At 40.5% G+C, this 72,089-nt stretch overlaps 2 long non-coding RNA genes across 2 annotated transcripts; one reads left to right on the top strand and one right to left on the bottom strand.

The window, feature by feature from the left end:
• Nucleotides 1-37,952: 37,952 nt before the first annotated feature.
• LOC308191817 lies at nucleotides 37,953-39,093 on the bottom strand. Its single transcript, XR_013948294.1, has 3 exons — nucleotides 38,959-39,093; nucleotides 38,168-38,247; nucleotides 37,953-38,083 (listed from the first exon to the last, which is right to left on the bottom strand). It is a non-coding gene; the product is annotated as an uncharacterized lncRNA (long non-coding RNA).
• On the top strand, nucleotides 37,977-50,971 carry LOC308191824. Its single transcript, XR_013948298.1, has 4 exons — nucleotides 37,977-38,100; nucleotides 38,822-39,274; nucleotides 49,854-49,946; nucleotides 50,145-50,971. It is a non-coding gene; the product is annotated as an uncharacterized lncRNA (long non-coding RNA).
• The last annotated feature ends 21,118 nt before the right edge of the window (nucleotides 50,972-72,089 follow it).

Genomic DNA, 72,089 nt, shown 5'->3' with positions numbered 1-72,089 from the left:
TATTTGATTTTATGATAGCCACAGGCAGAATAAAAGATGTTCTCTTATACCTACCCATGACAGAATTGTAGGTTAAAGATTCAATTTGAAACAATGGTTTTCCTCACTTTATTTGCTAACCATTTCAAGGGCATTACATTCTCATTTCCTTTAGGTAACCATAGTTTCTGGGGACTGGAAGATTTGTTCTCATATTAAAACAACAGGCCAGCTACTCTTAACATTATTTTTTTTCAGGCAGTAGCTAGTTATCAAGTACTGTAAGGAAACTTAAAAAGACTATCATGCAATTGAGAAGCAATGCACCCTTGAGGGTTTCAGAAGATTTTTGCCTGTCGGTTAAGTCTAGCTTCTGCTACTGAACATCAAAGCTACATTACTGCTAATGCGCAAGTGTTTCATTTTCTCCCGACTAAGAGTTCTGGATGTTTCTGTGATGTATATGCATATCAGTTCCTCTTTAAAACCTTTTAAAACTGTAGAAACATTGACTTTTCTGAATGCCCACTTCACAGGCATTATCACAGCTGGCATGAAAAGTACCCTTGAGTTCTTCCAGTCATGCAGTTTTCTCCTCCTCTTCCCGCTAGGTCTCAGCTAGTTTCTGACACAGACACACACCGTGCACTTTTCCCACACGCAGGCATGACCTATGACATGAATAAAAGAAGCTGCAGTTCCCAGCTCGTAGCTCCTAGCTATTAACTGTGGGGTCTTCTGCATGCATGATGGCAGCTCCCATTCTTAAGTGCCACTCACACTGAGAGAAAAGGTAGTGAATAATGCAATGAGTGGGCAGTCTCCTTGAAGTATTATTCTTCAGGGCAAAATCACCACTGGTAAAACATACCTTTTGTAAACCAAAAGAAATCTTCCCCATTTTTACGGTGCCTTTCTGGCCCCTGTGTGGCAACCTTGGAAGACCAACTCCCTCTATATTTTCCCACAGAGCCTCCCCCTGTCTTCTGTCTCCTTGCAAGAGCTGCCCTGTGCATTCCTCAGTGACTCATTGCCATTTAGTGGCCATTAAGATGTTTTTAATTGTTTATAATCCTTTTGACCTCCTGCCTCCCAGCCTGCCACAGCTGAGAACCTGGAAATATGCCACTGACAAGACAGAGCTGTGGTGGCTTAGGGCAAGGCAAGATTTGCGGGCAAAGGTATTATTTTTTTATTGGAACAATTACTATGGTTGGAAAAAATAGCTTTCAGAAATGCAAGGGCTTGTGCACATCTGAAATGGAAGATGCAGACCTCAAAGATAAATGCAGGTAGAGAGCAATTACTCTGAACTTAATTTCTTTATGTTAACAATTTAGATTACCAAAAACAGGTAGCTGATATCTGTGGAATGGAGGCAGTGGTTTAGCCCAGAGAGGGGTGATAAATTGCTAGCTCCCAAAAACCACGACCTCTGCTTTATGAGTTTATTCAAAGAGCAAAATAGCCTTCTAGAGGACACGACCATAAGAAACCATTTGACTGATTCACTGTTGCAGAAAATGTAGAAATTATGCATGAGAATGCTAGAAAAAAAAAAAAAGGGAAATAATTTCCTTTGCCTAGCCACTCCAGAATGATGAACTAAAACAAGACAGTGAATAAAATGAAATCCTTCTGAAGTATCCTTAACAGTATTGCAACAGACCCTAAAAACCTATCATAATAACTATCACAGGCATTGAACCCCCTAGCCAACTAACATAACAATAGCTACCCCAGCCTCTAGCATATAAGGAACCAATCAAACATTTTCAGTCATTGAACACTCTGCTAACCTAAGGTGAACAGTCTGCTGTAAAAGCCCAAATGTCTCTCTAGGGGAAAAACCAGATGGCATGTTTGTATATGAGGAATTAGGAGAACTATTTTGCCCACCCTGTCCTTCATCCTTCTTCCATAACCAGAAGTTAGCTCTTATACCATTCCTCCTATTGGCAACTTCAGGAAAAAGACAAGGGAACACATTGGGCTTGAAGTCTCAAAACCATCTTGGACCACTATATTGACTACATCAGGAAAAGAATCAGATGAGAAATAATTAACAAACCAGCCATCGTTACAATTTCTTTTCCTGTCTCACAAAAAAAGTCCATCCTAAATATGGAATAAAGGAAACATACAACTAACTATATGACACTATATATACAATGAAGTCAAGGAAGACTCTGCACTGGGCAGAAAACAATACACTTGCTCCCAGTGAATGTAACTACCTCCCCACTATAATACCATTGTGGCCATCAGGAATATGTGCGTCCTGTCCATCAACCTTCCACTTTCTGATAGTACTCCAGTCTGTCCTCTCCAGTATGTTGCTGAGATGAACATTAATCTTCTGTGATCCAGACTGTATAAAACAAGAAATCATTTAGTTCATTTAGTTCATCCTCACCCAGAATAGCCTTTTTTTTTTTTTTAGACAGCAGGCACAGTATAAGCATAAAGATAGTCCAATAATATTTTGACTTTATCCTGAACCACCTTAAAAAAAAGAAAAAGAAAAAAAATAAAAGAAAAAGGCATAGGGAAAATGTAAAACAAAATAAAAAGATTCTAAGTTGTACCGCTAAAGCTTAAGCCTTTATTTTACCTTATATACTTAAGTTAAAACTTTATCACTTGCACTGAAAACCTGAATTTCGTCACTGATTTGTATCAAATTCAATAACGATTATCACGCCATCAAACTCTCTTGAGTATTCCTGCGCTGAAGTCACCTTAGACAACCTGATCATTATCAGACTCCAATTTACTAGTCGTGATAAGAGACTCATAGATAAATATGCTTGTCTGAAGAAAATCTGCTGCTGTCCAGAAGAGCTGGGCTTTTCTGACACCATCTCATTTGCTCTGAAGAGATTACCGGTGGAGATCACTTTAATTGTTTAGATGTCCTGCACCCAATAAGTGTACTCTCCTGGGGTTATAGGTGACATCTGTGAGTCAAAAGGATCTAAAACGCTGTCAAACACTATCATTCCCAGTCTATGTAAAGGACCTTGTATAGGTCCCCAGGGACCTATACAAAAAAAAATCAGTAACAACACATGAGTTCGTACACTGAATGAAATGTTGTCAGAGCCAGAACTCCTACCTTTTGCACAGCTCCCGTCTCACTAGCTTCAGCCCTAGAAGCAAATACTCGGGGCTAGTATATACCAGCAAGACTGAGACTGTGTTTGAGCAGCAAACTGAGTTTGGCAATGGATCTTCTCACAATAGCAATTATCCCTGGAGCCTTTACAAGACATTTCTGTGGCACATTCACTGGCCATATGCCCTCCTGGACACAACAGCTAAGACTAAACATCCATGATGCACCAGAATGAATCTGCAGAGCTAATAATGGACAGAAACACCCATTTTCCAGTGAAAGATGTCTCTCAACGTGGCCACACCAGTGCTGAAATTTTTAGTGCTTTTCACACAGACCCAATTAAACACCATCAGAACAGGAGGACAGCTACTAGAAAGCATTTCTCTTCCAAATATGAAGAGACTAGAGCCTCTTTTGAGGCATGCTTTCATTTAACACCCTCCATCCCGAGCTAACCTCTCCAGCCTTGAAGAGGGAGAAAATATTTATCATTCTTTCCCAGAGGATTTAACAAGCTTATCGTCTCCACCTCTGCTCCACAGGTGCTGTCTACTTTTGTATTTCATCTAATTTAACAGGTTAATTTCAGCTTTCAAAGGTGCTGTGTAGTCAGGCATTGGAATGGGTTGCCCAGGGAAGTGGTGGCATCACTTTCCCTGGGGGTGTTCAAGGAAAGGTTGGACATGATGCTTAGGGACGTGGTTTAGTGGGTGATGTTGGTTGTAGAGCAATGGTTGGGCCAGGTGATCTTGAAGGTCTCTTCCAACCTTAATGATTCTCTGATTCTCTTTTAGACGTGAAGAGGGGCTAGAGTGACCAATCGCTTCCTTGTTGTTTCTAGCTTTTATCAAATCGGTCTAATGAAACTTATCAATGCTCCCACCAAATATTGACTTCTGCTCTTATACCGTTATGGCTCTAATACTACTTTTACAATATTCACAGAACTCTCTGTATTGATGATATTGTTACATTTCAGCTCCATTTCTGTGGCACAGACTATACTAAAGTGAAAGACAATTATTTACGGAATCACTGCTGGACTTGCAGACTACTGCGATCACTGCCTGTGTTACATTGGTTTAGTGCACATGGGAACTATGATGCTTTTTTTCTGGGGAAGCACTGCGAAGTCCTTGGACTGCAGTGCCATTCTGCCAGCTGACATTAATATCTGGCTGCAGGCTGGGAGTCTCTGCCCTCAGAGCAGCCACTGAAGCCAAACTCACTTGGTACCTTTGGAAGCCAGCTGCTGTCAGAAACATATTCATTGCAGAAGTAATGGGACATTAATAACATCCAGCATCTATTTAGTGCTTTCTGAAGTAACAAACACTATGTTCATACATGAAGTTGGTAAGGCTGTTAAGATATCTGAAATGGAAAAACCAAAGTATAATGCAGCCAGAACATAAAAAAGGAGCATGAAATTGCTACCCTTTTATCCAAATGGGTTGATTTTCAGAGATAATAGTCATCTATACCTCCAACTGAATTTGTTTTTGAAGATGTGGGAGTCAGTGGAAGTTGCAGGTGCCTAATGCCTCTGAAGATCAGACCACCTGCCCAGATGACTAAATGGGGAGGAAGAGGGGGGCAGCAAGAAGGTGCAGGCTGCATCTTGTGGAAGTTCCTGATTTTGACAATGTGAGCCAGGTATATGTGACATTTCACTAACAGTCTGCTGAATGAATGACTTCTCATTCCAATGTTAATTTGTAGGATCATATTACCTCTCAAAACAAGATTTTATTTTCCTGTCAAGTTCTGAACACAAGCTTAGTTAAATCAATTAACATACTGTTTTCTGCACACACAAGAGAGCTGAAAATCCCCTACATCTCAGAGCTTTTTCTAATTACAAAGAACCAGCTTTCAGGAACCATAGAGCCACATGGTCTATGTAAAACTGTGTGAGGGAGGGCGTGTATCTTACATGTGAAGAGGAAGAAGACAGCTTGGCTTAGTGCAGGCTCATGGCTCCATGAGACTTCTGTCCATTTTCCTGGGGCACTGAACTTTTCCCCTTCCTTCTTTGAAATGGGTAGTGGCAACATGACTTTCTTGTTCCAGAGGAGGAAGGTGCTTTTTCTTCCAAACCAAACAGCCGAGAAAGAATGTCCATGTGGTCCGGGTGGCAGTTCTTCATCCTCTACCACTGCTGCCTCTGCCAGCCACGCTGCTCCTGGGTGCGAGCAGGATTGGGGCAGGGTATTTTCCAGCAGAAGGAGTTTCTAATTTGGCACTCAGCTCCAGCCAATCTCTGAGTTTTGTGGCTTGGAGAGTGTAATGCAATTTTGGTGTGTTGTGTTTAGCTTTTGATGGATTTTATTTTTATTTTTATATTATTTTATTTTATTTTATTTATTAATTTTTTAATTCTGGTTGATTTGACTGTCAAGGTTTTCAATAGCATCAACAGCAGTAATTTAACTTCTGTTACCTGTTGTGGGTGGTTTATGTAATGTTAAATTTTTTCTTTCGTGCAAAGCACCGAACTGCCAAGATCATAAGCATTATATAAATTACTAAATTAAATAACTAAATGAGAGGCTTTTCAAGGACTCTCAAAGGAAATTTATTTATTTATTTGTAGCTAGAACTTCAGAGCTTTGGTATAGTTCAAGAAAGAGCAGAATAACAGGAAAAAAGCTATTAGGATATGATTTCCTTTCAAAACAAATGTAATGTCAATACTATCTCCTTGTTGCTGGTCTTTGTATATACATACAAGAGAAAGACAAAATATGCTTTAAAAAGCTGTCTCTACCCCAGGAGACATTATCATATCAGTTGTATGTAGAGATGTCAAATGATTTGCCCAGCATTAGAAATCTGTTCCTAAGCCTGGGTTTGACATCTATCTTCTGTGTCATGTCTCACTCCTGATTCTTCGACATGGTCTTCCTCCTTATGGACATCCACTGCTTCTTCCTTGACAAGGTACATATAAACTGAAATCAAACCTAAGTTCTTTTTTTTTTTTTTTTTTACTGCAGGACTGCAAGCACTTTTGAGTTTTTCAGTAGTTTTTAATTTTTAAACAAAAATTATGCCACTCTTTACTTGACATTGCTGTCACATTAAGAGGATGCAGAATCAATGCAAGTTTTGGCAATTCCAACTCTAGACTCTCTGAGATCTTGTAAATTGGCTGCAGTTTCTCAAGCACCACTACAGCACCCTGTCCAATTCTGCTGGCCACACAAGGGTATCCAACATGTTTTAGCTGATGGCACTGCTCCTCATCAGATCTTTACATGCTAGGACACCGTAGGATTTGGAATGAGAAATAAAACTGTAAACAAATCCCACTGTTCCCAGATGGCATGGCTTACGACTGTCATCTCCATCTTGTCAAATCTAATTTATTTACTTCAGTATAATGTTACAGCAAATACATAATTAAGAATTTCACATTTATGGAAATAAAAGAAAGTTGGTGTCTGGAAAAATTACACCACCCTATATTAAACTAGTGAAAGATCCACTAGTAGCTGTAGCAATAGAGACAGGTGAATTAACTCATTAGAAATGAATAGATGTTTCATGCAAAAAGGCATATATAGTGAAGAAGAAAACTATCAATATGAGGCAGCCAGATATAAAAAGTGATGGAATGTCTTGATTGCAGACTTTATGGACCTCAGCTATTAACCATGCTATATAACAGTGCAAATAACTTTCCTGAAAAACTGTAAATCAGTCTTATGCCATTAGACAAAATATTATGTGATATTTTGAATTAGTCTTTTAAATGACTCTGCTCAGATATGCTCATATCACGGATAATAGTAGAGCTCTGTGTGAGATGATATGCATTCAAGGAAAATAAGAGATAATGACCATGGTTCGCTTCAATAAACCTATGGTTAAACCACACACAGATATATGCCAGAATAAATGTAGCTTGACAGTGAAATCAGCCATGGTGCACTGTGTGAAGAACATAGCTGTTAGACAGAACAGCAGTCAAAAAATGACTAACTTTATAAAATGCTGCCAGATAAGAGGAGAAAAAGTATGGGCACAATGTATCTGTCACATTAGGTCAGCATTTATTAATATATCTTTGAATGGAGTGTTTGGAAACGTAACTCTAAGTTAAAAGGGAACTGATCACAGAATAGAAGTTATTTCTTGTTCGACTTGATTTAAATAGTGGCAGAGAGCATGCTGTTATCAGTGCTGCAAGATGAAAAATGTATTTGCTGAAATCCTCTAAAATAATTCTTCCGTTGTACTAATTGATGAAGAAGGAAAGCCAGTTTCCCACTATAGTTTGCTTATGGTGTCAGGTATGGGATTTATGTCACTAGACATTCAAGCGGTGAAGATAAGTCAGTTAGCATCTTGTTTCAATCTATCTTTCCAGAGTGATACTTCTCAAGCATTTTGGAAGTACAGTCTTCTTTTGGCTCGTGCATGTCTGTTCACCCCTTTTTGTTGGCAGCTGCTCATCTCCAAAGCAGGGTGGTGGGAATTGGCTGGGATTACTGGCTGCAAGTACATATGCCTATTCACTCACTCTGGTTAAACTGAGCTGCTTGCTGGCACTTGGAGGTAGTTAGCAGCTATCTAGCTAGTTGAGACACTTGCAGTCCAGAAATAAAAAATCTGTTCATGCTAAGAATGGAACAGCTACCAGCCTAGGAGGAAGATGAATTGGTATGGATATATCTCATCTAGCACTTCATGAGCTATTTCAGCCTTTATGCAGTTACTCATCTAGGGCAGTTCTGGAATTTAGGTGTAGCCATGAGGGACACATGAGGGACCTGTAAGGGACCCGTAAGAGACAGGGACATTTGCTGGGACATTTGCTATTATGGGGAACTATTGTGACCCTTTAATCAACTAAGAGGTTCCCTTCAGAAACAGAAGTATCTCTTTTGCTATTACTGGGAGGTTGCTCAAATACCTTTGGCATTAGAATCCTGTTTCTAAATTATCCTCAGGCTTGTTTTTTTTTTTTTTTTTTTTTGTGTGTGTGTGTGTGCGTTTGTTGTGTTTTCTTTTTTAAACATTTCTGCAGGCCCCCTCTCTCATCTCCCATACGAGTTTATAAAATAGCAATTACATCATCTCTCCACCTTCATTTTGCTAAAATAAAGTTCTCCTGTCATATCTCCTGTCATATTCTTTCTATATCCCTCCATATACTTGCAGTATTAGAGCTCTGTGACACTTTCTTGAACTGGACTGTCCAGAATTTGATATAGTCCACTGGGGAAGATCTGTATCTTTTTAGAGAAGTCTTGATATTTTCCATTTCCACTTGAAATACCTTGTGTTTTATGCTCCAGAGTTGATTGTTGCTTGTTGGTGGTGGTCAGTTACTACCCTGGTGACCCATAATTACTCTGTAGTCAGCTGGGACACCCAGGACTCTTTCTGTTATTTCCCCTTTGGGAGCTCAAAGGTACAGCAGGGTGCCTTGCATGCCCATTGGTGAACTTCCAGATGTTTGTGTTACTCCTGCCTTTAAAGTCAAGAGTACTTGCTGGTAATAATAGCTCCTGGTGTTAGGAAATTATTCAACCTGAAGCAAGTGTTTTACAGTATGGTGTATTTAAAACGAAGAGGCTCACCTGTACACTAACTGTACAAGTAATATTTACTGCAGTGGATGAGCACTCATCTTGCACTAGAAGCTTCACAAAAGGGAAAAAAAATAAACCAACTGCTGCTCCACAGACATAATTATTGCAAAGTTTGCTTTCCCATACTTTGGAATGCGAGGAATATTTGGTTGGGTAGCAAAAAAATTGGATTGGATTCTCTGGTTTAGAAAAAGTATTGTGCCTCTTACGTGATTTCTATTTATTTATATATATTTTTTTCAGCTAGAGTCTTGCTCTGTGCTCGAGTCTTAAAGACAAATACATTTTCATAAAACTATTCTTTCCTTAAAATTTTTGTGTTGGCATGTTTCCTTTGACCAGATTACTTGCACTTTATTCTATATTGTTTGAAGGCAGCTCAGTGCTACATTTCATTTACATGTGCCTGTGACCTTTGATCATAAATCTCATAAATAAGTGCAAAGTCCCTTCATTTCTATCTTTGAAATCATACTCAGCAGCACTCAAGAGAAAAAGAGCTTATGGTTAGGAAACTATGGCATTAGATTTGATGAAAGGATCAAGAAATCATCACAGTCTAAAAAATATGTCTTTGAAGCATTCTGGTCCACAGTAATGATTTGTGTTATAATACAGATTTTATGAAAAAAAAGAAAAAAAAAACAACAAAAAAAACCACCTTTCTCTTTGAAGGAAAGATAGGAAACAAATTTGGTTTATGTGAAATACCTCCTGAAAAATATGGCACCTACTACAGTAAGGAAATATTCAAAGGCAGGACATGAGAAATAGCTGACCTATAGAACTTTTTTAGTAATGGTTGTATGTAGATTGCATCAAGCATTCCAGTCCAAATGTTTTTGTGCATTGCTTATGTTTAGACATATATCATGCTATCTTATTCAGGAAAATATTTTCAGTTTAAAATCTATGCAAACAGTATGTCAAATTTCTCCATTTGGGTAGTTGGATGGTTAGCAAGAAGGTGTACAGGAAATGATGGGCTGGAGAGGCAAAATGCATGCTAAATGCTTCTTTATTTTTGTGTTCTGATAGCTGCCTGCAAACCATGGTAATAGTTGTATGTGGGCAGGTAACATTTGCAATCAGATTATGGGAATATTACTTTACGTTTACAAATTAGATTCATGAGGAGAACATGACACTGGGAAATTTTGTATGTCTGTAGCTGACTGATGGAAAAAGCATAATTGTCCACTAAGTGCAGGTAAATTGAGCCATTGATACAGAAGATATATGCAGGGCAAGAGAATTCAGAACCAAAGTAGAGAGAAACTGTGCATATTCATCTGAAACTGACTATATTTTAAATTGGCTAACTACTCTACTACAAAGCTGTAGCTAAGATTACCCTCAAGTAGCTGGATAGCAGAGAAACTCTAAAAGTCCAATAACAATAGTTGAAAGTTTATGTAAATTCAGAAGAGTTACTGCAAGCAGGCTCTGAATAAGCTATGGCCTGGGAGTTGAGTTGGAAAATCTAAAGCCCAGTAACCAGTGAAAATTTGCTGGTATGAAAATGTGTCCAATCACACAAAAATCTGCTGGTCTTCCTCTTGCAGTGTTGATTGTAGAGGTACCCTCTCTGCCACTCTTCCACCCCAGATACTGTCAACTGTCAATGTCTTCTTTTATGAAAAGAAATTTGTAGCACTGCATTAGAATGATTGAATTACTGACAAATTGTTTGTGTTAAAACATACAAATCCAAATTCAGATTGCTTCACAATATTCACAGTTTTGACATATGTCTTTCACTTAGATGGAAAGTTCAATCCTGTCCAAAGAAAAAACAGGGCAGGCCTGTAATGACATGTAGCTTCCATGTGTGGATTTACCTCAGAGCATTTCAAACGATAGCTAAATGACATTACCACACTTGCTTGTCAGGAGCAAGTGATTTTCTCAGTTGGCTAGTAGCAGAACTAGGAAGAAAAACCCAAACTCTGCGGGTCCCTGCTCTGCCAGGCCATATTTTTGCATGAAAACAAACTTATACAGGAGTACAAGTTTTTACTTCTCAACACCAAAATAATGTTTCTTTAACATACCTTGTTTAAACAATGTTTAAAAGCTTGTCTTTCCCCAAATCCCTAAATTTGTAAACTCTAAAATACCACTCAAGCTACAGTGAAAACTATGAACAGTAACTATCACTCATAGTGAGAGTATGTCAGACCAGATGTTGGAGAGGACTTTTTATGACCTACTGGTGTCTCATAAATATGTTTGGAAAACAGAGAGTTTAGAGACCAATTATGTACGTACTTTTCATAACATGCATATATCTCATGTTCTGCATTGAATTGCTAAGGATACTTGCATTAAAAAAAAAAAAAAGATCTTTACTCCTTTGGTCATCAGCTTTTTTTGCTCTTTGTATTTTGTATTTCCATAACAACTCACAGACTTCAAATTTATTTTCTGTAAAGATAATACTTAAATACAAAAGAAGGAAGGATCAGAAAATTCAAAACATACATATGCATGATAGCCTCCTGGGTGGCAAGCGTCACAAACTGCTGAAGATTAAATTGTTGCCAGACAGAAGGCCTGTGGTCATCAAGGAGATCTTGTCCTTTAATTGGATTGTCTTGCACAAAAGAAACGTTTTCATTTAACACGGTAGACCTCTTTTCACGTTCAGTTTGATGTCCCTAGTTTCTTTTTACTTTTTTTTTTTTTTAACCACAAAAGTATCATAATTCTAGTTGCTGTTACAAAATATTGTTAATATTCTTGTAACCCTGAGGGCACATGAGTGGCCATAAAAGGCCACAGAAAGTGCTTCTGTCAATGAGGGACTCAGAAGAAAACTGGACCAATTCCATAGCAAATCTGCATAATAGGGACTAAAAAAGGGAAATACTTTCATCTGATGAAATAGATCAGCAGGAGTACTGAGTTTCATGAAGAGATGGGATGGCATTACTTTGAGGATTAATACTTTTTATATATTTCACAGGAACAGAGTATTTTGTCTAATATTTTTATTTTAGGCTCCATACTCTGTTTTATGAAGCACATTGAATCATTATCCCTTGGGGGAAAGCTAGTTCCTCACGGATGGCAGTTCAATGAATTCACTTTGAGCAAAAGGTGAACATTTCTTAGTAATATGGAGGAACTTACGTGACACTTCTGTGTGATGACATTTACACCTACTAAATCCTTCTTGTGACGCTAGTTGCTGGCATGTAAACTGAAGCTCCACCTACTGCAGCTGGATTCATGTCTAACTTTCTGGAGCAGACAGGATTTCCAGAAATCTGACTGACAAATGAAGCATAAAATATGTTCTATTACTCATCTTGCACCATAATGGGTACATCTAAACTTCTTTCTTAGCTTGTGTCTGCTAGAGTCACTCAAATAGATAAATGGTTCTGTCAAGACATACATGACTGAGAGAGGCAGCAGCAATGGAAAGCTAAGCATGTCCATATGAACAGATAAAGGTGGATGCAAAAGCTTATGAGCTCTCTAAGTAGCATTATGAAGATGATATATATGAATAAATAAAACTTGCCTCAGCTTTTAGCATAGGCAGAATCCCATCCAAATGTTTGTTAGTGGCTTCCCAGCTGGAGATGGTTGATTTTCAACCCACTTGAAGCAGGGCTGAAATTTTCCTACCTTTCTTCATTAGTTAAGCGGAGAGGTGCAGACGGGAGGGTAAGCACTTAAAATTAGATGTGAAGGTATTATTGAAAGTTGAAGACAGGGACGTCCGAGATGGAAACAGTCAAATCACTTTTGGAGGAAGAATCTCTGTAGGACAGTGAGGTGAATGTCAAGGAAACTACATAAGAGGAAATTGCAGTGATCAAACTGGGATATGACTGAGAAAGGACCCTGAGCCCTTTTGTTCTCAGGTGGAGGAAAACAGCTGGAACTTCACCAAGAAAAAAAAAAGAGAGGAAGATTAGGAAATGGCTGGATATTAGGAAAGAATGAAAGAGGTGTTTAGTCTGACACCAGAAGGAGTGGTGAAGTTATCATCACGACAGAAACGTTGTCTATAAGAGAGAGCGATGTGTGGAAAAACAGGGGCTAGTTTCAAGGCCATTAAACTCAAGAGATTTCAGCAGCAGGCTGAAACGTTGATTCAGTCAGTGGAAAGGAGCTCCAGAGTGAAGGAACTGATTTATGAGTACTCGCAGAGGGGTATAGAAAATGATATTAGAGAAGCTGAAGAGACACTTGGAGCTTGTGCGCCTGTCTCCTGTGTTATAAATGACCTGTGAGAGTGCTGTAAGCCCTTAAGGTAATTGAGCCCATGCCTGTCTCCTTGCCAAACGTTTGTGTAAGACCAAAGTTTCATTTTAGTTGCATATGGGATGGTTTGGGGTCCTCTTCTTATTGAGGAACATGATACACCAACACATTCTGTCAAAAGCAGTCAAATGCACTTTATGTTCCCTGAATGGGTCAAATCCGTTGGAGAGAAATGAACAAAAATAAAGACTATGCAATCCTAGTCTATTTTACAAAAAGCATTTACAGTCTTGACCAAGGAAGAAAAGAACATTCTGTTTCAGGACTCCTTCTAAGCACATACCAGGTAACAACAGACTGTGAGCTCAGACACTGTATTAATATTGAAAGAGGTGATGATTTTAGGTTATTCAATATCAAAGACTAACTGAAACAAAATATCAACTTTCATTCCTTGTTGGCTTCGCTTGTATCCATATGTCAATCAAAGATATAAAAATGCACAAAATGTCCGCTACGCTCATATACTTTTATGACAAATCAGGTATATGCCTAGATGTGCAGATTTGCAACTGAATCCTACTTTACTCAAAATTAGGCAAAAAAAATTCAAACTGCCACTTCTTTATTGTGTCTCTCAAACACCTATTCCCCAGCTCCAAGCATTTGCATAGTAATTATTTGCTTTTAAATTAAATAGCAATGGTTTTTTTTAGAAATTCTAGCAGTCCTACAAAGTACTTCAGTTTCGATGAATTTGCCCTTTTTCAAATACCAAACAAACAAACAAACAAACAAAACCCTTCAAAAGCCAATAAACACATTTGGACCAGCTCTGTTTAGATTCCTGAAGGCTTTACCAAAGGACTCAGTACAGGAGTCAATGAAGTTCAGCTGGAGGGTGGCACAGCATCGTGCCCACAGGTCATGAATATCACCCAGGGCAATGACAGTGAACAAACAATTCACCCAGTTACCTGCCACACAGCAGTGCTTTCACTCATAGGGTCAAGAACCATCCTCGGCCCAAGCAGACACATGACGTGACCCACCTTACTCTGTGATTCTGACTAGGGCTGAGTATATTGCAGACTGGAAAGATGCACAAAAATACACCTTGATGCCTTCACATGGGAGCAGTACTCTGCACTGAGGAAGAATTATCTCAGCCTTCATTCTCAGAGGAAAAAAGAAGCAAAGGCTAAAGACTTTTCATTGTCTCCAGATCCTAAACATCAGCATTGTCTCGTTGTCAATATTGCCACTCAGAACTGGTGTTTGACTAGGTCTGTGGAAAGACTGTGGCCAAAATCCAGGGATTTTTCCACCTGCCCACATTGCCGACCTGAAGGAAGCTGGCTGGCATTTGGTTTTGCCCATCCTCATTCCTGAAGACCATTAAAAGACAGCATTTATCTCTGTGCAACTCCCTGCATGCAGATACCATGCTCTGTATTTTTGCTAGCTGTCTTCTTGATTGACCTTCACACACCCTGAGAGCACAAATTCTTAAGGGTATAAACCAATTAAAATGTGCCGTCTGCTCCTTATGGAATGAGAGGAAAGAAACTCATCAGGTTTCAACTAGTCTGAGAAACAGACACATCTGCTCCTGTCATCATCAGCTCATGGGATGAGCAGCTGGAGGATTCTCAGCTCACAGTTGGGATTGTTAACATTGGGGGATCAGCCCATGGGAATTAACGCAATAAAAAGCTGCAGGGGAAGTGTATATTATATAACCACCAGGAAAATCTAGTTGCATTTATGCTCGTTATTTTCTGTAATCGTGCAAACAGCTGATAAAACCAAAATGCGCTCCACTTCATTTCTTGACTAAGTGCAAAGAGGTCAATAGAGTTATATCAGAAATTAATTTAGACCATAATATTCTGAACAATTACCATCTGGTGAATAAAAGGATCGTGCTCCTAGAATAAGCTTAGAATACTAGTATGAGTACGAGCCGAAAAAGTACATGCAATATATGGTCTTATAAAGAAGTTGTAATTAGGAAAGAAAAATGTAAGTGAGGACCACAGAGAATGTAATGTACTGAAAGAAAGAATTATAATTGTCATGAAGCTTGCCTACATGCAAACTAGGGACATTCAGCTTTCATTCTTCAGACTACTTTCAAAATATGATGTGCTAAACTAACAACTGTTATATGTAGGTGTCCCAGACTTAGAAATGCTTAGGAATACTGTTTAGTATATTTTCTTCAAATGCTCTGGTGAATTGAAATAAAAACCTTTTAAAGATTTGTATTGGGTATCACTTTTTTTTTTTTTTTTAAAATTGCCTGAGGGTAGAATCTTGACTGAAGAGAACAAGTGCCCTGATGAAATCCAGTAGATGTTTCAAGCAAGTTTATCAGGAACCTACATTCCATCCTCCACTCTACTTGCTTTGAAAGAACACTTCTTTTGCCACTGCTGTTCATGAAAACTCTGCTTTTCATATTTATGAGGAAAAACATTTCTCACACCTCATATTTTTCATAAAACACCACAGTTCTTCTATTTCTGTGCAAACTTATAGTACTTTCCAGAAACATTAATTTGTTGCTAGTGATGCATTAGCAACGTAAAAAAGAGGCAATCATTAGCTGCGTATCTCTTGTTCATTAAAAAAAAAAACAAAACAGAAAAATTCCAGAGAAAAGTAGCTGCTTGCATCTTACAACTTGAAAACAGCCCCCGTTTGCTAGAATAGCTGCTGACAATGACAAAAGAATCTGCATTTATGCCTCAGTTAGAAATGATTGCAAAAGGACTCATTTCTTTGCACAATGCATTGCAATGTCTTCCAAAGACTTAAAAATCACAGATTAGGATTGTGAAAGTGCTTGGCCTTCCTTTATTTACCCATTTCTAATTTTTATTAATGCATGTAGTAAATAATGCAAAAGGTTCTGGTAGAGAAAAATATTTTTTTAAATGTATCTGTCATGTGATGAATATGAATCATTAATTTCAAACCGTAGGTATGAAGTCAAAACCCAAATGTCTTCAGATCTTGTATTGAAAGGGAGAAGGGATCTTAGGTGTCCCATTTTAACTGTAAAACCACTGCTTTTCAGGAATTGCCATTCTGAAGACATAACTGCACCTGTAGACTTAATCAAACTTTTGTGCAAGGCAACTTGAACAGAGACAGATTGTACTCACACTGCTAAACAAAAGAGAGCCAGGTACTTTGGTTGTGCCCACACAGTGTTGGGCTGGCTCCCTGAGCAGATCTACTGGGTCTGGTTTGTATAGCCCCTGGCTCTAGGTCTGATCCACCTGTGAGGCTCTGCTACCTTTCTGTGCCATTTCTTTACATTTTTCCAGCTCGGAGTCACTGGGACACTGTGAAAGCTGTGTTGCAGTCCACCACAGGGTGTTTCTGTATTACAGGACAGTGAGTCGTGGCATTTTTTTGGGAGAGATGGGAGGAGGTTCCTGAGAGTGCAAAGCCTGAGGGAGCACTGTTGGAAGAGGACTGAAACAGAGAGAGTTGAGCTGGGCACAATCACATCAACGTGGCCTCTTGAGAGATGTCCAAGTGACCTCTTGCCCAAACTAGACTGGGGTAGTGCCTCAGAGAGAGTTAGCTGATGGCCTTCAGGAAAAGCCAAGGAGTGAATGGAGGAGCAGAGACCCCACACTCAGGCCTTCTCTTCAGTCCCTTTTCATTTAGCAATAAGTACTTACATATTTGCACAAAGAGCAAATAGACCAGACTTTGCATCCTCAGTGCTACATTTTCACAGATTCAATGAGCTGTTGTAGATTACACATGTAAGGATAAAATAAGCTCTGTTATGTTTAGAAACCAAGATCATAAGTTCATTCACTATATCATTTGGTCCTGTCACAGTCTGTGATTTGCATGAATGTTTTGCCCAAAACTGTTTTAGAGGACTAGGTCCATTAAGAGGTTTTTAGGATTGTTCATTTTGAATACTCCATATCATTTTCTCTCTCAGAAGAAGATAAGATTTTGCTATATAGACATACAGAAATAATAGAAATGTAATGAAAAAGAAAAAACAAAAACAAAAACAAACAAAACAAAACAAAACAAAAAACCAGAAAGCAGCTGGAAGAGGTCTGAGAAGTCTCTGCTTTAAGGCAACATCAGCTGTAATTAATTCATTCCCAACAAACATTTGTGTAACCTGCTTTTTAAAGGCTCCCATGATGTAGATTCTATGGTCTTCTTCCTCGTAGGAAGCTTTCCTCTTTAACATAAATCTTTGTTGCAATTGTAGCTCACTGCTTCCTCATGCTCCCCCTGGGTTGATATGGAGAACTATTTGTTCCCCTCCTATTAGCACCCACTCATTACACAAGTTAAAGGGCATTATTATACACCTCTCCTCAGATTTTCCAAACTGTTTTCAGTCTTTCAGTGAGGGGCTGTGTGTTCCTAGATTTGTCTTGAGGCATGGAGCTTTCTGGGTACAGTACTGCTGCAGAAGCCTCAATGGTGCTGACAAAGGTGGAGGGTTTATTTACATACCTGTAATTGACACTCCTGCTTACAATGCCACACCATCATCTTACACACAATGCTTCTCTGTTTCTGTTCTGAAGCTCCTCTGAGCTCCCTATTGTCTCCAAAGTCCATGAGCAGAGTTTTATTCCCTCTTAATGCACCTTAATTCTGTGAAGCACCAGACTCCAGCCAGGACATTGCCAAACCCCTCCCCATATATCCTCTGGTTTGACATGAGATGCCAACAACTATTTCCACAGGATTGTTTTCCAACTAGTTTTGTTGTTTATTGTGGTTTCATTATCTCCAATTTCCCCAGGCTTGGTTACAAAACTAGCATTTGATAGTGTCAAAAGGCCAGTGAAAGCCAACATGTAAATCCTGTGTTTTATTCTTTTTTTTTTTTTTTCCTGCTAACCACAAGGCTGCCATGCTACCACAGAAGAGAATTTGGTTTGTAATCTGTTTCTTATAAACTCATGCTGACTGCTATTTATCTCCTTGCTGTTGCTCTGTTGTTTATAGATATTTTAGAACCATAGAATCATAGAATGGTTTGGGTTGGAAGGGATCATAAAGACCCTCTAATTCCAACACCCCTTCCACCTGCAGGGACACCTACCAGTAGACCAGGTTGCTCAAAGCCCCATTCAAACTGGCCTTGAACACTTCCAGGGATGAGGTACCCACAACTTCTCTGGGAAACATGTTCCAGTGCCTCACCACCCTCTGAGTAAAGAATTTCTTCCTAACATCTGATCTAAATCTCCCTTCTTTTGGTTTGAAACCATTCCCACTTGTCCTGTTGCTATACTCCCTGATAAGGATTACCTCCCCAGCTTTCCTGTTGGCCTCCCATAGGTACTGGAAGGCTGCTATAAAGTCTTCCCAGAGCTTTCTCTTCTCCTGGCTGAACAACCCCAGCTCTCTAAGCCTGTCTTCATAGGGGAGGTGTCCTTGTGGTCCTCTTCTGGATTCGTTCTAATACTTCCATGCCCTTCTTGTGCTGGGAGCCCTCCTGGCCACATTTCTTTTGATGCAGCCCAGGTTATGGTTGGCTTTCTGAGCTGCCAGTGCACATTGCTGGCTCATGTTGAGCTTCTCATCAACCAACACCCTCAGGTCCTTCTCCTCAGGGCTGCTCTCAATCCATTCTCTGCCCAGCCTGTATCTGTGCTTGGGATTGCCTCAGCCCAGATGCAGGACCTTGCATTTGGCCATGTTGAACCTCATGAAGTTCAGGCCCACCTCTACAGCCCACCTCTACAGCCTGCCCAGGTCCCTCTGGATGGCATCCCTTCCCTCTAGCATGTTGACCAAACCACACAGCTTGGTGCCATTGGCAAACTTGCTGAGGGTGCACTCAATCCCACCATCCATGTCACCAACAAAGATGTAAAATAATGCTGGTCCCAATACTGACCCCTAAGGAACACTGCTCATTGCTAATCTCTGCTTAGACACTGAGCCATTGACCCCAACTCTTTGAGTGTGACCATCCAGCCAATTCCCTACCCACTGAGTGGTCCACCCATCAAATCCATGTCTTTTCAATTTAGAGACAAGGATATCATGGGAGACCTTTTCAGAATTTTGATTGATGAATAGTACCACTTTACAGGTTTAGGACTAAGTCCTCATTTTTATTTTTCTGTGGTCTCTTGTACCTGATCTACCCTTTACACATTCATAAAAGTAGAATGAATTCTATTAAGGGTATCAGAGCCTCAGCCTTCCAGCCTAACTTTTGAATGTCAGGACCATGTACAAAATAAACTCAATTTATTCCAAAGAAATTTGGTACTAGTCCAATTTTAGTTCCTCAGCCCATTTCATTGGAACATAATCCAAATACAGGATGGACCAATATTCTAATTACCTTTCCTTTCCATCTCCTTTGGTGAACAGCTCTCCTGTCTTGCCCTACAAACTCGACAATCAAGAGAAAATAACAACCTAAGAAAAGTTTGTTCAGTACAGCCAAATTATGCATGTTTTAGTGCATCATTTAGCCTAACAATTGAGATAGCTACTGCCATAATGCAAAGTCTTTATCTTGCAAAAAATTCTAAGCAATTGTTGTCTTATTGAAAGCAATTTGGCCCTCCACTGTAGTAATTCTCGGTAAATAAGTTCCATGCAGCAAAAAGATCAATTAGGTTGAAGTAACACTTTCCAACCAGAGTGCAAAATGGCAGTGCTCTGTTGCGTGCTGTTGACAAATGAAAAAGACACCCACAGGCTAACTGCATACAAAGTTAAAATACAATATTGAACTACTGGGAAAAATTGTGCCTTTTCAAGTATGTGCTGCCACTTCAGCAGTGTTTGTTCAAAAGTCATTACTAACCTTTGGCATCTCATCTGGGCTACTGAACACTTGCCACTAGGGTTGCATTAATATTTGAACAATGGCAGAACATTAAAAAAAAGCTAAGAAGTCGTGATCATGAAATGGAAAAGCCAGCCAAAATCTATGGTAGTCATCAGCAAAATCAGTAGCATATTTCAGACAGGTATGAAAAATAATGTGTTTACTGGTATGCTGCAAGAACTAATTTTATGACACTATCCTAACATCAAATTAATCCTTGTGCTAAAGTTCTTTTAACTTTTAGTTTAACTTTTCTTTTGAAAAGCTGTTTTGTTTCTCAAGAGACGGATAACATAGAAGACTTTTTTTTTTTTTTTTCCAACAGGAAAAATCAGCCTTTTTCTTGAAGGAGGATTTATTTATCTGTAAAAGCAGAGAAGTCTACATTGTAGGCCACTAATCTGACCTCACTGTGAACATCTCCCATTAGAACCAGTGGAAAGAAATGGACACTTTTGCTGTAGGATTATTCAAATATATTTCAGAGCCCCATCCTTAGGATGATGGGATCAGACCTTCAGTGTGTTTGTCTTTCTCCATGGGCCATAAAGGAGTCCAGTCAGCTAGCTCTCAGGTAAATGTTCACAGTGTAGATATTTCCCTTTAGAAGAATAAACACTTCCCTTAAGTGTCATGATTATCTTCTGACCATTTATAACTAATGGGGAACTATTTGCAAAAATGTGGCTGCAACATGTTCCCAAGGTAGGTGTCAAACTTTGGAATTGCCAAAGCAAACCATATTGCTAAAAGGGTGTTTTTCACTTACGTTTCCTTGCTTGTTTGCCTTCAATGACTTTGTCATTCAGGCTGGATCACAGAGAGCCCCTTTCCCCGTTCAGTTCACATTAAGTCATTAAGCATAACTGTCTGTTTGAGACTAATCAGTATTTTTTTTAAACTGCCACAAATGCTCTCTGTGTCCTAGATCAGGAAGGTGTGGGTAGAGAAGAGCCTCAGTAAAGCGGCTGTGGCCCTTCCCACACAGGGAGGCAGCCCAAGACATGGTATGGGCTGAGCCTTCAGCACATAAGCCATGGAAACAACCAGACTCAACGGGGCAAAAAGCTTACACTTCCTTGAAGATTATTTATTTTCAGAAGCACAAAAGAGACAGGAAAGACTTCAAAGGAGCTTTGTCTTACAGTCCAATGTTTAATTACTGGCAATTAGAGTTGACAGAAGGCAGGACTTACAAATTACACTAAATGAAGTTAGGATGAACTGGATCCTACCACTGGCCCTAATCCAGCAGGGAGAGAGTCTAGGTTAGCCCAAAAGCCAGGGTGCATTTTTCCCTTGTATTTCCAAACAAAGGTATGGTTAGAACAGAGAATGGGGAGGACCAAATCCCATTTCCCATTCCCGTGACTCAGGGACAACAAAATTCCAGAATAAATGTGGTCTGCACCTACAAAGGTGCCAGGACTAGAAGAACTGGTTTTGCAAGGCTGAGATTCATTGTCAAAACTGGCTACCAAGGAGACTGGTCCCCTTTTCATTATAGCCTTCTGTCACAGTCCTTAAGGATTTTGTCAAACTCAAGCTAGCACAGAGACACAGGGATCTGGCTTGTGCTTCCCTGTCTAGGCTATGTCAAGAGTGTTGGTGTTCCCCATACACCAACTTTGCTTGCATTTTAAAGCATAAGTAGGAAAAACCTTCTTTGCTATGCCTGTAATAGAAAAATGACATTAACTCCAGTCAGTCATGTTATGAGGTCAGGTCAAACCCATAATTAAAGGTTGAATTGCACTACTGTAATTTGGAATTTTTCTACAGTATGTAGGCATATTGAGGATGGGTAGTCAAGACTAATTTAAATTGTATGTTATTTTAACATGCTTCTTTTGGAGTTTATGAGTTTACTTCTGTTGAGTAATCCAGGACAGAGGCAGCAGGGCAAAGGAGAGGAGGGAAAAGAAGAGGAGAGGGAGGGGAGGGGAGGAGTTGCTATTCTTTCCCTGCTGCCCCACTGAAATGAAAGCTGTTTTCCTTTCAGCACAAAGGCTGAAGTTACTCCATTGCTTGGGGACAAGAGGCTCCTTCTCTGTCCATTAATCCCCTTCCACATTTGCAGACCTGCAGCTGAAAAAGGGTGGCTGTATATCCATCAAGTCTAGATTTGGGGTAAAAGTGAAGTTAAATCCAAATGCTAAATTAAAGGTTTAAGTCTTGAATTTGTCACCAAAGAAACTCTGACAAGTGGATCTTCCACTGGATCTGAAGAAGAAAAGCTAGTCTTGTTGTTTACCTTCGCTGGGGTCAGGGCTAGGAAAGTGTATTTACAAGTTGAAGTTATCCACTCTCTGCAAGTTCTGATCCTGCTTTGACCTATTTTCAATGTGGAAAGATTATGGTTTCATTTTTATCTATCTGAAGACGCTCCTAGGAGATATAAAGCACCACTGCAGCACTTGCAGCTTGAGATAGTCATGGAAACAGGAGACTGGGAGAGGCAGTTGCAGCAGGCAAGAAATGTGCCAGGGTAACCAGTGACAGCTTTCATTTCTCTGTATGTCCTTGCTCTTTGTGTAATGGGTTCAGCGTCAGGAACAGATCCTGACTCTGGTTGGATCTTAATGCTTCAAGAATTGCATATTTATAAACAAAGGAAAAATATGAAAAATATACACCGAAATCTTTACTTCATGTAGTGAAAAAAGTGATGGAAACCTCTTTTACTGATGATAAAAGTGATCCCAAATAATCCTTTTTGTGTCCATTGTTGATATTTATGCAAATTAATGGTGCTTAAATATTAGACTAAGCGAAACAGTTCATTGCAAGATACATTGATAAAAAGTATGTGTCTATGGTACATCTATGTGCCTCAGTGAAAACTCTATCTCCTTTTTATACACACAATTTGCAAATATGTTTTTATACATACATTATCCCACATGGCAAAGATCTGATTTCCAGTGATGAATTTCTCCCTAACTCTCACCTTTAGTTTTAAAACTTTATGTTTTAATTGTTTTCACAGTCAATATTACCTTAGCATTTAACATATTACTGAAGATGTTTCTTTCATTATTGCTTGCCTTGTAATGTTACATATTTACTTAAAAAGCATATATCCTTAAAGGTCTTAAAATTCCTTTTTATGAAAAATAGGATTTTTGAAAATGGTCTTTAGAATTTTGTACCTACGGTAAAGCTGAGCTAGATAAATTGTTGCTATACGTCCTGGAAATATGACTAATAAGAACAAAATACAAAGATGATTGGCACCTCAAAGTTTTTGTATAACCCCCAGAATGAATATGAATGTAGAGCATTTTCTAGCCCCATACGTAAAATGACTCAAAGGTCATGCTTCTATTTCTCTCCCAGCATAAGCTATTAATGACAATTTTCTTAGTAACCCAACATTGTGATTAATGAATTGCACCTTATTTTGTTCCCATTTTACATATTCTGTCTCATTCACATCTGAGGTTGGGAATGAAAAAGCACTTGGAAGATGCTAACTGCAGTGTTGGTATCAGGGTGGCTGGCAGTGTTCAGCAGCAGGGAGCAGTTGGGTGAGGTACAAATGGCTGCTGCCGGGGCTGCTGCATCCTCCTGGTTTGCACGGGGAGAGGTGTCCCGTGCAGGTCACTGCATCTGCAAGTCTTAACCCTTCTAATCTGGATTCAGAAAGGTATTTGTGGTTGCACAATAGGTGTTTTGGGTGAAGCTCCAGTCCTACCATGATGACTTGCAGACCACCTGCTCCTGCGTGGGCTCCTCTCCATGGGCCACAGCCTCCACTGGGCCGCAGCCTCCTCCAGGCCACATCCACCTGCTCCACCGGGGGCTCCTCCACGGGCTGCAGCGTGGAGATCTGCTCCGTGTGGGACCCATGGGCTGCAGGGGGACAGCCTGCTCCACCAGGGGCCTCTCCACAGCCCGCAGGGGAACTTTTGGGGAACTTTTCCTCCATGCCTGGAGCACCTCCTGCCCTCCTGCTGCACTCACCTGGGGGGCTGCAGGGCTGCTTCTCACTCCTCTCTCCCAGCTGCTATCACACAGCATTTTTTTTTCCCCCGTTTCTTAAATTTGCTCTCACAGAGGCAAAAACAACATCGCTTATTTGGCTCTGTTCTGGGCAGAAGTGGGGCCCGTATCTAACATGGGGCAGCTTCTGGATTCTTCTCGCAGAAGCCACCCCTATGGCCCCTGCTACCAAAACCTTGCCATGTAAACCCACTACACCGTGACAGGGGATGCAATACTGGCTGCTGTGACACACTGTTGGTCTGCAAGTGTTTTCTTCCTGGGGACACAGCAGTAGTCCAGAAAAAGACAGGCTTGTGCATTTTTTCTCATGAGTTATGTGCGGATAGAAAGCTATGGAGGGTTTTATACTATATCTAGCACAAAACATAAAGAGGTAGGTAGTCTAATACTGCATTTAAAGCTAGGGTAATATTTTTCCAGGACCAAGAACTTAAAGTTTTTTTTTTTTTTTTTCCCTTTTCAGTTTACTCTGAAACTTCTGAAAAGCTGCAAATATTGGCTGATATTAGATGATATTTCTTGAATACATATTAGGGATATTTCTATGCAGTTTGTTCATGAAGGGAGCTCATACCCTCTTCAGCTATGGAGAAAGAATGACGGTGAGTTTTTCAAACTACCTGTCCATTGTTTCTGAACTATTAATCTCCCTCTGTGTCTGGGCCAATTCTTTTGCCATGGCTGCAGATATAAATCTCTGGTGTCATTGGAGCTAGGCTGGTGTATAAAAGTAGCAAGAAGGGAGAGGAAATAAAGCCTGGTCACTGGAGCTGAAACTGAGTCTCTTTCTTTCCCCTTATTCTATATTTGCAATCACAATTTTTAAATTCAGTGCAACAGACCACATTACAGAAGGGTCATGAAAAGATATTTTATGATCTCGAAATGATAAGTAACGAAATAGAGAAAATTACTCCTAGAAAAGAGACTGTCAAGCTGGAACAAGCAATTCTTGGTTCCCTTTCCAGTAGTCGTTTCATGACTTGGACATCAATTTATAAAATTCATAGCTGCATTTTAGCACAGATGACAAGACCGTTCCAAAATTTTTTAGAGCATATAGGGAACTCTATAAGCACAAGTACTTTTCCAGCATAAAAGGAAGGGACCTTGCACCTTGTAAGATTTGTGTCTGCGTGTAGGCAGTTGCTATGCTGCCTTCCCCTCCATGGAGCAGAGCCAGTGTTGGTGATGCAGGGAGGCCTTGTGGAAAGCACGACAGAGGCAGAAGGCCACGTACTCCCCGTGACTCATCTTATCTTCTTGCTCATAGTGTCCTCGCGCCACAGTCACACTCTTTAATTTTTCATTATTCATAGCGAGAACCCTCCGAGATTATGGAGAGAAATACAAAGAAGTAGGTTTTGATCAAAAAAATCAGATAAACTTAAAGAGATTAGGAATAATAGCAGTCTATTAATAAAGGAGAAAGAGAACCGTTATTTTACAGATTAATTCCAGGTCTCTCTGAGAGGATAAATGTTCCCCACTGTACATCTTCATTGCTCAAGCCATAAAATTAGGATAATTTCATAATACTTAGGCTAATAAATATTAGTGTTTCTCTCAGAAAACAGCAAGTAATACTGTCGAAATAATAAAGGTGCTTAAAAAGTCACGTAAACCAAGTGACCTGTGCTTAACTTCAGCATTTTGTCTCTGGAGATTTTGTCAAAGAGAGTCTTATTTCCTTTATTATCATTTTGCCTGCTTAGATAGCTTCATAGGTATCTTATAATTCCCACTTGATCTCACAGGATTACCTAGTGTCAAGGTGCATCCAGAAAGCCTTGCTGACAATCCAGCACTGGGGCCTTATGTACAGTGCATGTCCCAGAGCTCGTCCAGCAGCTTCTGGAGAGGGGTGTGCTCAGTGCTATGTGGTGGGTTTGGTTAGGGAGGTGGTACTGGAGAGTATAGGACATCCCGGGGCAAATATCCTGGGGCGTCCTGGGGCAGGTCACGGGTTGAGAAGTGCCAAAAATGTATCAATTTATCTACTCATTAAGTATGAAAGAGGATATGTACAGACCTGAGTAAAATGTGCAAAAAGTATTGTATTCAGTACCAGATGGACACTTGAAAGATTTATAAAGCCTCCCCCAGCCTTGAGTAGAGAATCTGAAATACAGATTATTCAGTTTGGATGATAAGAAGTTCATAGTACCAGCAGGTTATAGCTTCAGTTTTGAGGAAGCAGATTATGTTCTTCTTGCCCATACTGAGAAATAATACTCAGTGGTAGCTAACCTCACATGTCAGATTCCTTGTGATGTTCCTCTTGATTCCCCTTGGCTTCTTTGAATCTTCCCTCTCCTGTTTTTATTATGATTCCTCTCTGCTTTCCAGGGCATTATGTTATCTTCCCTCTGGCTCTTATGTAGGGGTCCCTCTATACTTTCTGTCTGCATCATACTCTCCAGAAGGGTTTCTGCGGATGAAGAATTGTCTTGGTTGTGTGGATGGACAGAAAGGTTTGTGTACTTTAGATGCTAGGGCATGTGACCTAGAAATTTAATCCTCTGTCCTAGATCTGGCCTGTCTCCCTGTCATCTCTTGGGAACATTCCACTGCCATTCCAAGCTCAATATTTTAAAAACAAATTTTTTAGTTCTCTTCCTAACTCCTCTCCATTGCCACTTTCTAACTTTCTTCGGATGATCTCATTATCCTGCATGTCACTTAGCCTTGTTACCTGGCTGTTGCCTGAATTGTCTCTCAGCTCTCACATCAAGACTATGCAAGACTTCTCCCCACAACATGTCAGAGAGACAGCCTTTTTTATCCATCCACGCAACTGAAATTCTTGTCTAGGGTCTAAGATGTCACTTCACATCTCTAGCAAAGGCGGCCTTTCTACCTCTCAACCATCCAGAATGCTGCTGTACATCTGATTTGCCCAACCTACCACCTTAACTCTAGTGCTCTTGTCTTTATAAGTCCATGTTAACCCTCTAGTGTATTCTTTTTTCCACCCTTTTTTCAAGGTTTCTTCTTGTGATCTATCACTTCCCAACATCTAAAAGTCAACTTCTGATTGGCCCCACTACCACTCTCCGTCACCTGTCTTTTACCTTTTCAAACAAATATTTTTATTTTTATATTCTTTTTCCTTTCCCCGTTCTGGTCTTTGGAAAAGGCTGCCCCATAAAGTCCTTTTTATTCCCCTTCAGAGCCTACCTCAACATTCTCCTTGGCTGCAACATCTATAAAAACTGACAATGAATACAATACACTTCTACCATTCTTGTACCACTGCCTGTGTTGATTGTCTCCTGAAGTCCTTCCGCTTCTCCAGCTAACTGCATTCATTTCCTCTCACATCTTAAATTGTAGATCCAACAGGTCAGAAATTATGGGTTTATTCTGTGTTTGTCCAGCACTGCGATGTATGCTCAAAAAGTAATTGACCCTTGTGTCAGCATCTTATCAAGGCAATTTTAAAAAGGGCACTTTCAGTCCATCCCTTATCACCAGGATTTTTGCTAAAATTAATAGCTGAGCTAGACAACTGCTAAAGCAAGAACTGAAAATGGAGTTGGAGTTCTACAATGCAGGCTCAGACAGCACTGAGGAACAACAGACATGTCATTCAATTAATTTTCCTACTGGAAGCAAGCTAGGTATACCTAGGCCAGCACTAGAAGATAATTCTCCAATCAACATTAAAAACTCCCTACAATGCCACTTACCTCAAGGAGGAGATTCCACAAAACAGCTCTGAACTATCATCGCTTTCGTTTCTATTAATATCAGCTCTGAACATCTCTTTCTGCAGATTAAGCCAGCAGCAACTTTTCCTGTCTTCTTCAATGGCAAAACAATCCCTTTGATTGTGGTTTTTGTAAAAAATCTTTTAATATATTTTTAAATGGTCTTTGTTCTCACAAAAGATCATATAGATTGCATTCTACAATTCCCTAATCTTTCTTGTTTCTTTCTTCTGGACTGTTTTTCTCTTTCACTAAATTTGTTGTCCAGGGAAGAATGCAGCAGTCTACCAGTGACCTAACCAGTACCAAGTAAATGAGAATAACATCTTACTGTAATGACTTATATTAATACATCTGTGAATGTCATCAGCCTTTTTTAAGGCGGGATCATATTGCTAATTCATATTCAGCTCATGGTATACAATGCCCCCAGGGCCTCTTCTCGCAGAGCTGCTGCTTCACCAGTTATTCCTCATTTTGTATTTGTGCATTTGATTTCTCCTTGCTAAGTGTATCACTTTGCACTTGTCTTTATTGAATTTCATCTTATCGATTTCAGTTCCTTCAATTTATCAAGACCATTTTGAATTCTTATCCCGTCCTTCAAGGTGCTTACAACCCCTTCCATCTTGGTACCAAGCTCAGATTTTATAAGCATACAGCCTGTCCTATCGTGCAAGATGTCATTGACAGCATTTCATAGAATCATATTCAGAACGGACCCCACTAGAAGTCACAGAATCACAGAATGGCCGAGGTTGGAAGGGACCTCTGAAGATCAGCTGGTCCAACTCCCCTGCCGAGCAGGATCACCTAAAGCACGTTGCACAGGATGGCATCCAGGCAGGTTTTGAATATCTCCAGAGAAGGTGACTCCACAACCTCTCTGGGCAACCTGTCGCAGTGCTCTGTCACCCTCACAGTAAAGAAGTGCTCCGTCATATTGAGCTGGAACCACCTGTGCTTCAGTTTGTGCCCGTTGCGTCTCGTCCTGTCACTGGGCACAACTGAAGAGTCCGGCTCCATCCTCTTGACACTCTCCCCTCAGATATTTATACACATTGATGAGGTATCTCCTCAGCCTTCTCTTTTCCAAGCTAAAAAGGCCCAGTTCTCTCAGCCTGTCCTCATACGACAGCTGCTCCGGTCCTCTAGTCATCTTAGTAGCCCTCCTCTGGACTTGCTCCGGTATTTCCATGTCCCTCTGGTACTGGGGAGCCCAGAAGTGGACACAGTTCTCCAGGTGTAACCTCACCAGGGCTGAGTAGAGGGGGAGGATCACCTCCCTTGACCTGCTTGCAACACTTCTGAGTGCAGCCCAGGATACCGTTGGCCTTCTTGGCCACCAGGCCACATTGCTGACTTATGGTCAGCCTGCTGTCCACCAGGCCTCCCAGGTCTCTCTCTGCAGAGCTGCTCTCCAGCAGGTCAGACCCCAGCCCGTACTGGTGCTTGGGGTTATTCCTCCCTAGGTGCAGGACCCTGCACTTGCTCTTGTTGAACTTTATGAGGTTCCTCTTGGCCCAACCCTCCAGCCTGTCAAGGTCCCTCTGAATGGCAGCACGGCTCTCTGAGGTATCAGCCACTCTTCCCAGCACACGTGCTGAGGGTGCACTTGGTTCCATTGTCCAGGTCATTGATGAACAAGTTGAAAAACACTGGACCCAGTACTGGCCCATGGGGGACACCGGTATCTACAGGCCTCCAGCTAGATTCCACACCAGCAAGCACAACCCTCTGAGCTGTGCTACCCAGCCAATTGCCAATGAACCTCACCATCCACTCATCTAGGCTGCACTTCCTGAGCTTGTCTGTGAATGCCCTCCTATACTGACAGAGAAACATCTATAACTACTCTTTCAGGAATGTTTTTCAACTAGTCTTGCATGCATTTTAAAATACTATTATCTAGACCATGTTTTCCATGAAAATATCATGTGAGACTGTCAAAAGCTTGAACAACTTCAATACTGCATTTGTGTTTTGCTTAGGACCCCCTTCAGGGAAGAAAGTTAAACCAGTCTGAAATTGTTTGTCCTCATGAAAATCCCCTGACTCTTTCCTGCCATCTTATTCTTCTCTAAAAAGAGAAATGGACAGCTTAAGAGTTCATTCAGAAACTTGTGTGAATGCTTTGGGTGTAGCATTGGTGTGAGGGCCAGTCCTTGACAGGCAGCACTGTGTTACATGGACCACCAGTGAGGCAGCAGTCTGGGAGGCTGCAGCATTGCTGATCCCATGTTGCAGGAACGCTGTTCTCAGAAGCCATTCAGAGACATGGCACATGACCAGAAATACCTGTTTTAGCACAGCAATCCAAGGAAAATGAGACTCACCTTCACAGCACGAGAAAAGCTACCAAAAAAAAACCCTCACCCAAAAAACCAAAAACAAAAACCCCTACCTGTTTAAAGATGCATTCCAAGAGTGACGTTATGGCCACACTGCACTGGATTGATGCTTTGGGTTATGTGACACAGGTGTACCCACTGTGTCACAGTCCCGTCCTTGATGCAGAGCTGCTTTCTTAACTACTGTTTGTGACTTGGTTTACTTTTTCCACAGGTATCAGACTGGTTGCTTTATCTAATAATGTGCAGGACAGGATAGAGTCCGGGCTTCCCTTATCCATCATTCCTTTCTAGACTTTCTATTGAGAGCAGCCCTGAGGAGAAGGACTTGGGGGGTGTCGGTTGATGAGAAGCTTGACATGAGCCAGTAATATGCGCTTACAGCCCAGAAAGCCACATGTATCCTGGGCTGCGTCAAGAGAAGTGTGGCCAGCAGTACGAGGAAGGTGATTCGCCTCCTCTGCTCTGCTCTTGTGAGACCCCACCTGAAGCACTGCGTTCACCTCTGGGGCAGCCAGCACAAGAAAAACATGGACTTGATAGACTGTGTCCAGTGAAGGACCATGAGGATAGTCAGAGGGCTGTGTCACCTGGAGACAAGCTGAGAGAGCTGGCGTTGTTCAGCCTGGAGAAGAGAAGGGTCTGGAGAGACCTCATAGCAGCCTTCCAGTGCCTGGGGGGGTCGACAGGAAAGCTGGGGAGGGACACTTAGTCAGGGATTGTAGGGATAGGACAAGGAGTAATGGCTTTAAATGAAAAAAATTAAAATTTAGATTAGAAATTAGGAAGAAATTCTTCACTCATAGGGTGGTGAGGCCCTGGCACAGGTTGCCCAGAGAAGCTGTGGATGCCCCATCCCTGGAGGTGTTCAAGGCAGGGCTGGATGGGGCTTTGAGCAACCTGGTCTGGTAGGAGTTGTCCCTGCCCAGGGAAGGGGGGTTGGAATTAGAAGATCTTTAAGATCCCTTCCAACCCAAACCATTCTATGATTCTATGATTTCTTCTCCCATGTACCTGATATGGGTGATGCACCTGATACATATGCCTGACCCTTATAAGCTGTATAGCCTACAGAGGGAACCCAGCCTACAATGCCATGGACCAGAACGCAAAGGAAAATGTGGCTAATGTATTTTTGATATTGCATATATCCACAAAGGCTCTAGCTCTCAGCAGTGAAAAGTTCAATAGCACTGGAATAGCTTTTGAGCAAGGGCTGAAAAGCTCTGATTACCTTCTAGAAGGTTAAAAAAAAAAAGCTGTAACATATAATCAGAAGGAAAATGTAAATAAATGGCAATATCCATTTGCATGTGATGCAAAATTTCAGAAAAATAATATCCCAGTTGAACTGAGATGAATTAGAAAGAAGAAAAGGTCAAGAAACAGTTTGAAGCCGCACCTTGTTGCAGCCTGTTGGGAAGAGTGAAGGGGTAATTAAACAGTCAGGCAGATAGGCTGACCAGAATATTAAAAATTTAAAGAAGTAGTGAAATTAATGCATTTCTGAGATTTAATGCATAATCCAGCTTTGTGGGATGTATGAAAAAAACCCCAAACAACAAAACAACAAAACAAAACAAACAAACAGAAAAACACCCCTCCAGCTTTGTTGTTAGATGTAAAACAGAAATAATCTAGATATTAAACCAAGATAACTTTAAGTCATAAATAAATATTTTTCAATTTAAACCAAGCACTTCTGAAAACATATAGTCACTTTATAATACACGTTTTTAAAGGGAGTGGAGAGTTAGGCAAAGATAAGTAGCAAGAAACTCCTTCTAGACCTTGTCCTTGTGGACCCAGGAGTTGGACTTGATGTTCCTTGTGGGTCCCTTCCAACTCAGGATATTCTCTGATTCTGCGATTCTGTGACATTTCACACAGCCACAGAAATGGCCACAAGAAAGCTCTCAGGCAGATTCACAGAAAATAGACCTGTCAGGGCTACAGCAGGTCATCCAGAGCATCCCCTGCCTCGAGGCAGAATCTTCTACCAAAGCCCAGTTTGAGAGATGTCAGCCTAACACCTTCTCAAGCCCCTCGCCTCATTGTGGGGTCTCTTTGGGTTCCCCCAGCAATTGACTGCTACCCTTCACTGACTCTAATGTTGTAGAGGTTTTCCTAATGAATAGCCAAAACTTTCCTGTCTGTAGTTTTCTACTACTTTCAGTCACAGTCACAACAGACATTAAGAGCAATTTGGGCTGGATACAGCTGCCAGCCCCTACAGTAGCTGTCAGTGTTGTGCCTTTCACAGGCATGCTGTCAGAAGGAGTGCTGAACATGGGGTAGGTATAAAACCTATCATCACAGGGACACAAAACTCAGTAGATCAGTGATAAATGCTGCAGTTGCTCCTATTCTGGATCACCCCAGTCTCAAATGCTGAAGCTAATTTGATGACATGGGAACAAAAACTCCTTTATTCTGGTCAAAGTAAGAGACACTATACTACTTGGGTAGTCTGAGGGGTTTTTTTGTTTGTTTGTTTTTTTGTTTGTTTTTTTTTTTTAAGTGGGACATTTGCCCTGGTGAAATCTCATTTTGCTCTGTCTTATCATTGATCCTTCCTTTTGTTATTTCACCATGGCAACATTTTATCCCCATTACTGAGCATACAATTAAGATTTTAGATTTCTAATTTCAGACTGCAGATGTACTGATGGATATGAAGCACCCATGCCTGAGATGTAGTATGTGTGTTACATAGGCAGATCCTCTGCATCGGAACAGTATATTTGCTTCCTAGGTGATTACACTGCCATGACAATATTTTCCTCAAACACTGAGAAAGCCAGAAGAGAAGTGGAGGGCAGTGAAGCAAGGAAGAGCATGGGAGTAGCAGCAGAAAGGCATATGGGGTGGGAGGTCAGTTGTGGGTAGGGTTAAGTCAGAAAGGAGAAAGGCAAGTAAAGACAGGGAGAGTGGTAGAGGGTCCAGAGAGAGCAGGGCAGAGATGGAGCAAGGCAAAAAAGTGGGACACAAGATGGAATCTACTGGGAACACATCAGGGTGGAAAGAAAATGGTGAGGGCAAGGTAAGAACAGTCTCTTTGAGTGATGGAAAAAAGGTGGCTTGAGAGAAGGAGTGAGACTGGGAGACTGGGCAGAGAAGAGGGTGGAGGGAACAGGCAGTTTGGAGGGAAGGAGGCTGTCAGGTAAGGGAACAGAGCAGGGAGGTAAAGAGTGAGAGTTTTCTCCTCCCAGCTATAAGCAGAAATTAAATGCTACCAACATCTGAGTAGCCAGTATCTGCCTAGGCATCTGACTTTTCAACCTGAGATAATTGGATATGATGGTGGCAGGCTTCCTTAAATATCACAACACTTATGAAATATAACTCTTTGCAATTTAAAAATCAGCCACATGTCTTGAGGGACGAGCATTATCCTGGAAGTTTGCAAGATATGATGTTGGCAATAAGAATGTTGGCAGAGAAAGTATTTCCACCCTGCTTGAATTCTCCCTTAAAAAAAAAAAAAAAAGGAAAATGTAATAAAATGTACTAAAATGCATGAAACCTAATCACATAGCTACTTATTTGTATTCAGCAACCAAATCCTTCTGTGAGAGCTGTTATTAAGTGCACAGAATCCCATAATGCTCTTTAAATATCATGTGCAGAAGAAGCAGCAAAGCACAGAGGAAGTGAAATTGCTGTCTCATGGCTCTCCGTCTTTTTATCAACCCACTGCCTGGTGCAGATTGCAGTGGTGGTGTTTGAATTTTGCCTGTGGATCCTAAGCAGCAGGAGGTTGCCTTCTTGCTGTCCTCACTGTTCATGGGGGAAGACAAGCAGACAACATAGGCAGCTCCAGGGGAAGTCTGGCTTGTCAACAGTGTGGTCACTTTCAGGCTACACTTTGGAAAGCAGTTTATTAGTAATTCAGTCACACCATAGCAGGATCACTGAGGGACAAGGAAGACTGTAGGCAGAAAAGATGAAAGGAAAATGAAAAAAAATATAAAAAAAAGACAAACACAAAGGGTGTTGGTTGTTGGTTGGTTGGTTTAGTTTGGTTATTTTTTTTGTTTGTTTGCTTGTTTTTATCCCATACAAAAGCTCAGGTTTCTTTAGTCCAGAAAAGAAAGAAATACAGAAACCATGGGGTAAAGTGTGTCCATGAAAGCCTGAGTTCTAAATTAGGCAGGATTTCACTGAGGTTCACTCTGCATATTTTGCTATAGCAGTCTATTTTACCATGAATCATTCTGATGCCATGACATTGCCATGATACATCCCAATACTTCATTTTTCATAGCTTTATGGCCATACCTCGGACAGCAAGGATTTTCCTGGGGTTATGCTGAGGCTGTCTCTGCAGTGGGGGCGATGAGCCAGCTATGGTCCAGCCACGACTTGGACCCCTGCCATGACTTGGACCCAAGCATCTGCATGGTGCTTAGGAGGACAGTGGGGCTGGCAAGGTCACGGTTGCCTCTGCCCCTTTTCTCTTGGCTTCTCTGATCTGGAGTTGAAAAACCACAACTGATGTGCTTTCCCTGCAGAGACCCCTGGGGCATGCAGGAGACAGATCCCCATCCTGAAGGTGTTGGTGGGCCCCTGCTCCCCCAGGGTGCCCAGTGCACAGGTTTCTAAGTCACCAGAACCTCTGAGCAGTGGAGCTGAAGGTAGAGAGAAATGTGCAGGGCCAGGACAGGGGATGTTCCCCATGCTGCAAAGGCTGGCTGTGCCTTAAGAAGTGTGTGGGTGGGGGGCTTTGCCAGCTGTCCCTCTTGTGTCTGCTTTGTGGGAGGGAAGGATCGAGGGCAGCCAGCAACCCTGGGATAATCCCCAGTGCAGCTTGAGGGGGCTGGGACATGGCTCCTCATGTGTGCTGTGGGTAAGAAGCTGACAGCTGTCTACTTTGATAAAGCTGAATTTCATAAAGGAGCCATCTTTCTGCAGGTTACTGCTTTGTATATGAAAGTGTCAACAGCAGCTAAGAATGCTTTGCCTTCCAGACATAAGAAATACTAGGGCTTCCACGTTTACATGCTTTTAAAAAAATGGATTTTGATGCATAAAAGAAAGTTACAATCCATGAAAATTACTGCCCTGAATTTTGTGTCCCCATATCCTATTAAACTTAGAGATACACAAGAGCTTCTCTTGGGGAGGGTGGGGAAAACCCAAACAAACTCAGACTGCCTAGATGTGAATTGCATTTTCTTTCTTCTTTTTGACTTTGAGAAAGCCTGCTTGTCACTGGGAAGAGGAATAGTTTATCTTCAGCTGTCCTATTTATGTTACAAGAGTGTGACCAAGAAATCAATGCACTTAGCAGAAGAGAAAGGTACCACATTGTAACTAGGTCATAAGCACACTCTCTCTCTTTTGCCTTGAAGCCCTGCTCTTCTCTTTTCTATTTTGTTTTTTCAGAACCAAAATGCATTGCTCTTTGAAAAACTCCATCCCAAACTTCTCGCTGATGCGTACTTTTCATTTTCATTTTTATTTTCATTTTCATTTTCATTTTCATTTTCATTTTCATTTTCATTTTCATTTTCATTTTCATTTTCATTTTCATTTTCATTTTCAATTTTCATTTTCATTTTTGTTTGTGAGCACTGGTGCATTGGCTATTACAGGTCGTATGTAAAGTCCATCAGAAAATGAGAAATAGTGAGTATTAAGGCAGTGTCTTGCATGCCTCCTCTAATAAATAATCCAAATAAAATATAATTCCCATGATTCTTGTTGAACATGTAGGCAAGGATCAAATAACCCTTACTCTGGTAAGCATAATCCTTATTGATACTTATATATAAATGTGCTTGCTGTTTTAAAGGGCTGTATACGCATTCAAGTGGTACAATCTAAGGCATTGTTGATGAGGAGAAAGACAACTTGATCGGCAACAGAGCAAGACACCTAGCAATGCCCCCAAATTCTCCCTCTCCCAAGAGCTTTCACAGCTCCAGCACAAGGCAGTAGATGGGTTTCAGTTCAGGCCCTGTCATACTGTTCCCCCCAAACCACCCCCATGATCATTCCCGCTTGTGTAAGTGCACTGCGGGACATAATGCAAGGTCCAAGGAAACCCTCAGTGGACAGTGAGGTAGGCAAACAAAAATATTCAGTCATTCCATGTGTTTTGATTCTTCCAGTCATTTCAAGCAAAGGTAGTGGTAAATAGTGTGATAATTAAATTCCCGGAAGGTAGTAAGTCAAAAACTGCTGCAAAGGACTGCCATGGTATCAAAATGCCGCAGCAGTGAGATCAGAGATTAGATGTGACTTCCAGAATGTAAAAAAGTGAAATTCATTTTTACAACAAGAATTCTAATATGTCTGAACAAAACTAATCACAAACAAGGATATTCAGTGCAAGGAGAGACCCATGTTTTGCAGCAGTAATAACAAAGGAGAATTTAAAGTTAATGGGCAGCTAATCAGATACAAATTTCTACTGTAAGACATCAGCAAGAAGGCTGCAGCTGAATTTAAAAATCCTTGCTTCTTTGCCCACATAAAGTCTTACAAATTCCAACAGTAATTACAACTTTTCATGGGCACATGGCTTCGGTGGTGGGCACAGCGCTTTGCATGAAGGGGTAAATCACGTTGCTTACAGAAGATGTTTCAGTTCTTAATGGCCACAAATTGATTGCTGCCAAAGGCAGGGTTTATGGGGGGGACAGTTTGGATGATAAAGTCACTATTTCCTAGCAAAAGGTCCAATACAGGAGTATCTGAGCACACGAGTATCTGAGAAGTCAGCAGGTGTGTAGGGAGGCCTGTTAGTGCTGGGGGACATGGAGGGGATGGGTGGGGGCAGGGCATGAAAGGCAGGAGAAGGGGGAAAGACATGGTCCTTCTGACTGTTAGTCCTGGTGATAAGCTGTTAGGCTGTGACTTTTTTGGTTTATTCTAAAGAACGAAGAACTTCCTTTACCCAAACTGAAAGCTCAAAAGGAAAAGGGCTTCTTTCTCCTGCTGAATGCATGTACAACAGCTTTGATGGAGAATGTATTTCTTCGTACAAGTTCCCAGGCATGGAAAGAGGCAAACTCATGTACATGCACTCTTTTAGTCATTGCTCATTGCTACAGTTTATGATCAAGCACACACAAGCTGTTCTTATTTTCACAATGGAGGCCATCAATGAGTCCTGTAGTTCAGTGAGGGAAACTATATTTCCCTTTATGTGGCAAAGCTCTGAGGTATTTTGATGCATGCTTATCTTGAAACCCTTTCTTTCTTTCCTTCTTTCTTTCTTTCCTTAATACAGAAGTATTTATTGCTGCAAAATTAATCATACTTGACAGGACTTTCTATAAACCCATACAAAATATTTTTTTTCTCCTTGTTTATGTCTTTAATGGAAAAATTCCACTGAAAGCAATTAAGTGAATTTTGTGGCTAAAAGTAATGGAGAAAGTAAATTCTGGCTTGGTCTAATTTAACAGCACTACAATTATAAATGTTTAAATAAGGATCGTTTTGAAAGAACTGTTTTGTCTACAGTAGCATTCATGCTGTCCTTGCACTACAGTGTTTTTTATGGTACAAGTGCTGTTCCTACCTCAACTGTTGAGCAACTGTGTGCCAGATCACACAGCCTCTCCTCAGCTGGCAGTGCCTCTGTCAGGTCAATAAAACTACACAGGGGGAGGCAGGTAAAATTCCTGCTTGCCTGCCTTTGGCCCTGTACTTTCAATGTCCATTTATTCATTTACTGCAAGTCAGTTATGGCTGGGCTTATCGGAACAGGGATTTCTACCATGGGGACCCATAGCAAGAGGCTACTTTATACCTAAAATCAGAATAAAAAGAGAATGAAGTTTAATATATATATATTTTATAAAATTGCATAATTGAATTGGGCTATGTCTTTAAGCTTTTCCCAAGAAGTCTGTGAACTAGAAACCTGCTTTAAAAAGTGAGAGTCCTGCAGACTAGGGGCCTCTTGGAGCAGTGGCTTCAAAGAAACACTGACCTTGGAAGAACCATGTCACACATTACCTAAAGGACTACCCAATTCAGCTCATGTTTGATTACGTTCATGAAATTTTCTTGGTGCATATTTTCCTTTGACTGGGCAAAATGAGACTTCTGGTTAACTAAAGCTTTTATTTTTGTTGTCTGTCTTAAAGCCCAGGTGATGAATGCCCTTCAAAGGTGAGTGCTTCTAATTCACAGGCTCACTTTCATCATCTTCAAGGGCTTTCAGCTGTCCTTTGTCATTGCAAACCAAGCAGGTGAAGATGGAGGTGCTGGGGCAGGAGGAAAGGTAAAGCTTAATCTTGCACATATGTAAGCTAGAAATAACATTTTTAAAAATCAAAACAGATGCATACCTTTTGAAACTACAGTTAAAGTGGATAAAGGACTTTTTACAAATTATATACAGTATTTTGATGGCTGCTGCAGATGGAAGCTGAAAGAGAAAAGAAAATTATGTTTGATAATAGAAAAAAAAATCTATATTCCATGCAAAGAAGGTGTCTGAAGGAAGCAGGGGGCATCACACTGATAACAACAAAGCAGAGTTAAGAAGACCTGCCTATAAGGATCAAAGGAAAGATCCCAATCCTAAGTAGGTATCCTAGCGCTATCAGAATCTAACCTTTGCTTCCCACAGATTTTGTATGAAAACATGCCTGATACATCTGACCCTTTTGGATTTTAAATTGGAAAACTGCCGTGAGTCAGGGTTATTCTATCTAATTTTCAGGTTCCCCTGCTGGAGAATGTATAGAGGGTTTGTGAACTCCACTCTCACCTGTGTCTGAGCAGGGTGAGCATGTGGTGCAGAGCTGCTGGCACCAGTCTGAAGCAGCCCTGGTCCCTTCTACATCAGATTCTTTGAACTGCCTAGGAAGGGAGGTAGGAGACCAGATTATGTCTGACTGATATTAAACTACAGATGCTGAAGGAAAGGAAGTTTCTGAGATCATACTTAGTGGATGCGCATGCATGTACACTCCCATGTGTACCTTTCTCTTCTGCAGCTTGGCTTCATACAAATCTGACATTGCAAAACAGAAGCTCCCAGAACTTATTAATGAGCATAAAACAGAGAAGGAAGTGTCCCTTCTGAAGGAAAAATTGCAGTTCCTCACATACTCACATCTCACGCCTTACCTACCGAAGAATCTGCACAGGAAGAAAACTGTAGCAGTGCTGCAATAAAGGACGGAACCCTTGGAACCTCTAGACCCTTTTGGACACTAGAGAAGTTACTCCAGCTGTATGGCAGTCAGAAATGTCTCTTGTGGCTCCACCGTTAAATGCAGAACAACCTGCTTTCCTCTGCAAAATAGGAAATGGTCCAGAACAGAAAAAAAGTCTGTGAATGTTTCAGTGCTTTTGCTCTCCTCCAACATCCTTTATGGCACAGCAGCAACTCAGCAGCATCTCCATGGAGGACTGTCATGGCACGACAACCTTCCACTATGAGAACAGTAAGTCATACTTGTACACTGGCCAAATATGGTGAGATTTGTTCTCTCCAGAGATTTCACTTATGCTGTCTAATATGTTAAATAATTGCCCCAAACCTACTGAAATTACAGCTTGTTTCTGCATAGTTTTTATTTTTTTGGACAGTGAATTTGTACACATCCTCTCCTCCATGCTTTCAGGTGCCTTTACTTTAACACCTCCAAACTCTGAAAAGTTAGACCAGTGTTTCCATAGCAACTTTAACTCTAATCCTTATTTGCATTACAATAAAATTATTCATTCAGTGTTCACTAGGCCCTACAGTCTAAGCTCAACATGAAGACCCTTTGGTCTGTTGAAGTCCCAGTCCTTTGCCCAGATCTCCAGACACAGTTAGGGATATTGCACATATATATACTTCACAGAATCACAGAATCATCTAGGTTGGAAGAGACCTCCAAGATCACCTAGTCCAACCTCTGACTTAACACTAACAAGTCCTCCACTAAACCATATCACTAAGCTCTACATCTAAATGTCTTTTAAAGACCTCCAGGGATGGCGACACATCCACTTCCCTGGGCAGCCCATTCCAATGCCTAACAACCCTTTCAGTAAAGAAGTTTTTCCTAATATCCAACCTAAACCTCCCCTGGCGCAACTTTAGCCCATTCCCCCTCATCCTATCACCAGGCACATAGGAGAATAGACCAACCCCCACCTCGCTACAGCCTCCTTTAAGGTACCTGTAGAGTGTGATAAGGTCGCCCCTGAGCCTCCTCTTCTCCAAGCTGAACAACCCCAGTTCCCTCAGCTGCTCCTCGTAAGACTTGTTCTCCAGACCCCTCACCAGCTTCATTGCCCTTCTCTGGACTCGCTCGAGCACCTCCATGTCCTTCTTGTAGCGAGGTGCCCAAAACTGAACACAGTACTCGAGGTGCGGCCTCACCAGAGCCGAGTACAGGGGGACAATCACTTCCCTAGTCCTGCTGGCCACACTGTTTCTTATGCAAGCCAGGATGCTGTAGGCCTTCATGGCCACCTGAGCACACTGCTGGCTCGTATTCAGCCGACTATCAACCAGTACTCCCAGGTCCTTCTCTGCCAGGTGGCTTTCTAACCACTCATCTCCCAGCCTGTAGCACTGCTTGGGGTTGTTGCGCCCCAGATGCAGGACCTGGCACTTGGCCTTGTTGAACTTCATACAGTTGGCCTCAGCCCATTGGTCCAGCCTATCCAGATCCTCCTGCAGAGCCTTTCTACCCTCGAGCAGATCGACACACGCACCTAACTTGGTGTTGTCTGCAAACTTACTGAGGGTGCACTCGATCCCCTCATCCAGATCATCGATAAAGATATTAAAGAAAACTGGCCCCAGTACTGAGCCCTGGGGGACTCCACTAGTGCCTGGCCTGCAACTGGATTTAACTCCATTCACCACGGCTCTTTGAGCCTGGCTACCCAGCCAGTTTCTAACCCAACAAAGTGTATGCCAGTCCAAGCCAAGAGCAGCCAGTTTCTCGAGGAGAATGCTGTGGGAAATGGTGTCAAAAGCCTTACTGCAGTCAAGGTAGACCACATCCACAGCCTTCCCCTCATCCACCCAGAGTGTCACTTTGTCATAGAAGGAGATCAGGTTCATCAAGCAGCACCTGCCTTTCATAAACCCATGCTGACTGGGCCTGATCACCTGGTTGCCCTGCAAGTGCCACGTGATGACACTCAAGACAATCTGCTCCATGAGCTTCCCTGGCACTGAGGTCAAACTAACAGGCCTATAGTTGCCCGGGTCTACCCTCCAGCCCTTCTTGTAGATGGGCGTCACATTTGCTAGCCGCCAGTCGACTGGGACCTCCCCTGATAGCCAGGACTGCTGATAAATGATGGAAAGCAGCTTGGCCAGCTCTCCTCTGCCAGTTCTCTCAGTACCCTCGGGTGGATCCCATCCGGCCCCATTGACTTGTGTACATCTAAGTGCTGTAGCAGGTCGCCAACCATTTCCTCATGGATTGTCAGGGCCACATCCTACTCCCCATCCCCTTCCACCAGCTCAGGGTACTGGGTATCTAGAGAACAACTGGCCTTGCCGCTAAAGACTGAGGCTAAGAAGGCATTAAGCACCTCAGCCTTTTCCTCGTCTCTCATCACTAAGTTTCCCCCCGCATCCAGTAAAGGATGGAGATTCTCTTGTATTGTATTTCCAAGGGACAAAAATTACTGGCTGAGTCAGGAATGAAATTGTTTCAATGTTCAAATAATTATAGCAAAAAGGTATGTTTTGTAGAGTTAGTTCTGCTTTTTAACCATTGAGGAGGAAAAGGAATTTGTTTAAAGCTGTAATTGCTGAGGAAGTCTCTGGAAAGAAAACAGATATTTCTATCAGATAATTGGTTTTGTTGGTATACTGCAGTCCTTGGAAGTTTATTGGAGCTAGTAACTGTCTAATTTAGTCAATTGTCTCATACAACAGCATGTATTAGTTTGAGAGTTTAAGATAAATTTTTTAAATTTTTTTTACTAACCACACTGTCTTCTCAATTGACTACATATCCATCCAACACATCCAGAAATATCTCCATTTTAAAAGTATGAACTAGCTGAGCTGAAAAATATGTGTTTTCAGAGACAGTCTCTAAGCGTATAGTCAGACACTTCCAGAGAGATCTCCTTTTCAAAACATTTAGTGGCATTTTAGCTACCAAGCTGATGCTATTTGCTTCATTTGAGCTGATAGGTGTTTAGTGCTTTAGAAAATTAAGACAGTTATTTGAGTGCCTAGCAGGGAATAAACAGCATAATTTTAGACATCCATTTTTAGAATCTTGTATCTTGGTTTGAATCTTATGCTGAATATAGGAGGGGATATTAAAATAAACTTGTAGCTTGCCAGGAAAATGACTTTTTAATGAGGACTTGTAAATTCAGAAACTACCTATGTCTTTCTGAAAAAAAATATATTTAGATATTTATAAAAAAATGATATCCTACAGAAACAGGAACACAAATCCTCATGTCTTGGAAAGCATCTTTGGCTGCAGAGGTGAAATCAGATCATAGCAAAGTGCTGTTGCCTAAGAACTGAATAGCTGTTCATTGCAGTGACTCTCCTGCTGATTGGTTGGTAGGTGCACAGAAAGAGGCAGCCTTCAGGTGTCCTGCAGAGGAAGTGTCCCACTTTTTGCTTGGCGGTGGGGGTTGTTTCACTGACACTCTCTTACTGGCTCCATCTGATGAAATGATATGGCAGTCTGCGTGTTCAGCTTGCCAGGAAGGAATATACACTAGACCCTGTCCATAGCCATCATGCCAGTTCCAAGGACAGATTTTAACCCATTCATTATTCATGTTTTATTCATTATTCATTATTCATGTTTTAACAGGTTGTCATGACAATGATGGCTGCTAAATACAAGGCAAAAAAAGCAGATAGTGCTGGAGGATGTTTGAATGATGAGATGCTTGTATGACTCATCTACGGTCATTCCAGTGGCCTAAAGTGTCCAGAGACATCGTTACCTGATGCTTTCTGCAATATGTCTAGAAATATACAGTCTTGACTGCCTTGGTGGTTGGTCTTGAATCATGGCTGCTGAGGAATAGCTGCTTGATTGGTTTAGTTCTTGCTGTCTTGGTCAACTGCCACAGATAATCCCCTCCGAACCAAGCTATGACAACCCTCACAAATCTGTTGGCTTTTGCCATCCCTTGGGCTCCTCTTTCAAATGTAAAAATAAAAATGCTCTTTCCCCCAAACCCCGCAATTCAGAAAACAGCTTTATGCAGGAATATTGCCATGTACTAAGTGATCATGGGATTGCTAGTGATGCAGCAACAAGACTGCCAGCAGTGGATCTAATAACACATCCCAGCAGGCTAAAGAGCCTAAAGAGCCAGCTACAAATTGACAGGATAACATTCAGCTGGCAAGGAACCGATATTGTTTTGGGGCTTGCCATGATGGTAGTGATTTATACCGTGTCTGTGCAACTGCTATCAACTTTCCAGACAGAGCTGAAAATAAAACCCTCACAGCGAAAGGTCCTGCTGAGAGCCACAAATGGGATAGGAGTGGGCTCTAGGGAAGGAAGAGAAATCAAATGCTACAGCATTTTAATTAAGTTTTATGCAAGTACTAAACAATGAGAATGTACCTTATTTTTTACAATATTTATCACTATACTTTCTGATACCAGAGTGGAGTGGGCTGATCTTGGCCAGCTGTTGGGCACCCATGCAGCCACTCTCCCACTCCCCCTCCTCGGGGGACAGACACAGAAAAGAAAATGAAAAGTCTTGTGGGTTGAGCTGAAGGCAGTGAGGTTACACCCCACTGCATTGAAGAGCCAAATGGAAGCAGCTGTGTCCAGCACAGGGCAGCCCCAACCTCCTCCCACAAAGGCTATCCCTGCAGCCCACCTCTGTGAAAGCCTTGACAACAACACCCAATAAACAGTTGTTAAACTATTCCTTTTTAAATAACATTTTTGGCTTAGTATGCACAAACCTAATTTACCTGCTATTATCTCTCCCTCTCATATACACTTAAAAATGCCAACCAGTGTATCATATCTTTAAGTAGTTGTGCCAGCTACATTTCTGGAGGGTTGCACTGGCAAATGTATTTTTTGTTTTTTTGGTTTTTTTTTTGGAATACTTATGCCATGTGGTACACCAGTTTAATAAGATATATTTACAGAGCAGTGCTGAAAACAAGGAAATTATCAGAAGTGTAGCTAGATAAAGGCCAGTTTCTCAGTGCTCTGCACATAATCAGCTTTTAATGCTGTGTCGTGTCTTCTGCCTGAACCTCCAGGACTTTGTCTTGATTTCTCTACTAACTTAAATGACAGGTGCTTTACATCATTCCTTGGTCAAATGAACCAGGTTGTACAAGCTGACACAGGTCTGTAAAGACCATAGAGAAGATCAGGAAAGTGACTCTATAGGATTTTGTATCTTCTCTGCTATAGGAGTTGAGCTTTCAGGGTCTTTCCCTTTCCCTTTCCCTTTCCCTTTCCCTTTCCCTTTCCCTTTCCCTTTCCCTTTCCCTTTCCCTTTCCCTTTCCCTTTCCCTTTCCCTTTCCCTTTCCCTTTCCTTTCCATGATTTTGCAGGTAGCAGTTTTTCGTGATTAACTTTTAATGAAATGCAATATGGCAGCAGATGAAGAAATTCACTGCAGCATCCACATCAGTCACAGTATCTTGCTCCTCAGCCCTGTGGTGAATTTAGACCAGGAATAATACAGCAAGAGTAACCAGCACTCTCTCTAGTAGGCTGACAGCAGGCCTGCTCTGCAGAAAGTCTGCACAGGATGGGAATTTGAGCTGACAGTCACAGAAATTGAGTCATTCTGTATATCTTGTGATTTCTAGTGGAAGTGGCATTGAATATTTTGTTTTTTAGTTAATTATAATGTCAAACTGCTCAGTGAACTAAACTATGATCTAAAATTGCCAAGCAATACCTTAATCGGACACTGACTTAATATAACTACTTTAAAAAGAAAAAAAAAAAGGCTGAATGTGTAAGGGAAGTTCACTGAAGGAATATTCTTTTTAAGAAGATTATATGTATTCCATATACCTTAAGAGTATTCATTTATTCTAGCAAAATATCTGAAAGGCAGAAAGTACCTCTATCAGAAAGCAGTGAAGTTGTCTTTAACTGCATAAGGCATCTTTCAAGCTGTGGTGGATTAGAGAAAGAGTTTATATACTTGGTAACACTGACTAACCATTGAAGTAGACTAACATTTGACAGAGTAGCTATAGACCCCTGCCAACAAAAATGCCTAAAACATCAGTAAGCTTCCAAGCGTGGTGTCCAGAAGTGGAAATCACCTCATGACTGCAAGCTGCATGTAGCACATTGCTATGAAAGTACTGTTATCATTAGCAAAACACAGCTGCCAGCTGATGTACATCCAGACTTTCAGAGACATCTATTTATTTGTTTGCTTATTTATTTTTTCCTGGAGGATTATAGTTAAAAGAACCAAACTTCTGGCTGTCACCAAAATTGTTTTCTTCAACTTGTTTTATGTGCATCTCAGAAAAGTAGTTACCTAGAAATAACTGCAGAAGGGTGGCTCATTTTCCATCTACAAGAAAGGCCAGGAGGAAGACCTGAAGAACTACAGGCCTGTTAGTCTGATTTTGGTGCCAGGGAAGGTTAGGGAGTGGATTGTCTTGAGTGCCATCATGCAGCACATACAGGACAACCAGGTGATCAGGCCCAGTCAGCATGGATTTATGAAAGGCAGATCCTACTTGACAAACCTCATCTCCCTCTATGACTAGTTGACATGCTCAGTGGGTGAGGGAAAGGCTGTGGATGTTGTCTACCTAGACTTTAGTAAAGTTTTTGACATTGTTTCCCACAGTATTCTTCTGGAGAAAGTAGTTGCTCATGGCTTTGATGGGCATACACTTTAGTGGGTAAAAAGTGGCTGGATGGCTGGGCCCAAAGAGTTGTAGTGAATGGAGTTAAATCCAGCTGGAGACCGGTCAACAGTGGAGTCCCCCAGGGCTCAGTACTGGGGCTGGTACTCTCTAGTATTTTTATCAGTGATCTGGACAAGGGGATTGAGTTCAACCTCAGTAAGTTTGCAGATGACACCAAGTTAGGTGCAAGTGTTGATTTGCTTGAGGGCAGGAGGGTTCTACAGAGAGATCTGGATAGGATGGATCGATGGGCCAAGGCCACCTGTATGAGATTCAACAAGGCTAAGTGCTGGGCACTTGGGGCAAAACAACCACATGCAACGCTACAGGCTGGGGGAAGAGTGGCTGGAGAGCTGCCCAGTGGAAAGGGACCTGGGTGTGTGGTCGATAGCTGGTTGAATATGAGCCAGCAATGTGCTAAGGTGGCCAAGAAGGCCAACAGCATCCTGGCTTCTATCAGAAACAGCATGGCCAGCAGGACTAGGGAAGCGATTGTCCCCCTGTACTCGGCTCTGGTGAGGCTGCACCTCAAGTACTGTGTTCAGCTTTGGGCCCCTCATTACAAGAAGGACATCAGGGTGCTGGAGCATGTCCAAAGAAGAGCAACAAAACTGGTAAAGGGCCTAGAGAACAAGTCATATGAGGAGCAGCTGAAGGTGATGGGGTTGTTTAGCCTAGAGAAGAGGAGGCTCAGGGGAGACCTTATCACCCTCTACACTACCTCAAAGGAGAGTGTAGCAGGGTGGGGGATCAGTCTCTTCTCCCAAATAAGAAGCAATAAGACAAGAGGAAATGGCCTCAAGTTGCACCAGGAGAGGTTTAAGTTGGATATTAGGAAAAATTTATTCACTGAGAGAGTTGTGAGGCATTGGAACAGGCTGCCCAGGGAAGTGGTTGAGTCACCATCCCTGAGGTGTTTAAAGGATGTGTAGATGTGGTGCTTAGGGACATGGTTTAGTGGTGAATTTGGCAGTGATAGGTTAACCACGGGACTCAATGATCTTAGAGGTCTTTTCCAACCTGAATGATTTTATGATTTGTAAAGAAAAGATGGGCAATGCTTGTACTACTAAGGCTGCAGCCTACAAAAGGGGGACTAATGAGTTACCGAGGCTTACAGCTTTCCAGCTCTTAGCTTATAACTTACTTGGAGAATAAGTTTTCTGCAACTGCTCCTCAAGCCTCTCATGCAGTTACCATATGCATTGCATGAATTATCAATGTTGCTTCCACTACAACTCAAACTTAATTTATCCTGAAATTGGAGCAAGTGCTAAATTAATCCTTTCAATGATTTCACTGTGCTATAATGAAAGTGCTCATTAGTCCAGTATTTGCAGATGAGAAAACACTTAGCACAGGCAAATGTTTTTAATTATGCCTTGCACAGGTAACAGTTAATGTGTGGTCATAATGTGCCCTTGTTTCATTTGCAAAAAGTAAACAAGACCAAAAAAAGTAATTTAACAAATATTAGAGTGTTCTGATTTCATTAAGGTATCCTCAAGTGCATTTTAAAGGGTTTAACCAACAGAAATATCTGCAGTTTTATTCCAGTGCTTTTGTACTGGACACTGGCCCATCTTGAGAAGCTCAACATGATCTCAACATGACTTTTTGCCCCATGAGAAGCTCAGAATGAACCAGCAATATGTGCTTGCAGCCCAGAAAACAAACCATATCCTTGGCTGCATCAAAAGAAGCGTGGCCAGCAGGGTGAAGGGAGGTGATTTTCCCCCTCTGCTCTGCTCTTGTAAGACACCACCTGGAGCACTGCGTTCAGCTCTGGGGCCCCCAGCACAAGAAAAACATGGACCTGTTAGACTGTGTCCAGTGAAGGACCATGAGGATGATCAGAGGGCTGGAGCACCTCTCCTGTAGTGACAAGCTGAGGGAGTTGGGGTTGTTCATCCTGGAAATGAGAAGGCTCTGGCGAGACCTTATAGCGGCCTTCCAGTACCTCAAGGGGGCCTACAGGAAAGCTGGGGAGGGACTTTTTGTCAGGGAGTGTAGGGATAGGACAAGGAGCTATAATTTTAAACTAAAAAAGAGTAGATTTACATTAGATATATGGAAGAAATTATTTACTTTGAGGGTGGTGAGACACTGGCACAGGTTGTCCAGAGAAGCTGTGGATGCCCCATTCCTGGAGGTGTTCAAGGTCAGGTTGGATGGGGCTTTGGGCAACCTGGTCTAGTGGGAGGTGTTCCTGCCCAGGACAGGGGGTTTGGAATTAGATGGTCTTTAAGTTCCCTTTAAATCCAGCCCATTCTATGATTCTATGATCTTAACAATGAATAATTAACTGCCACAGCATCCAAACTCAATAAACAAAGAAACCTGAGAATTTCATTTTGTTAGTGGTTTTATTGATTTACCTGATTGCAACAGCAAACACTACCTCATAAATAAGAAGCCAATACAAAATTTCACTTTTAGACTTCATTTTCCCCACAATCTCATGGAAGTTGTCAGTGATCTGTAGATAACCTTTCCACAGCAGGGCTAGGGGCTACTGTTATGCCTGATGCCAGTTAGGACATTTCATATATCACTGGATGACATGAAAGCAGCATGGTCTTGAGTGGAAAAATTAAGCAAACCATGGTGCTCTAAGCTGTCCTGCAAAAGCCTGATTGTTCTCTAGGCATCCCCAGTGTCACCATCAATGTGCTTCTTCCTTGGCCACCTCAGTGCACTGAGGTTAACTTTCCATTTATAATGGCTCTCAAATGGAGCCTTAGATAAATTTTTCCAAGGCACTCCAGATGCAAGCTTCTCTACATTTCTTATTTACAATGAGAAGTTGGGCATTGCTCTCAGACCTCTAAAGAGATACAGGCATGTACATGCTTACATCCCACCAAAAAAAAAAAAAAAAGAAAAAGGAGAGATTGAGGCATCAGTGTGACTGTGGTACTTTTCCATAATTTTTGACATTTTATTTCCATGTAAATGCTATTTTAAAATGTTAGAATGACACCTGGATACTGATATATGATGAGAGTTAGTGGTCTTGGTGTTTTCTGTGAGATACCTGAACTAGAATGTTAAGGCCCATACATTTGTTTCACATGTAGATAACTGTTAATCATTCATTGCAGTTCTGAGAACAGAGTCCAGAAAGTCATCTGCCAAAGTGTTTCCAAGGCAAGGCACATATCATGGGGTTATGGACTGTCTCTCCTAATGAATGGCTGAGTGGCTTCTAAGTTTCCCTTGAAGAGATCAAATTATATCTTCCTGGCTGTGATGGAAATCAGAAGATTTCTTCCACTGGAGGAGAGAGTACAGCATATTTTAGTTTACTTATTTTAATATACAATTATACAGCTTCACAGGAACAGGAATGACAGGATGAAGAGCCAAAGCAAGACAGGCTGCTTTTTAACATAAGGGAAAGTATGAATTCCCTTAACTGAGTGCTCCTTGAATATGAGGCTTTTAGGGCTTTTGAAGGAAGCAAGTTTGATCACAGGCAAGGCTTTTCCAAGGTCTCATTAAACAAATTAAGTTTTCTTTAAGCCTAGAGCTGAGGTGAGTGGGCAAGTATTAGACATGACTACTAGAATAGCCAGGCTTCATTCAAATTTATTATGACTCAACCCCCCTTTTGCATAATGGAAAGGTAAGGTAGTTGCAGTAGTAGATAAATGTTTAATGGTGCCATACTCTACAATTTAGAGCTTGGTCTATTCTTGGTTTTCATTCTGGAGCTGCAACACATTGGTGAAAATGGCAACATAAAGTCTTCTAAAAAGCTAATTTTCACAGTATGTTAACATGCTTATACAACTGAAAAGCATATTGATTCCCATGCCCTCTCCTTCCACTGCAACTACTGCTATTTAAAGTTTTGATGAAATGCAAAGCTTTTGCTTTGATTTCCTTAATGGTCTCTAGAAAAGGTCGAACAGTAAAGCAATTTATCATCTGCATTTGTGATAGAAAAGAAGCCATGGGTAGCCTTTCACAATGGAGGATGTTAAGCGGTGGGGAAATTAAGTACTTAAGTTTGGATGGTAAACTTTTTGTACTTAGGTCTGTCATTTATAATTGTATCTGCAAGGTATTCAACATTCAGGGGTTTATATTCTTATTTGCCTCTGGGCTGGTGTTTCTCAGTCTTTTCTAATGAAGTGCTTCCTTTCTAGGGGGAAATCATGTCATTTGATGGGACAGTGGGAGTGTGCCAACATGTTATATACCCACAGATAAAACTGTGACTATTGATGGCAAAAGATAAGGTAACTTGTTATCAGCTGGCAAACAGCCAACTGTATAGGAATGTAAGTGTGCCTGTTTTGTTGTTGTGTATGTGTGTGTTGTGTTTTTTTTCCCCCTTTTATATGGGCTATCACCAGTTACTGGACCACAAGTTGGAAAACACTACCCTAGTGATGCCAAAGTACAAGTTTTTTTTTTTTTTTTTTTTTAATATACAGAAATTGGAATGATGAAAAACTAACAGAAGAAACAGTGGAAGAAAAAGAGAAGACAAATTGTATTCTACATTTCTGTTCCCTTTCTAGTTGCAGTCAAATACGAGGTTGGGATGTGGTGCTGGTTTGTCACCAAAGACCAGCCTTAGCTGGAAGAAATTGCTAAAACTAGTAGTTGGGAAATACTGTAAAAAAATACTTGGCAGAACTATGTTCCAGAGTAAATGCATGTTGCTACAATGAATGTCTGTATTCAAACATGTTTTATCTGGCCTTTGTCTGAGATACAGGGAAAGAGCATTGCACTTTGCTTTGTTTAAAAGCTCTGTTTTCATAGTATGAGGACTAGGAGCATAATTTATTTATTTTTAATAAAAAAACAACCTTTCTGAGAAAATATCAGAACATTCTATTGTCTATCAGTATTTTTGCAGGCTTCTGAAATTTACTCATTTAATTTCAGTGTAAAAAATGTCTGGAAAATGTTACCACTTTCACATACAAATAAGAGAGGCTGAAATAGCACCATCCAGTTCCATAGCTTCTTTTAGTTTCTTTTAGGCTTGTGTACAAATATCTCCACTAATATGTTTTGTTTTTTTTTTTTTTTCTTTCTTTCCTTGTGATCAGTCTTCAAAGTTAGACCAGACCATATTGATATGTTTCACAAAGCTTATTTTCTCAGGCTCCAGGTCATGTTTTTTCCTTAGTAAATAGTAAAAATCATAAGGTGGCAATCCCTGCAACAGCACAGAGAGAATATCCTTTGCTTTGCAGTATGTCTTCATCTAAATCCACTTCAGGAAAAATCAAATAAAGGTGTATGAATGATCAAACAGACTCTTAGTTTTGTATGTAAGCAGAAAAAAGGGACTGTAGTGTTCTCAGTAATCTCTTCCACAAACTACTCATCAGAATTGGAAGCGGGTATCTTCATGTAGTTATATGAACTGACAAGATACAGGGGCTGTCAGGGCTCTGACAAGAAAATGTTAATTTCTTGGAGGAACCTGGAAAAAGAAGGTTATGCCTATACAGGGGTGGTGGAATCAGCAGCCTGGGTAGTAAACCCACTGTACTGGGAGGCTGATGCTTCCACCGACATTGGAATGATCCTACAGCTTAGCCAGGATGGTGGTTGGGCAGCTGGTGGGCATGGCTGGATGGGGCTGTGATGACTCTGAGCAATCCCAGAGCAGAGAGGGAAAGAGACAGAGGCAGTGGACTGCTTCATTTCTGCTCCCCTGGTCCTATCCCATCAAAGTGGGTGCCGAGAAAGTCTGAAGAAGGAACATTTTGCAAAATAAAAGTCTGAAAATATTCCTTTTCAAAGTGTTAGTGGTGTATGACTGACTGACTATCTACTTTGGAGATCTTGATGAGCTTTTTACAACAACCTTTATGCTTTTTGAAGAGCAGAGAAGGGAGAGGAAATCAAGAACATGGAAACACTCTGTCAGTATATCTTGGTTTTCACTATAGGCATCCTCTGTCATGAACTAACCAGCAGATCACAAAAGCATCATGCAAAAAATCTGTCACATCTATTTTTTTTTCAATTAAAATGAAATTTGCAAAGGATGTTTTAAAAATCTGAAGCCCACAGTTTCACCCAGAAAATTTTGTTGTACAATTTCCTTTTCAAGTACAAATTTAGTACTGTGACCAAAACTAAAGTATTTCTGCACTAAAGAGACAGCATTCTCCAGGAATTAAATTGAAAGTGAAAAGGCATTTCAGGCAAAAGGAAGCAAAGGAATAAATATCTTAATAGGTTTTCTCATTTTTTATTTATTTATTTATTTATTTATTTTACAGAGACAATAAAATGATTAGGAAACTCAAATTTTGTCAGTTACTGTTAAAGTCAGAAAGAAAAGAAATACTATATGGATGGGGTATTGGAAAACTCATTGTTGATACCATTTACCATGAACTGATGAAATTGAGGAGTATATTTGAAGAATATCAACCCCCTTTTGAAATTCCCAATCCAGATCATTACCACAAAGTATGAGGTTTATTTAAAAAAATATTTTAAAATGTGGTGTAGGTTTTACTTTTCCATAATTAACTCTTCCAGCCAGATACAGAAAACAAATGGACAATTTCCAACTTACTACTTATGAATGAGTGGTATTCACCTGTGCCCTGCCCCACACAATCCTGTCTCTGTATCTGCAAGGAGACCATGGCAGCTCAAGGATCAGTGCCCCATGGTGTGAACCCTCCTTGCTCAGGTAAAAGGGATGTTCATCTCTTCAGAGAGACCAAAGATATTCTGTCACAGAGAACAACATGGTACATCTGTGTATTGGGTTTACATAGCAAGAACTTGGCATCGGGGGGCTGCAGGGGTGGCCTCTGTGAGAAAAGTCCAGCAGTTGCCCCACGTCAGATAAAAGCCCGTTTCAGCCAGCTCCAAAAGGGACCCACTGCTGGCCAGAGCCGAGTCAGGGAGCGGCACTGGTTGGGCCTCTGGGAGTGCAGATTTAAGGAAGGGAAAAAAAAGTGCTGTGCAACAGCAGCTGGGAGAGAGGAGTGAGAAGCAGCCCTGCAGACCTCAAGGTCAGTGCAGAAGGAGAGAAGGAGGTGCTCCAGGCACAGAGCAGAAGTTCCCCTGCGGCCTGTGGAGAGGCCCCCGGTGGAGCAGGCTGTCCCCCTGCAGCCCCTGGGTCCCACACGGAGCAGATCTCCACGCTGCAGCCCGTGGAGGAGCCCACGTGGAGCAGGTGGATGTGGCCTGGAGGAGGCTGCGGCCCATGGAGAGCCCCCGCAGGAGCAGGCCCCGGGCCGGAGCTGCAGCCCGTGGAGAGGAGCCCACGCAGGAGCAGGGGGTCTGGGGGGAGCTGCCGCCCGTGGGGGACCCGTGCTGGAGCAGTTTGCTCCTGGGGGAGGGATGGACCCCGTGGTACGGAGCCGTGTGGGAGCAGTGCCTGAAGAGCTGCTGCCTGTGGGCAGCCCCCGCAGGCTCAGTTCGGGAAGGACGGCATCCCGTGGGAGGGACCCCACGGGGAGCAGGGGCAGGGAGGGACCGTGAAGGGGCAGCGGGGACGAAGTGTTAGGGACTGACCGCAGCCCCCATTGCCCATTCCCCTGCGCTGCTCAGGGTAATGATGTAGAACAGGGTGGATGGATGGAAGGTGTTTTTATTTGCTTTTAGTTTCTTGCTGTTCTATTCCACTAGTGTTAGGCAATAAATTATATTAATCTTCCTATGCTGAGTCTGTTTTGCCCGTGATGATAACTGGTGAGTGATCTCTCTGTCTTCTCTCAGCCCCTGGGCCCTTTTCATTGTATTTTCTCTCCCTTTCCTTTTGGGGAGGGAGAGTTGAGAGTGCAGTTGTGGTAGAATTCAGATGCGTAGCAAGGAAAAACCACCAACAATCTGCATTATAGCAAGTGCAATGCCTTTGTTTGTGAGGTTGAAATGACAAATTTGGATTATTGTACCTCCCTTTGTATTCAATATCAGCTTATTTTTATCTTCTTAAAGTATTTGAGTTTCAAAGAATGTGCATGAAATGAAGGATACAGTGGAGGACCAAGATGACTAATACAGAACAATACAATTCAGTACTTTTGGATTTAATTTATATTTTATGCAATTCTCCAAAAAACAACCAGACAACTAGTAATAACTAGATAGCTATGGGAATATATGAATACTCTTGGGGAGGTACTTGTTACTTGGTACTTGCAGGGAGAGGGAGAGAAGGAAAGATGATCAATAAGAAAGGCACATAAAAACATTCCTGTTCTCAAAATCAGACCTTTTCTTGGTGTGTCAAGCTGTATACTCACAAACTTGTCATGAAAAAATACAGTTTATTTTCTGAAAATCAAAGCCACGAAAATCTCAGCCCGGATACAAGTCTTTTAGAAAGACCAAGAAATCCTGCCTTCTCTGACATCTGTGCCATTAGTCCATCTTACACCTCTGAAACTATGATTTTGGTCATGATGCTATTTGTATTTTACAAGGACCCATTCTGATGATATACACTAATTGTTTCTCTTTGCTGAGTGTTTAATGGCTGGGAAAGGTAATTTACTTTTACTCTGAAAATATGGTTGTGTGCTTTAATGGCATGCTTACCAATGGGGTTTTTGTTTGTGTGAAAGCTGACTGCAGTGCTGTTTGGTTTGGGGAAGGGCTGACAGAAGGGGGGCTACTAGGTGGGACTGGTAGGGAAAGAGATTTGGCCTGTTTTGAAGGTTGAACAGTAAGGTTAAAAAGTGGAAGATGATTCACTACTGCATGCAGTAATGTTGGAGGGCCTACATCTCATGTTTTGCGTTGGAGAGTTTAGTGGAAGATACCTCAGTCAATTGCAGATACTACTAAAACTGTATGGACTGCTTTTCTCATTTGTTAAGACAGAGCTGCTCTACAACACATACATGATTGTGGGTCTGGATACCTTATGTGTGGTTTATGAGATGGCAAAAGTCTTGTGACAGACACGATCATCATGAACATTGTTCTAACCCTTCTGACACTTCTGGCTTAAGGGAAATCCCCTGTCTCTTCTTGCTCACATCAGTTATTCTGACCTCATTCAATTTTTTGGATCCTTTTTCCTTGGAAAAATACAGTGTTTTTTATGTTACATGAAACCTTTTTTCCTGTAAACTTTTCCTGGAAGGAATCAGATGTGGATGTATTCTGCTTTTCACAAAGTTAAGATTTTGCATGCACATGCCTTTTGTGATTACCTTATGGAAATGTGAGATGACAACAATTAAATTTTAATCTAACCCCAGCCTGTACTAATACAATAACTGCTTCTTTATTTTTCTAATTAGGATATTTTGTAAAAGGCTTTACTAGAAAAGAAAAGCTTTTAAATGCTCAGTCAAATCCAGGTCTCTACTTCGCTAGCTCCACAAACTCATCTCTCTCTCTTCAAGAAACTCCTGCACCAATAACTCAGCTTTGATATTTTTATGTGTCTCTGGTCATGTACAAAACAGTCTGACCTGGTCAAGATGATCAATCATATAGTGTAATAAAAAATCTAATGCAAGAAATGGCCACACTCTATGAACAGCCCCAAAGCTAAGAGCAGTTTACAAGACTTCTGCATCACTGAATTCAGCAGAAGGTACTAAAAGTTAGAGTCTGGGAGAAGGTGAGGAAATGGGATAATGAAATTATCTAAATACACTGACTGCAGATTCTTCCTTCACTCAGTAAATTGCCTGAAGGTAAAACATTCATGATAAAATTTATCTATGAGGTACCTACCAGAGCATAGTTTATTTCTCAGAGATTTGCCTAGCATAGGGGCAATCTGTAAACCTGGTCACATTAAAAAGAACAGGTTATCTGTCTAGTTTCTGATTTTATTGCAGTTACTGTAGTTACTCTAGCCAAAGACATTTTCCATTTTCATGATACTTCCTGTAGCAGGATTACATCTGAAATCTTAACAATGTTCTATTTATCTGTAAAATTGTTAAGCAGCATCTCTCCTAATAGGCAAAATCTGTCTGCTTTCCAGAAACCCGACACTGAAAAAAGAAATCTGCCTGGGGCAAAGAGTCTTAAGCAGGGTCTAGTTTTGTAACTCCATGAAGCCCTTGGACTCAGGCAGCGCTCCCCAGGGCAGGTTGTGTTTGTGTTAAAATAACACTGTATCCAAGCTCATTTGTTCTTCAGCAGCTTTGCTGTCTTCCATCTGGATTCACTAGCTGGTGTCAGCAATGTCTGAGTATAATGGTGTGGTCTTTTGAACAGCTTGGAGCATGAAGTTCACTTGTGTTCAGGATGTATTGACAAAATCTTATCCTTACATAAAAAAAAAAAAAAAACTTACTTGTACAAGGGCTTGGAAATAGCCTTGTAGTTAACCTGGCTGCAGGGTTCAGTTGTCTGTCTAGGAAAACACACCTAAGGATTATCAGCTGCCATTTTGTACAAAACACAATCTGTCATAACTACGGACATTTGTTTTCCTCCTGGCAGAGACTGATATATGTGATGAAATTGTATGAGAATGAGAATGTAGAGAGTGATCTGGATTGTTGCAGTTGGTGTCTTTAGGATTTCAGCAGTGAAGGATGTATTCAAATCAGTGCTCTTAATATTCAGTGATGATTACTCTCCAGTTTGGCCCCTGCTTGGTCCAGTGGGAATGTGCAATTAAGCACTCTGGGAAGTGTGTGAGTGGAGGAAATCTTTTGATTTGTTTTAAACCTGTGTCCTGAAGATATTAATTTTTGTACTGTGAGAAATACTTCATAATCATTCATTTTTCACCTTCTCATTCACAGAGATATGTGTATAGCTACTACACCATCCTCCTTCCTGTACAGTCCTCTCTTTCAAGTGAAAGAATCTTTATATTTTATTTTTATTTATTTATTGCCTGTCACCATGTTTGACTTCTTTAGCAAGACCTTTCACTGTAGTAAATCCACAGAATGACACCTTGCCCTGGTAAGAATCATTACTTATGCCTCATGAAGTGGGAAGTAGAGTTCTCCTTAAACCTGGCTTGAAGACGTGGGTGCCATGGGAGGCACATGGAGCCATCCTTTCTAGATTTTTTTCCCAATTCTTTTTTCCTACTGTTCTATTTCAGTCTTGACCCCTGCTGACTACCAACCCAATGTTTTCATTGAGCTGACCTCAGTGAATCCTCCCTCTCTGCAGTTGTAATTGCTTATTTAAAGTTCTTAATTATGCATGTGAACTTATTTTGCTAAGGTACATCACACTTACCAACACAAAATTTAACTAAACGTTTTATTGCTCACCAATGAAATCTTGCTTTCATTCTTTACAACCAGCTTTAGTTTTTTTATTATCCTACATACTTTCATAGCACCAACAAATATTTGCCACTTCACTAGCTGCCCATGCTTTCGGATCTCTCAGGAATATGTTGCAAAGCACTGATGTGACCATGTATAGCTGTAGGATCCCATCCCTGACACTGACAACAGAAAGGCTGACCATTAGTGCTACCCCTCCTTCATATCAGTTATTAATCAAAGTAAAATGAATTTTATTCTGTAATCAAAAAAAAAAAAAAAAAAAAAAAAAAAGCTTTTCCATAGGCTCCAAAAATTTGGGACCCAAAAATCCCAGAGGAAAAATGTAGCATATATAATTAGAATTATAGGAACCTTCCTTTATTTCTACCTATATGCTAACCGGAAGAATAAATGTTATGAAAATTTCAGATGACATTTGAGAGAGAACAGAGTAGTTTCTGTCCTAAAATCAAGTCTGTGAATTTGTTAAGAACATTGAAGACTATTTCCTATAAAATAAGCAATCTCTTCTGATATCATTTCAGACTTCAGACATTTCAAACTGAAATGATAGTTGCCTTTTTATTTTCCAGTTTCTTCAGTTTCTTCACAGTTTTTAATGTGAGCTATTGGAGTGAGGAAAGAGGAGAAGCTTTCATCATGTTTTCTTTGTTTTGATTTCCAGAGAACAATGGAAACAAAATCACATACCCAAAACCTTTTATGAAAAAGAAAGATAAAAAACTATGACTGCCTACATAAATACACACCTACACACACATAAGTATACCAGAGCCACTGCATTAGAAAAGAAAAAAAAACATTTTTGTTTTGTCCACCCTCTGAGACATGGAGTCCAAAACCTGCTCCCAGTTTTTTTTCACATCATCACTCTGCACTTCTGGCTACTCAGGAGCCCTTGAGGGCTTGGCAGATGCTGCAGCCAGGGCTGCTGCAGCTCTGGAAAGACACCTGGGCAGGCAGGGAAGAGCTGAGATGGAAAAGAAGTTGGAAAAACAGAGTACAGAGAAGGAAGACGACAGAAGAGGAGTCTCTTGAGTGCAAACTGGATGCAGCTCTGATCTGAGATCAGGTCCTTGCCCTCCAGACCTCAGCCCACCCTGAAAAACTACTTAATACACAGTGCTGACCTAGAAGTCCTCCTGGGCTATATTTAAGAATTTTCTGCCATGTTTTTTTTTTTTTTTTTTTTTGTCTTTATTATTAAACCTGGTGGATCACATGCATAACTTCAGTAATTCATCACAAATCCATTTACTTTGCTAGCTCTACATGTCTTCACCTCTGCAGCAACTTTTGCTCATTGCTTTTCAAAGGTGCCTTCATTTGTATGCTTGTGCTTCAGAAACAAATGCAAGTTGATTTTTGTAAGGACTTGAGAGAGTTAGGTTTCCAACACAGGAGCTCTTTCATAACATAAAACAAGAAAAACATAAATGTGGCTGACAGAAAGTCTAGCTGACAAAATGTGAGAGGGAAATGAAAGGAAAAAGAGCCAAATGTACCTACTACCAGGGGGTAAGAAAATCCCAGGTTTCACAAGGCAAGTTTATTAAGGAACAGGTTTACATCCCATTGAAAGCAATGGAAAAACTCCTACAGACGTTTGTGGTCTTTTGGTGAGGTTTTAAACCCTTAAACTCTCAGTATCCTGTCAGCTTCCCTGTCACATCAAAATGTACTGAAAAATCTATCATAAGAGTAGAAAATACTTCAAAGGAAGTATGTACAGAACCCCATAGGAAAAGGTGTGTTATAAATGTGAATGTTCAGTCTGATTTACTCCCCTCTTTGTTATTAGAAATATACTGTAGCTGAAGACCTCCATTAGCATACCCGAACATGGAAAAAAAATGCCTTTAGTGGTCTCCATGTTTTTTGGCTTCTGGTTTCCATTGCATAAAGGATTTCTGCTAGTCACACAGTTAGGAATTTACTATTGTCTTTGTGCTTAAGATGGAAAGAAAAAGCCATTATGATGTTTTGCTTTTCATTCTCCTAAAGAAAGGAGGCTTAATTTAGAAGGTCAAGCTTCCACGAGATTGAAAGGAAAAGCTATAAGACAGGTAAATTTCAGGGATCAATTTCCCCTACCTGAGGGACATTATTAAAACACTTACATGTGGAAGATCTAGTTCATTTGCAGTATTTGGACACATTCTCAGGGCTTTTAATAGAGGCCACGGCATGCTTTACTAGGTGTACACAGAAAGGTATAAGGCACACAGCAAGTTACACATGGAACGGACTGGAGGTGGAAATAATGGTGGAAGAGGTTCTTTGTCATCACATAAACAAACTGAAAAACACCAGAAAGTCAGCAAAACAATGCACTGTATTGCACAGAGAATGATCTTTCACATGTTCACAAATAAATGCTAAAGAAATGGGAGAATCAATACAACACGAAAACACCACTGAATGAAAACATCACTGAAAGCTATCAGAGTGAACATCTCTCTGTTTTGGAAAAGCTAACCTGTAAGAAGAAAGTAAAGGCGTGTGTGTATTTAGCTCAGCAAGATGAAATTGTTTCATTTTTTTTTATTTTCTGTGCTCAGAGATTATTATTATTATTGAAGAATTTAATAGACATCGGATAACATGATCCGGGATAATATGACCAGTCTGTTTGAGTTCTCATGTTTATCCAAACAGTGCTGTCTTATCCTTGTTAAATAATAGTAATTTTGAAAAGAATTAAATGTAAGACTATTTCCCCAAATAACTATACCCTCTCTTAATTCAAAATTGTTAAATGACTTTAAGGTACTACTCAAATGAAAAGTAGTATTAGTGATTCACTGGTATAATTCCTTATTTCCTTAGAAAATTTATGAGTCTTATCAAAGTTTCTGACTATTTTGAAGGAAAAAGTATCAATTCTGTCAGTAAGAAAGATATTTCATTTCAAAATTCCATGACTTGCCAAAAATCTTTCTTCACTTCTCTAAATAAAAAGAATTATTTATATTTCATGGCAGAGTTATGCAACATGAAACATGTTAAGAATAGCTAACATTTATGGGAGGGGCAATATATGGTGAACACCACTATCAGTTGATCAAAGCCTCTACAGCATTTCTAACATGCCAGAGGTCCTCTTGTAAAGTCACTGTTTTATACATATAATGCAAGTAAATCATTGAGGTTTTGAATACAAAAATCTTTGAGAAGCTCCAAACAAAAGAGGGGAAAAGTAAGTATAAAAGGCATACACAAACAGGATAAGCTCTTTCAACCTTGTTCTTGTGAACAGCCAAAAGCTATTGTGATACAAAAGACCAAGAGTAATGACAATATACATAAAATCTGATAATCTGAACAATTTTTAAAGTATTTGCAAATGGTAAAGGAGATTAAGGCTGGCTGAACAGCAGCCTACCTCCAGCTCCACAGGTCTCAGAAAGCTCAGCAAGACCAACATTTTCAGACAAATGAAACATGACAAGATTCTGGGAACTTTGCAACTAGATTGGTAACTCTATGCCTTGCCTCACCACAGGCTTCCTGTACACTGAAGGCACTGAGGAAGGCTTTGTTTCGGAAAGTAGCCTGGGTAGAGAGCAGCACACAGATAAACACATATATCTATGTATACGTATGTATATGTATGCATGTATAATATGCACCTATACACACATCCTGCCATAGTATGAGCAACCTGACTTTGCAGTGAGAGAAACTGATGGCTTGCTTTCAGAATTGCTTGTTCCTTAGAAATACGAACATGTGAAATTTGTCTTTAGCAAGATTTTTAGACCATCCTGCAAAACCTAAACTGTAATATTTTGAATAATGGCTTATGCATACTCATTGACAAGATAAGCATATTTTGTGAACCCATTGCTGAAGTCCAGCTGCACCCCAAATTGCTCACCTCCATACAGTCACGGTAAGTACCATGACATGAAGCTTAATGTCGCATTCTGTTATGAAATTTTATTTTCCTCCTTTCCTTAGAGGATATATGAGGCCTTCTAGATTTCTGTCAACAGCTCATTGGTGCCACAAGAGACTAATAATCTCTCACAAGTAGTCTGAAATGGAGAAGAATTTTTCTTCCTTTGATAAAGCCTGTAGCCTTAATTTTTCAAAGTTGCTGGTGTGAGATTTCTTTTTCAAAGTAAGCAAACTGTTTCAGGTTATTATTTTTTTTTTCTTAGTCAAACTGGAAACAGGAAAGAACTCTGAAATATATTTTAAGAAAGTGTTTTTTGTTTGTTTGTTTGTTTGTTTTGTTTTGTTTTGTTTTGTTTTGTTTCCAGCTTAGTTGTTAAGATTTACAAAGTTTGACTGGACAAGACAAAAGTCTTCATTCACCATCAAGTTTATCAGATTAATATTTTGTGCTCTAACCTCCCCTTCTAATGACCACAGAGTTGTAAAATGGTTTATTCACTCTGCATCTTAAAAATATTCATACTTCAGCGAACTCTAGAAAAGGCTCTGTGTAAATAATTTGTGAGAATAATTAAACTGCACTTCTTCCTTTCTATGAAAATACAGACACATTTCAATTCGGAAACAAAAGTTATATATAAATATGCATAACATTGAGTGAGGTGCTGGGTACACATTGCAAAACAAATGGAATGGGAATGGGTCTGCCAACCAGTTTCCTCACCCTGAAATCCTTTTCAGTCTTCCTGAATAACAAGTCGAGCATTCAGTAGGGAGTGCAGTCATTTTAGAACTAGGATTTAATGCATAACTTTCAAGTGATTGCTTTTTTGAAAGTGTATCTTGAATATTCAAAGGCATTTTTCTCTGCAGAGCAGTTTTTAAAAAGATTGGTATGCCAGACACACTTCATGTTGTCCTTATCTTTATTTAAACAAATTCCCGACTTGGTGTTCTGAAGTATAAAGCTAAAATTTTCTCAGCTGAGGCATGCCACAAAAAGAGCTGTTTGTACATACAAATAGCGTCAATTGTAGCAAGCACAACAAGAAACAGCTTACTTGTAAATATATTCAACCGTAAGGTAGGATTTTTTTGGTAAAAGGGCTCTACATCTAGGAATGTTTTGTCCAGAAGAGTCCAGTTTAATTACCACTACATAAAGAAATCAATCCTGTAAAGAAAATCAGTTTGATAGTGTGCTCATATTTGGGGAAAAATGAGATTGACGAAAAAATGAAATCTGAATATAATAGATCCAACTCAGCCCAATGGTGACTAACTAAGGAGTTGTACATTGACTTGATGAGGAGTTACAGAAAAAATTCTGGAGCACAAGACATCTTCAAACTCCAATGAGCCAAACAGGAAATTATTTAGGTGCTTAGCTCTGGGCTTCTTTGATTAAAAACTTAGGGAAGAATATTAAACATAGAATCATAGAATCATAGAATATCCCGAGTTGGAAGGGACCCATAAGGATCATCAAGTCCAACTCCTGGCACCGCACAGGTCTGCCCAAAAGTTTAGACCATGTGACTAAGTGCACAGTCCAATCTCTTCTTAAATTCAGACAGGCTTGGTGCAGTGACTACTTCCCTGGGGAGCCTGTTCCAGTGTGCGACCACCCTCTCGGTGAAGAACCTCTTCCTCATGTCCAGCCTAAACTTCCCCTGCCTCAGCTTCACACCGTTCCCATGGGTCCTGTCACTGGTGATAACAGAGAATAGGTCACCTGCCTCTCCACTCCCTCTCGCGAGGATGTTGTAAACTGCGATATACATATACTGATCAACTCTGTAAGTAGGTCGTAGGAGAGCTTAAACTCAAATCTTAGCTTAAAAAAAAAAAAAAGACAAGAAAACCATACCTTTTCAATATACCTGCAATAATTAAGCTTCAAATTACATTTTGTGTTTTAGTTAATGAGGGTAATAAAAAGCAGATTCCTTTCCAAGATTTCTTTTGATCAACATACCATAAATAGGAAACAGCGCAACTGACAGTGACAGATATAGAATATCTTGAATTCTACATGTTCATGCTGTATAGTGACTACAACATATAGGCTTTGATCTAAGACCTGATATTAGGGGAAAGACTCCCACTGATTTCAGTGGATTTTGAAACTACCTCATAGTGCTTTTGGTCTCTCTTTTTGTTAAAATTGGATCAAGGTGATCCTTGTGATTGCTTATCAGTGGCATTGGTTAGTTCGCATATTCCTATAGATCTACACAGAATGGAAGGGAAGGGAAGGGAAGGGGAAGGGAAGGGGAAGGGAAGGGGAAGGGAAGGGGAAGGGGAAGGAGAAGGGGAAGGGGAAGGGGAAGGGAAGGGAAGGGGAAGGGGAAGGGGAAGGGGAAGGGGAAGGGGAAGGGGAAGGGGAAGGGGAAGGGGAAGGGGAAGGGGAAGGGGAAGGGGAGGGGGAAGGGGAAGGGGAAGGGGAAGGGGAAGGGGAAGGGGAAGGGGAAGGGGAAGGGGAAGGGAAGGGAAGGGAAGGGAAGGGAAGGGAAGGGAAGGGAAGGGAAGGGAAGGGAAGGGAAGGGAAGGGAAGGGAAGGGAAGGGAAGGGAAGGGAAGGGAAGGGAAGGGAAGGGAAGGGAAGGGAAGGGAAGGGAAGGGAAGGGAAGGGAAGGGAAGGGAAGGGAAGGGAAGGGAAGGGAAGGGAAGGGAAGGGAAGGGAAATTGACAGAATGTACAATTAAATTCTTGCTTTAAACCAGTGTTTATAGAGATTAGGTCTGCAGATTAAATGATATTCTGTAAAGTCATAAAAACCATAGTGGATTATAAAATTTACTTAACTGGTTCTTTGCATCTCGTAGTCTGCAAGACTTCTTGAGTGTTAAAACTAATTTGCTTGTTCTTAAGCTTCAGAGACAGCGGACTAAATAAGGGAAAACATATTTGATGTTTACTCAGCTGAATTTAACAACAGTTATGTCATCTGTGTGTGTGTTTATTGCATTTCTGTATAGGAATGATGAGATAGATCTGGAAAATGCACTCCAGATCACCCAACATGTGAACTCCTCAGGAACTACGTTTATCATGTAGTTTGGGGAATTCAAAAGAAGAAAAAGATATGAGAGTAATACTACCCACGGCTACCCAGATGCTACTGTAAATGATATTATGGATTGTTAAACCATACTGGCATATGATGATAGGAATGAATCCACCAAAAAGACATTAAATTATTTTAGCAGTCCTTGACCTGTAGCACCATTTACTGTTTTATCACCAAGCCCTTCTTAATCTTCTTTTTTTCCCCAATTGTCAGAATGGGATAAAAAATGAATCTTTCCTTTATGTACCCTAGAAAAAACAGCACTTTCTCGTCTGACATACAATACATTTTAAGGCCTATAGTTGTTGCATAAGGAGCAAATTATTACCATATTTAAGCAGATGTCAGCAGCTATTATGCTGCGAAGATTCTCCTGGAAATGCTGGATGAGATGTTTAGTGCTTTCTAGGAAGAAGACAATTATGCAAGACACACGACAATGAAGACACCAAAAATAGTTTTGTTTCAGATTCAAATGTTAATTTTCAGTTGTTTACTAAATTCCAACCTAAATAGGGGCCTTGCTGTGCTATGTGGTTGTGCAAATAACTAGCAAGTAACAGCCTTTGACTGAAAGAGCTCAGTGGCATGTAAAAATGAACTTCTTTTCACTGTTTAATAGAGAAAAAAATGAAGTCATTGTATGGAGGCATCAAACTTCCATAAGAAGTACATAGTAAAGTTAAGGGCAGAATTTGAATCTTCATAGAATCATAGAATGGCTCAGGTTGGAAGGGACCTTAAAGTTCATACAGTTCCAATCCCCTTGCCATAGGCAGGGACACCAAATCTTGGCCTGGGCTTTTTAAACATAAAGCCGTCCTCATTCTGAAATAAGAAACTGAATGTTACAATATCAAGGGAGACTCTCTAAAATGTTGGGGGGGGGGAAGGGGGGGGAAGGGGGAGGAGGAGTGTGTGTTTGTTTGTTTGTTTTATATTTGACACTGAAATCTTCATAATAATAGTAATATACCTGGCAAAAACTAATGGAAGCTAAAAGAATGATCAGAAAGCCTCAAAAACCAAGACTATCAAATTTTGGGCATACATACAGTAACAGAAAAAGAAAAAAAAAAGATTAACAAAATTCAACAAAAAAGTTAAGATGCATATACAATTAGGGGAATAATTTATTTTTTCTTTTAAGAGAATAAAACCTCCAGAATGTTTTCATTCACATTTAGTCTCAAGAACACCTTGATACAGTTAGCATGCTAGAAATAGTAGATGCAATCTTGTTTCCACAGAGGCTAGTGAGTGTCTTTCCCATTGACTTTAAAGGAAGCAGGTTTGAGCAGTAGATTATTGCAGAAGATGAAGCAAAGAGAGATGCTACTTTACTAAAACAAAATGTTTGTTTTGTGCCAATGCCAAAGATAATGCCAACATTGATGATGCTACTATATTGATCAAATCCTCATTATATCCTCTACAGCCTGATTCAAATTTAGCTTAAAATTAAATAGCATCTAGACAAATTCTTCTAACACAGCACTGTCAATAGGTTCATCACAGATGATTTTGCTTCTTTGATATTGACTACTTCTTTTATACTGTCAACTAAGGTGGTGTTCCCCTGACCAAAAAAACATGGAAGCAACAATAAAAAAAACCACAAGAATCCATTTTTCTTGCATCATATTCTTCTTATGATGGCTAATTTTCCTTGGGACTGTAGTCTGTACCACCCAGCAAGCAGCATGAGTCAAAAAAACTTTCAGCATCAGAGGTCAATGTAGAGGACTGGATTTATAAAAGCAAAACCTGTAGCAATCCATCAAAAATGTTTCCTTTTCTTAGGTCCTAGGCATTAGACCCATGACATTTTAGTGCTATGCTCTGAGTTACGGGTATCTGTAATGTCACAAACAAGGGAAATGAATGACTTGTTGGAGAAAGTCTATGATATATCTGAATGCTCCCCTTTCTAGACCAAGTAACAGCTGTAAAATGAGGCATGATCCATGTAGTCAATATTCTAAAGTAACCATCACACAAAGTGTTTTACTGTGAAGGAGAGAACTCACACAGGAGTCAGGCTTCTTCTGTATAGCAGCATAGCTGTAGCAGTCAACAATGTTTGACACAAGTTGCGATATTCAACCCCAAGTCTGCTTCTGGCCCCATGCAGCACTGTTGTAAGCTGGCAAATCCATCCTTCCCACCTCCTGAGTAAACAACACCCCCCCAAAAACACAGACCTTCAGCTCTACATGAGGATGCTGTATCCTAGGAATTTTCTTATCAGTTCAGAAAAAAGCCCCTTAACATCTCTCCTAGCAAAGAGTTCTTTTCATGACTCCTCCCTGCAACTAATTGCAGTTGGAGCACGGCAGACAGGACAGCAGCCTTTTTGACTCTCAGTCCAAAGACTATCTTTGCACTGGATGGCTTGACAATATGGAGTGGAGAATTTACAGAAGCAGTTTTATGAGCACGTACATTCTTTCTCTGTCTGACAAATGAGGTTTAGTTTGTCACTTGACTTGGGAGACTGAGTGCTTCTGGATTCCCAGTTGAGTGCATATAACAGCTCTGTATAGAAAACCAGGGGGGCAGAAATTTAGGAATGGACCAGCTCTCTTTCTGCCCATCTGCAACCCAGCTCAGTTTCTTTGTACCTTGATTTCTGCAGAAATTAAACCTGGACAGACCCCGCAGCTGTGGAGTTCTACAATTTTATATATGGTGTTGGAATTCAAGCAAGATGAACTCTATAGTATTCCTCTGTATATTACCATAGAAATGGCTTCGGTATTAACTGGTACGAAAGCTGATTTGGTGTTTTTAAAGGCTTCTGTATCCTTAAAGTATTGTCTTGTACCTTGATATCTCTTCTCTGTGCACTTAGGAACCTAGCTCTTAAAAACAGATTTTCTAGGAAGTTTGTTAAAGTTTGACACCTCTTTTACATTACCATAATGTTTAATCAAAGATGTTTTTGTATTGTTCTCTCATAACTGTTTCCAGTTTCCTCAAAACTAATGCTGTATTTGATGCCAAGAAAAGCAAACTCATCTTTGCCAAACATTTATACTCTGTATTAAGAGAATATCCCACTGTTTCCTGTACATCTTTTGAAATACCTGCAGTCCCCAAATCCATTTGACCATATATATATATATAATATCATATTTTATTTCTTTATTATGGAATGATAAAGAACAATAGTAGAGAATGGTTAGAGAAGTAAAATCTGTGTTTGAAATTTCCTTTGGAGACATCACATGCATAAGCAGAGCACTTCTCTGTGTTACAACGAGGCATGGTTCAACACCATCATATTCTGTTTTCTGCAGAGCTGAAAACATTTTCTAGAATACTTTCTTTCTAGCTTGCCCAATGCAAGCCATCAGAAAGAATTAAGGGTGTTATAACAGCCTTAACTCAAGATCACTAACTTAATAACCTACCTCAGTGACTCAATCATCTGCCTTGTTTACAGTCACTCATTTTCACTTATTCGTTAAGTGAACTTATATTTTACTTATTCATTAAATTCACTCATTTTTGGTATAATTTCACTAACTTCATTTCCGATATATGTGTATATTGTATATTGGCAGCTCAAAATGGTGGTTCAGAAGGTGTCAGTGCTCATCTTATTAATGTTCCTTCTCCATAAATTCAATATTGCAGTTCATTTTGTCAATACCTAGTCAAGTCCCCTTGATCAATGTACTGGCCTTTTTATAGACTCCTTAGTTCATTCAGGTTATTTCCCTCAAGAAGTGTAGAGCAATCGTTGATTCTTCTCTTTGTTTCTTCTTAGTGTCAGTGTAGGTAGACTATATGTCAGCCAAAGTAAGTAATACATTCAAGGTATCCCGAACTGTTCTCAAAGAAATGTTTTGCTGCAAATACAATTTGTGAGCTCCATCTCAACTCCTGCTGAATTTGTGCTTACACTAATTTAAAATATAAACATTTCATTGTTTTCCATCAGGATTTTCATACAGTGCACTCACCCTGTTCTGGCTGCCTCTCGTGAATGCCAGCCTCACCAGAAAGCTGGTATCATTGGCACAAAGCTCTTCAATGGGGTAGGAAGTTTTACAGGAGTTAAAGGAAGGCTCACAGCATGGTTTCTCTTGTTTCTGCGGTCACATGGCACCACACTACTATTTTTTCAGCATCATTTCTTTTCAGTTTTTTGCTGATGGGGAAGATACATTTGCATAAGACATTAGCTCAAGGATGGGTATTTTTCTTGGGAATCTAGAACTTCTTTATGGCAGTCTTTTTTGCTGATTTTCCTAGACAATAAATAAGGCATACTACACCGTTTAATGAATAAAACAAAAATAATCATCTTAATTGCTTAGCATCAATCTGATAATTTCAGATTATTATTTCTTCTATTTAAATTTACACAAATATGATATAGCTGACTGAAGACGAAATATCAAATCCTTATGGAGGTATTGATGATGCTGTTTAAATGATGTGAAGACTTCTATGGGATCAGATATTCTTAAACATCAAGACTTAGTTAGTCTTTTTTTTTGACAAGTCACAGCAAGAGGATTTGGACAAGGTCTATCTTCTTGTTACTTTGTTTACTGATTAGATTTAATCTACCACACAATGATTTTTGCTCTTTGATCACACACTTCTCATATTTAAGTTCAACACTGTGCTTGTACTGTATCAGTTGCCTTTTTTTTTTTTTTGACTAATTTAATCTCTCCATCATTAACTTTGTATGGTTAACAAAATAATTAACAACTTTAGCTGGCTTCTGTTACTTTGGATAGCTTCAAACACAAGCCTCACAGATGATGTGAACAGATAAGTATGAAATGCTGTTGTTTTTTTTCAAGCAGCCTTTTGACAGTGCTGAATGAGAAATGAGATTTTATTGTCTGCACTGGGATGGATAAGGTCACTCAGCTATGTAAGATAGCATTGTTGGCACAGAAAACTAAGGCCTTCCAAAAGAAGAAAGAGAGTAAAAAATCTTGGTCCATACTATTTTAAAGTTATTTAGACTATTACACTATTTTACCGATGTACAAAAGAGACAGTCTCCCTGTTACCTCTTTCCCTCTTTAAGCCTAGATCTCAAATGAGACCCATTTTTCTAAAGTGTTATGTTTTATGTGTTTGTTTCCCAAACCATCCAAAGATACTTTTGATATCTACTTTTTTCTTCAGTTAGGAAGTAAGGATCAGGATCATTGAAAAATGGATATTTATTTATTTAAGTGTTTCCCATAGAATTTGAGATTTGCAAGTTTTATAATTTCTATTGAGCCTATGTTTGGCATTTTTACTTTTTGTATCATTTAGATCTTGGCATGACGGCATGATATGACAGGTTAGATTGTGCTGAGATATATTTCATCATGGTAGAAGTAGCATGTTGAGAGAGAATGGGATAATGAACAGCTTTGGCCAAAAATTTGTCCAGTCTGGATCTAGTTTTGGGTCCCCGGCCCTTCTGCTTGTCACAAGTCCTACTTGGCACTGTCAGGTAGAAGCAGCTTTTGCATCTAGACCAATTTCTCATTTTCAGCAATAGTTTCTTTGCATAGTCAAGAATATGTTCCTTTTTTTTTTTTTTTTTTTTTTTTTTAATTGGCCACAATGATGGGGAGAATATAGAGACTACTTGTCAGAGATTTTTGCCGCCCACCTGTTTCTGAGTGAAACTAGAGGTGTTGATTTAGCAAGTGCAGTTCCACGTGGTTGGGGTCCTGACTCTTTTGCAGACTGCTTCTTTCTCTGTAACCCAGACAAAGAATTTAGATTGTCTGAGGTATTTTTGTGAATAACCCCTCACATTGTATAGCAAGGGAGGCTGGGGGCCAGAAGGGCTAAGAGGTGGCCACTCTTCACTGGAATTTGATCCCTTCATTGTTCTTTCCCAGCCAGAGTCTTTCGACCCTGAAGGCACATTATAAATCTCTGTTATTCACTCAGGCTTTTGCTCTGGAACATTAAGTGTGGAGAGTGCAGTGGATTCTGTGCAGTTTGATGAAGTTACTCAAGCTTCTTTAATTTTTCATAAATGAGTATAAAGCTCATCACATGAAAATATTTTATTTACTAGCAATACTGTACAAACAAATTCTGATGGTTTTAAAGGTGCAAATGGGATCTTATCCCCATTTGCACAATTCATAGAAGCACAGCTAAGTACCCAACTTAAAATCATTTAATTAGCATATTGGGTGTCATTCCTAATTTTTGCTGCAAGGGATGCTTTCCTATTTTTTTAATCTAACTAGAACTAGAGGCAGCCATATAGTTTGAGTCAATCTCTCAGACCTTTTCTGTTTGTACTTTCTTTCTTTGCCTCTCTGTCTCTCATGAGCACGCACATATATATATACATGCATGCAGAGCTTGAAGTTGTGTGAATTTGAGTCTTTTTATTTTCCAGATTCCTCTGTGTGTTGTTATTTAACTAGAAAAGCATCTATACTTTTTTTTTCTTTTTTTTTTCTGTTTTTCTGCATTATTCTGTTTGTATTAAGGGGTTAATGGAAAGTACACTGAATGCTGAAAGAAAGAATGAATACTATTGTATAATAATGAGTGGTTAAAAGGCCACCTGCAGGCTTACAACAGCTGGAATGACTATAAAACAGTATTAAAAGTAGTGTTTTATATAATTCATGAAAGCTACCTCTGTGAAGTCAGGAAGATTTACCTCGCTAGGGGCCAGATCTGCCATGTTTCTCATTGCTGACCTTAGTCCATAGTGTCCCACTGAAGACCACAGAGAGGATTCTTAGATGAAATTACTGTTAAAGCAGGCAAAAAAGAGTTTGTCCCTGTACTGACAAATTTAAAGTTTTAGGAACATGGTCTACTGAGACTGTTCATGGTTTCTGGAGGTTTTATGGAATAACCTGAATTTAATAAATGCAGCAGTTAATCAATAGCTACTACAGTGACTTTGCAAGCAGTTCATCACTTCTGCAAACATGTTTTGTACCAGTAGGAGTTTACAGAAAGCATTATCAGGGAAGCTAACCTGCAAAGAGTTTGAATAGTCTAATCCTGAAGTAACATAAGCATGGATAATGATTTCAGGTTCTGGATAAAATAAAACTGGCTGAAAAATGGTGATATTCTTTATGTGCACCCAGCAGGATTTTGATTAAACCCAGAGAATAAACAAAAACCCTAGGCAAATTACTATTAAAATACAGATAACATCAAAGGCAATAGAAGGGAAATAAAAAGATTGAAAGGAATGTTTTGGCGTAAGGATCATTTATATTCATTTTATTAACCTCTGCATGTAAGATCTCTTAGGTTTTAGGAGTGCACATTTGACAGCATGGATTTTATTAGTATTAAAATGGCAGTCCATGTTTTTCCTATCCATTGATCCTAATTTCCTTCTGTTTGCTGATCAATTAGATGCTTCTCCATTACTGAGTCCCAAATTCTTCCTTCCCTCCTTCCTTCCTTCCTTCCTTCCTTCCTTCCTTCCTTCCTTCCTTCCTTCCTTCCTTCCTTCCTTCCTTCCTTCCTTCCTTCCTTCCTTCCTTCCTTCCTTCCTTCCTTCCTTCCTTCCTTCCTTCCTTCCTTCCTTCCTTCCTTCCTTCCTTCCTTCCTTCCTTCCTTCCTTCCTTCCCTCCCTCCCTCCCTCCCTCCCTCCCTCCCTCCCTCCTTCCCTCCTTCCCTCCTTCCCTCCTTCCCTCCTTCCCTCCTTCCCTCCTTCCCTCCTTCCTTCCTTCCTTCCTTCCTTCCTTCCTTCCTTCCTTCCTTCCTTCCTTCCTTCCTTCCTTCCTTCCTTCCTTCCTTCCTTCCTTCCTTCCTTCCTTCCTTCCTTCCTTCCTTCCTTCCTTCCTTCCTTCCTTCCTTCCTTCCTTCCTTCCTTCCTTCCTTCCTTCCCTCCTTCTTCTCAAAAGACATCATGACATTAGAAGAAGGGAAAGAAAGATATTGTCCCACACAAGTTAGAAGACAGTCAGAAAAGTAGAAAGATGAAATTTATTTTTGGCAGTTACCAAGAATGAAAAGATAAGTGAAATAATTAAAAATTTTCATCTGGGGAGAAATACAGATGGTTAAAAGTAGATTTGGCCTCTTTATGTAATGGTTCTCTCAAAGAATATTTGAGAGCACCTTGAAGTCAATCACACCATATCTTAACTATGAGCAAATACAAACAGATCAGCCCCAGGTTTGAAGGCCCAGCTCTTCTACAGAAAATTACCAGTG

The sequence above is a fragment of the Anser brachyrhynchus genome, assembly GCF_964034855.1.
Source record: "Anser brachyrhynchus genome assembly, chromosome: 1".
Taxonomy (NCBI): domain Eukaryota; kingdom Metazoa; phylum Chordata; class Aves; order Anseriformes; family Anatidae; genus Anser; species Anser brachyrhynchus.
Note: the sequence above shows the minus strand (reverse complement) of the source record. Positions and strands in the feature narration are given on the sequence as shown.